This window comes from Bidens hawaiensis, unplaced genomic scaffold, assembly GCF_021521415.1.
Source record: "Bidens hawaiensis isolate Kalapana, Puna unplaced genomic scaffold, B.hawaiensis_p1.1 tig00012953_1, whole genome shotgun sequence".
NCBI lineage: Eukaryota > Viridiplantae > Streptophyta > Magnoliopsida > Asterales > Asteraceae > Bidens > Bidens hawaiensis.
In genome coordinates this window covers 173,290-244,378 of record NW_027492081.1, presented here as the reverse complement: position 1 = coordinate 244,378, position 71,089 = coordinate 173,290, and the positions used below count along the sequence as shown (strand labels likewise).

Genomic DNA, 71,089 nt, shown 5'->3' with positions numbered 1-71,089 from the left:
GCTCCCATGGCCAAAGCCTCAAATAATCCGACATCGTCACAATGTTGATCGGAGCAAATACTGTGACTTTCACAGGACAAAAGGCCACAACACCGAAGAATGCATAGACGTAAAGGACATGGTCGAAGCATTTGTCAGAGATGGGACGCTCGCGCACCTCGTGGCGCAATGAACGCTGAGCAGGCTGATGCGTGTAGAACCCCAGCTGGGGAAAACACGAATAAAAATTCCAGCTTCAATGTGGAGACTACATGCTGCGTAAAGAACGAGATCCCGAACCAGGTGCGTATCGGCTCGATGACACTCCCATCCCAACAACATGGAAGGGAGCTCAATTACACAGTTTGCATGTAGATCAATTCCAAATTTGTAAAGAAAAGGCCAAGAGCCACTTCTAATGGAAATGATTCTCCTTAGAACATCGACGCTGATGATTTTACATTTATACTTTATGAACTATCAACACTGATGCCGGTTTTCACCGCATACATAAGTGTGAAAGTCGTTGCATGGGGAAGGCGGCAAAACCCGCATAAACCCAAAAAACGGCAAACCTTCACGCAGGTCAGTTGAAGGGGAAAAGTTCAGTCATCCCAATAAATGAAAGTGCCGGTCTATCCGCATGAATCATAGAGGAAACTGAACACTAACCTATTAACAACCGCGCGTCGAACGGTTAAATTATTCAACACGGATATGTCGGTTTTCACCGCATAATTACGTGGAAAATCGTTGCGTGGGGAAGGCGGCAAAACCCGCATAAACCCAAAAAACGGCAAACCTTCACGCAGGTCAGTTGAAGGGGAAAAGTTCAGTCATCCTACTAAATGAAAGTGCCGGTCTATCCGCATGAATCATGAGAGGGAACTGAACACTAACCTATTGACAACCGCGCGTCGAACGGTTAACTTATTCAAAACAGAATTTCTAACTAAAGGATGAGGAAAACCTACACGCAGGTCAGATATAGGTAAAGTTTAGCCATCCTACTAAGTGCAAGTGACGGTCCTACCCGCACAATCACGAAAGAGGAAGCAAAACTTCAACCTATTATCTACCACGTTCAAAGGTTAACTTATCCTAAACACTTAGAAATTTCAAAAAAGGATGAGGAAAACCTACACGCATGTCAGATATAGGTAAAGTTTAGCCATCCTACTAAGTGCAAGTGACGGTCCTACCCGCACAATCACGAAAGAGGAAGCAAAACTTCAACCTATTATCTACCACGTTCAAAGGTTAAATTATTCTAAACACTTGGAAAATTGCTAATTTAAACTAAAGTATGCAAGTCATATAACGTTTACAAAGCAAGGAATCCAATGAAAGTAGCGGTCTTACCCGCACAAAGATTTATATTTCACAATGATTCATTACAAGAATGGCCGGGTAACTACCCGCCTACAAGAAAGTAAATTTATACAAGCTAAATCTATCCTAGTAGTGGGAAGGGATCTTCAGGATCAGGCTTCAGGGCCACTTCCACTTGGACCAGCACCGTCAGAGCGTGGCAGTTCAAGGAGAGCTTTAAGGATAGCTAGCCCATCATCAGCAGCAGCAACTTGATTCACCTTCTCCACCACCGGATGCGGGAAGGCGGCGTATTGATTCACTGCTTGGTCGTAAACAGCTTCAGTATCAACATTGTACAAAGGGAAGTTGGAAGGCGGGATGCCTTTCTCAACGAACCCTAGACCAAGCAGGAAGCCGGCATTTTCCCCATCCTCGTGAGAAGCGTTGAGGGCTGCGCTCATAGCATCGTCATAAGTCGTCTCTGAGAAGACCCGATGCACAACCTACAAGAAAATATACAAGTATCAGAACCTTTTCTATTTACAAAGAAAAGCGTAAAGAAATGAAAAGCATACCTGAGACAACGCTTCTCGAAGAAGCCATTCCTTGGCAACCAGAGCTTCTTGGAGGGCAGCTTGAGCTTCGTTACGGGCGCGTTCGGCTTCACTCTTGTTGAGGTTGGCAAGCAACACTTCTTTAGCCGCAGCCTCTTCGACGCCCTTTAGCTTCCGCTCAGTATGGTCAAGCACCCCCCTCTGGTCCAAGATCTCCTGGAGCTTTTTGGCGTCTTCCATCGCCAAGGCATCATGAGCCTGCAGGAGAGCATCTAATTTGGCTTTAAGCTCTTCATTCTCCACGATTAGAGGCTCAGCAACAGCTTCAGCCTTGGTGGCCCTCTCGGTTGCGTTCCTTGTAGTTTCCTTAGCCAGCCGAAGCTGTTCATTAACAGCTTGGGCAGCCTTGGAACGGGCCTCGAGCCGGGCCTGAACTTCAACCTCGAGGGCCTTTAAGTCCTTCTCCTTTTCCGCAGCAGCTGCGGTAAGCCTTTGGTTCTCCTCCCGGACAGCCCGCGCCTGAGCCACTTCTTTAATGCGAGCTGCTTTCAACTTGTCGTTTTCACGACAAAGCAGCTCGACGCGCGGCTGCATCCGGGCCAGGAGAACCCGAAGCTCATTGCTTAGCCTACCCTCTTGGTAGTTAGCCATGGCTTCCCCCAACGCACCACTAGGAGCAGCGTGACGAGCCCACTCCACGCACTCTACAGGGGTGCGAAGGGTTGTTCCTCGGCGAATGTTCCATCGTGGAACATACACTTCATTGGAATCCGACACTGCAAAAAACATAAAGCAGTTAGGAAAAGATGATAAAAAAAATATATATAAAATGGGCCAAAAGAACCCTACGCACCTGTAGGGTCAATAACAGGCCGATAGCCGCCAAACCCATCACCTGAACCCAACGGAAATCCATCCAAGAGGTCAGGCAGAAGGGAAGGAGGCAGAAGTTGGCGATAAGCTCCATGCATACCTGAAGGTTCGGCCGTCGTTGGCGATGACGGAGGCATGGTAGAAGCCGCCGCGGTCGCCGCCGCGGAATCCGCGGCAAAAGTAACCGCCGGCTCGGTGAAAGATGAGGTAAAAACAGCACTCACAGCCGGCGGTGACGTCATCACAGCTGGAACAGTCGGCTCAAAGGAGTGAGCAACTGAACCAGCGGAAGCAGGCGCAGGCGCCTGGGTCGTCGCCTCAGGTAGGCTGACCAAGCCTACCGTCATTGGCGGAGAGGTACTCCTCTGCGCTCCACCCTGGAATGCGTCAACATCCACGCCTGCGTAAAGAAGATAAGTATTAATGATGGAAAACTATCAAGTTAAAAGATAAAGGAAGTTTGTACTTACGGGTTTTCTTGAGCCTAAAGGTACGGAGAGGCGGGGACGAACCCGATGGAGCCGGCCTCTTTGCGCCGCTCACCGTCGTCTTCTTGGGCTCTCCGGATGTGACAGTCGCAGCCTCCGGAGCGGTGGTCTTATCACCACCGGGATTCCCCGCCACCTCTTCGCTCTCGGTCTCCGAATCAGACCGAGGCGCCGGATCGGCAGTGGAGGCCACCTTCTCCTTCCCCTTCCCGCCGGCAGCCTTCTTCTTCCGCACCAACGGAGGACCATCTGCGGATTCCTCATCAGAACATACGATTAAAGGAATTCCAGCAGGGGTTTCAACATTGAGGGGTCGAGGGTCGAATAGCGCCTTACCTGGCCGCCTGGCGCTAAGGATCTCGTGGCCTAGCGGATAGACCTCCACGAACCGATCCGCCGTTTGTTCTAGGATGGGCAACTCGTTCTCGTCTAGAGCGCGAGTACCCATCCGAGCGGGACCGTCAGCCTCCCTCGGGTTTAGGAGCGACTGCAAGTCGTTCCCCTCTGAAATAAACAGGAAAAAAGTTAGAAGAGATTCTAAAGCAACAAAAAGAAACAAAGCATACCGTAAGGAACAGAGTTCGAACCGTATTCGAGGACGATTGGGATCTTATGCGCATCCGCATCCTTCCACACCCGGCTCATCCCCAGCATCACCATCCCGGACTCCGCAAACCGGTAAACCGGAGATTGGACTCGGGATATCTTCGAAAACCATTCCGCCTCCTCGTAGTTGGAGGCGTGAAGGCTGGGAAGTGCTTGCCCGTTCTTAAATTTCATGGCAAGGGGGATGGCGCGAGCGGAGATGAAGAAGAACTCTCGCTTCCACGAGCGAAGACTGCGCTCGGTTGCGCAAATCTTCAAACCCTTAATCCGGGTTATCAACGTGTACCACCCCTGGATGCACCTCCAAGTGTAGAAGGTCATCAGGCGGTCAACATAGGGCTCAATGCCCAGAATCCGGCACACCCACTCGAAGTGCCGAATCTTGGAAATCGCCATCGGGTGCACCTCGGTCAGGTGCACACCGTGCCTCTCAAGGACACGGTAAACAAACTTTGTCAATGGGAACCTAAGATTCCCATAAACAAAGAATGCAGCAAAACCCCGATCTTGCCTCTGGGGGCATCATACACCGTCTGGTGGGGTTCAGGAAACTCAGGCTCGAGAGACTCGAGCATGAACTTCCTGATGATGTACTGATACAGATCGCCAGGCAGAGCACACTGGCACTCGCCAGCAGTACTCTTGTCATCGGCTGTAGATTCGAGATCACGAGACGACATCTTGCAAAAAGAAAGAAGAAAACGATTTCAAGAGAATACTCGACTGAAAGATGAGTATTCGCCGGAAATTGTTCTTAAGATGAAGAGAAGAGTGAAAGTGTGGATTACAAAGAACCCTCTCCCCCTTTATATACTAATCGCAATTAATGCGATGCATTTAATGCGGAAGAGAGAGAAATCGAAGGTGCAATGAAACTATGACACGTGGCAAAGAGCAAGCTGGCAACAGCTTTTGACAGGACGCATACCATTAATTTCGCGGCCACGCGCCCGAAAAATCGCGCCCACGCGCCTGAAAAAGCGTCTGGAATGACCATGTACTGTCACGTCACCATAACTTCCTGCACGTCCTGACACAGTCAGAAGAAACCGTCGCACGACGTTTCAGAGGTTTGGACTGTTCTTATCCTTTCACCAACTCTTCGAATTTCAAAATTCAAAAAGATTCAAAGTAAGCGGGAAAATACCCCTTACCTTGGCAACCAAGTAGCCGTAAGACGGGTGCGGGTACAGTGTTAAGGCAAAACCCTTCACATACCTAGCACCCGCAGGGAATTGAAGCCAAGAATAACTTGGCAACCAAGTAACCATAAGACGGGTGCGGGTACAGTGTAAAGGCAAAACCCTTCACATACCTAGCACCCGCAGGGAATTGAAGCCAAGAATAACTTGGCAACCAAGTAACCGTAAGACGGATGCGGGTACAGTGTCAAGGCAAAACCCTTCACATACCTAGCACCCGCAGGGAATTGAAGCCAAGAATAACTTGGCAACCAAGTAACCGTAAGACGGATGCGGGTACAGTGTTAAGGCAAAACCCTTCACATACCTAGCACCCGCAGGGAATTGAAGCCAAGAATACCCCGGCAACAAAGTAACTATAAGACGGGTGCGGGTACAGTGTTAAGGCAAAACCCTTCACATACCTAGCACCCGCAGGGAATTGACGCCAGGAGTACCTTGGAAGTAAAGTAACCGTAAGACGAGCGCGGGTACAGTGTTAAGGCAAAACCCTTCACATACCTAGCGCTTCGCAGGGAATTGAAACCAAGAAGGATCTTCTGGGCAATGCTTGCGGAAACGGAAATAACATCCCCGCATAGCGGGAACGTCGAGAACTACATTGTTTGAGGCTCCAGGATGGAATTGGTGGTTTTAACATAATTGATCACTATGTTCAAAACTACCAAAACCTCAGGGAGAATCCACACAAGTGGGACTCAACGCTCCTGACTTGCGAGGAGGTTACAGCCTACCCGCATCATACCCAAAGATCAAGCAGGAAACTCGGGAATTTCTGCAAGTGAAAAGGACTTCCGCGGGAAGAATCCCCATGGAAAACCTTAAAAAAACCCTTTTCAAAACCCTTTGCTTAAGTCCAAAAGTTCACCTCACTTTATTAAACACTCATGAGAAGAACATTGGACTGGGGGGACTTGAAGAGGTAGGTCCCAGCAGAGCCCAGTTGGACCCGCAAGACTCACCTTGAAAAGGGACGTCTGCGCAGAAACCAACTGGATCCGCAGGACCAACCATGCTCAGAGACGTGACGTCCTTACGCGCAGTATGCAAGCTGTTCCCGCAGGAAATGCCTCCCAATGGTGAAGGACTCCGCCTGTTCCCGCAGCTTCGGATACAAGCCATCAGGGAAGGCCACCCGCGCAGCAAGGCTACACGCACAAGGCACTTAGCTCTCAATCACTCAGTGTCACCTGAAGGAATGAGCAAAGCCGGGAACAATCCCGCACAAGGGCGGGAGGGGGAATACTCCCGCCCAAATAAGCCAGTCCGTACGATACGGGAAGATCTTCTGTACTGTACCTGACGAGGTATGGGCAAAAGATCTTACTAAAGATACGACAGCTTATTGACACAGTATGGCGAGCAGCATGCTCCTGTACTGCATGTCACTATTAGCCGCTGCCTACTCACCAACTCCTGTCATACCACGTGCATAGCCGGCAGTTGGTGGAAAAGGAACAGTACACAGTAGGCCTGGTCACTATCAGCCGCTGCCTACCCACCAACTACTAGCAGGGCACGTGCGTAGGCCACTGTTGGTTGAACAGGAATACTATTCAGTAGGCCACACCTCCTTGGAAACCTACCTTCGGCTATAAATACCACAAATGGTATGACCATCTCATCTCATCATATCTTATCATATTATACCTGATATCTGCTCTAGCAATCTCTTAATATACATTTATATTTAAAGAGCAATCTAGTCTGATTCTCACGCCGGAGGGTGGTCACAAGGAGGAACCCCCCCCCCCCTTCTCAGTGACAAGCTCACGGTGTCTGTTTTGCAGGTTATCAGAAGAACCATCTTTACCGGGTCTAACCCCTCGTGGGAAACAGCTATCTAACCCCCAGGTTACCCGTAATCTGCCCGGGGTCCGGTTAGTGTTTCTTCACACTATATATTTGGTATGCTCTATCATCTAACTAGCTTCTAAATCTAACCGATTGACAACCAAGTCTAAAAACCTATAAACTTCTTATGATCATTGTATGCTCTACTCGATCATGTGTTGCAACACTAATTTAGATTACCAAAATCCTTCTTGGCAAACTTTCCAAGTTCTTATTATAAAATGCAAGTCACGTTTACATTAAGCGTGACTGGATAAAGTTCATCTAACGTTTAGTAGGGCTGGGGAAAGGTTCTCTCCCTGTATACACGGGCTAAGATAGGTTCTCAATTGCCATATGTACACACCCTAAATGGCTTCCCCACATTTTTTTGCACTTTAATTAAGTTAGTGTAACTTCACTTATAACGCCTTTTAGATACCTATAAAAAGTATCTAATTAACCATAGATATGTAAATAAAGCAATGGACAATATTTAAGAATTATACATCCATACAACTTAGCATTCAGTTCCGAAGCGGGCATTATACAAGGAAACAATATGAGTTTTGCAACCGTAACGCAAGGACTATACCTTATATTTTGCCATTAAAAGACGAGTTATTTGCAACGGTATCATGTTTTTGCTTATAAGCGTGGTCCAGGGAGAGCTCGAGGTTTGTCCCACTCGGTCACAATGTGGTCACGAGTAATCTCTCTGAGTGAGGTGCAACCACTTAGTGCCATGGTTAGCTCGAATTCATCACGTAACATCTGGAGTACTTTTCTCACTCCAGCTTCTCCTTCAGCCGCCAGTGAAAACACCACGGGTCGCCCGATCTGAAAATTGCACAGCATCGTTAGAGATTAAAGATTGTAAGATGTTTTAGAAATTTTTAGATAATATTCACTTTGACATATCATTTGACTAAAGATGCTTACTTTTGCAAACACTATGGTGTTTTATATGCATTATCTTAAGAAAAGTCTACTTGAGGGGCAAAAACAATACTTGAGATGTTTAGTTACTTACAAATATGCCAGAAGCTCCAAGAGCAAGTGCCTTGAAAACATCAGTTCCACGGCGGACACCACCGTCCAGGAACACCGGTATACGGCCTTGTGTGGCTTTCACGACCTCTTCCAAAGCACTGATCGTAGCCGGAACGTAATCCAGCTGGCGGGCTCCATGGTTCGAGACAATAATGCCCGCTGCTCCAGCTTGAATAGCTAGCCTTGCTGTACATTGATCAGCATTCTAAGCATTAGCTTAAGGAATTCAAAAAACAAATGTAAAGCATAATCACAAGGGTTTATGATTGTTCTTACTGTCCTCAGCAGTGATCACACCCTTAACGAGGATTGGCATTGAGGTAATGGTTTGTAGCCACTTCACATCCTGCAAGAACACACGAGCTACAAACGTTAATAACCAGAGGCACGTGGGGTACAAACGAACCAAGCTCCTAGTGAGCTACTCGAGGCTGTCTCGCAAGAAGCTTGAGTCAACCTGGGGCTTAAACAAGTTCTAGCTAAGCTCTTTTACTAAACGAGTAGTACTTCAAGCTCGAGCTTCACTTATCGAGCTCAAGTAGACTCACGAGGGTAAACAAGTCTATTTTTTATATAATTTTTATTTAATCTAATAAATATGTATTTACATAATAATTATTCTATATATAATTTTTACTAAAGAATATATATAAACTAATAAATAAATAATCAAGCCGAGCTTTAAAAATTGCTCACTAGCCAAGCTTGAGATATTGTAAACCAAACAAATGAGCTCAAGCCTAGGCAATCTTAGGCTAACTTGGCTCGTTTACACCCTAGCGTGATGGAGAATTAATTTTCATAGAAATATACCTTCCAGCTCAGGGTGCGGTCGATCTGACCAGCAACATAAGAAGCTAACCCAGAATCATTAGCCTGCATTGCAAAGTTAGAAATTAGAAAACAAACATAAACATGTAAGAGTCTCATAATATGTAGTTAGTTTAATTGGACTTACTTCATCCATCTTGCCAAGGTCCAAACCCTCAAAGTTCTTCAATGTCAAGAATGGTGGTAATGTGAACCTGTTTTTGATGTCAGCTTCACGGCGCCCGAGCCTAGGTGTATCAACAGTAAGAGCAATAGCCTTGAAACCAGCTCTTTCGGCTCTTCGCACAAGTTGAGCAACCACATTCCTGTCCTTGTATACCTGATATCAGGATTAACAACACGTTAATTTGTATATTAAGAACGACAAAGGTTGAAAATTTAGGTTGAGCATATAGGTTGGTTTCGTTATGGCATAAAACCAAATATGTATAGACTTAACTAACCAATCGGTTTCAGTTAAGTGGTTCGGTTAATAAATCGAATATTATATCGAGACATGAAGACAAGGTGTCAATAGTTCAATCACTATGTCATTTATAAAAATTATACAAAACCTTTTCTACATATATTGTTTATAAAAAAGTTTAAAATAGAAAAGTTGGTTTTAATGTCATTTTTCCAAAAACCGAACATAAAAGTCGATTATAGAAAAGATCATATAACCGAACCATGAATTTATTATTAATCTATTAGTAATTTCGATTTGATTTTTTGGGTTATTTGATTTTTGTCCTAGAAATAGTAGTTTTACTCACATAAAGCTGGAAGAAACGGATTCCTGGTCCAGTTGAAGCAACCTCCTCAACACTTGATGTTGCCCATGAAGACAAGGTCTAGAAAGTGGACAATTAAAGAATTAGGCATTAGCACGTGCACATATACTTCCCTGATATAAAGCTTAGCCCAAATGGTCCCGGGCGGCCCAATAATTTCATGTTAGTCTTATTATTTGATCAAAAGCAGGCCCAAACCAAGTTGTAGTACGGGTTATGCCCAGTCACTTGGATACATCAATTTTCTGGTTTTAGCATATTATTAAATCTTATCTAAAATCAGATTATTTTCAGATGTAAACTTGTATAACATTTGTGCTCTTTAAACTAATTAACCCTGTTTAAAAAGAAACTACTTTATGTGATGATGAATATAAAATTTTCGAAATTTACAAATATAGATTCAATAAAAAAAGTTTAATTACATTAAGATTGAAATAGTAATAACAATAAAATATACTCAAATTAGATTTTTAATACTTCAAACTATAATTATAATTCATTTGTAGATAATAATTATTTGTGACAATTTAACCAATAACACTATGAATTTTCCTCTTCGGTTGTCAAAACTCAAAAGCAGTCGTAATAATTATAAATTTACACTTGAAACATGAATATGTGTGAGTGAAATAGGCAAACGTATTTTCCACAGGCGTAAAATATTTCAAGTGGGGAAAAAATGATTAGGAAAGTGAAAGTTTCCTATGTTACCAGTTAAAATTGTCAATGGTCATAGTTTACTTTGATTTAATTAATAAATATAAGCAAAAACTAGGACTACTTCTTGCCACTGCCATATAAAACTATAAAATACGAACCATAATAGTTCCAGCTGCAGATGCAGCTCTTGCGGTTGCATATTCACCTTCATTCAAAACAAAGAAACAATATTAGTAGGAAAACTAAAACAACATAAACCTCCATGTTCTAATTAACATGCATCTTTGTTTCAAAAACTTTAACAACACTAAACACATGTTTAATTACCATCAGGGTGAGCCATCTTCTGCATGGCTGTTGGAGCAATCATAATCGGCATCGATATCTTGAATCCCAGAATTGTGGTAGTCATGTCTATCTTGCTCACATCAATAAGAATCCGCGGCCTAAACCTGTTTCACCAATAAAAACAACCATTGTCAGTGTGCATGTGCGCGCGCATGTAAATAATTAATACAAAACCGAGCTTACAATATTCTTGAAAAAGCATTTCGGTTCTCTTCAAGAGTCCACTGATCCTCAGCACCGGACGCATAGTAATCGTAGACCATCTTTGGCAACTTCTCCTTGGCAATAGCCTGATACTCGGTGACATTCGTGACCTCGGCCATTTCTCTCAACTACCCTAGTAACAAAATCTTGATCAAGCTTTATATACTAGAAATAATAGAATTTAAGCATACCCAATGAAGAAATAATTGAATTAAGATAGAAATTATAAATCTTTTGATGACCATACACTAACCTTTTGGGGACTTGGGTGTGCTTGGTTGGAGTGAGTTAGATAACAAATAAACATAGGCAACAAATATGAAATTATTATTGGAAATAAAAGACAAAGACATATGGATAGAGTGATAGAAATTAGACAAGAGTGTGTACCCAAAAAATCTAGAAAAATAAAAAAATAAAAAATCAAGAAATATGGATGAAGGAGATGAGTAATATGAGGTGAGAAATGGAAACTAATCCGATTGAAGGGAAAGGTGAGTGGCAATTGGGTGGCTCTCATCCACTTGGTTTACTGTGTGTCTCACAATTTTTCTTCATTATCATCTTAATATTAGTTATTCAAGATTATTGATACCATGTCACATTGTCATGTACTGTTGGAATAAAGTTACCTTCTCTTTCTCTCTCTAAAAGTCACCATCTTTCTTTCTTTGTGTAACCAAGTCTATAGCTAACAGGATAACGATTGGTATTAACAAAATATTGAATGCTATATGTTTATACATATAGAGTTAATCCTAATGTACGATAATAAATCTTTGTGTGTCTTGAACGGGGGGTAGACGAAGATTTTAACTTGTGCGAAAATCGCTAAACATGGATGATTGTAACCCCTTGCTGAAGATGTAAACGTATTGAGAGTTTGATGAAACATGAATACGCAACAATTGCAAGCGCCACTTTTCTTGAACAAAATGAATGTCAACATAATATGTTCTGTGTTTTGATGTTGCACGACACTAATATTATCATAGTAGATAATAGATGAGCGAATTGAAGTAAATGATAACAAACCAGAAGAAGTAAATTGAATATTCAACGATTTGTTTTTCAAAATAGAAAATTTGATGCAGTAAAAATGGTTTCTAGGGGAGAGAGAGAGTGATAGGGGCTATCAGTTTTTGTCGAGTGAGTTGGATAAGTAGCTAGTGTTTTGCCATTTGAAATGGCGCATGTGGAACATTTTTGGTGTGATCCCCCATTTGAAATGACAAACGTCTTCTGGGCATCCGTCGTTTCAAATGGCAAGTGTGACCAGTACATGCCAGATTTGACAACTCCTAATTTTTAATTTTCCTTTTTATATTTATTGTATTATATGTTTTTACTTTTATTTTATTTTTTTAAAAGACTAATAATTAGTATTATTTATAAAATATATAATTAATTATTAAAAATTAATTAGTATTATTAAAAAGACTATTTTTACTTTCATTTATTTTACTTTATTTATAATTAATTAGTATTATTAAAAAGGCTAATATTTAATATTATAAATTAACCTTAATTAGTATATTAATATTACTTTTAATTAGTCAATTAATGTTATATTTATTAATTAAAAGTAATATTAATATACTAATTAATGTTTAATTAATGATACTAACAAGTTTTTTAACCCACGCGTTACGGTGCGGGGAGCGTCTGTTTATAGGTAGTCATTAATCAAAAGCAGTTTCAACAATAGATGACAGTGGAGTAATATGTGTATAGTTGATAATTATATTATACACCAACTTTTGAACCTGTGTATTATACGGGTTTTGTCAAATGATAAAGATAAATAAGGTCTGTTATTTCAGTTGTGATTCTCAAAATACTTGTAAATTAATTTAATGTAGACTTAATGAAAAAAAAACAAATAGGGTTAACGAAAAATACTAAATATCATTATTTTGGAAACACCATGTGTTGATTTGTAAGAAATTTAAAAAAAATGTACTAAAGTTGCGTAGTTGGTCAAACCTTAGGTATGAAAAATGACACTTGATTCAATAATGAATATAATCCACACTATGTTATAACCCATTTGACAAAATGGTTTTGACCCATGACTCATGACCCATGAATAATAGCTAGAATAAATAAGATAAGAGATTAGAAATTAAGTGAAATGTAAGCTTGACACCTAAGCTTCAACATTTTCTTTTACTAGTATTGTAAGATAAGAAAAGATAAGATGTATGATAAGATTGTAAGATTGCGTGGCTATTATTGAAAGTTGGATGAATAGTGAAATTAGTGAGAGAAAGAAATGTTGGTTTTTAATATATATATATATATATATATATATATATATATATATATATATATATATATATATAATTATTGGTCTTTTTAATAATACTAATTAAATATTAACTATTTTTTTAAAGGTATTAAATATTAGCTATTAATAAAAGTAAAAAACGGATTAGTTTTTTAATAATACTAATTAATTTTTAATAGTTAATTATATTATTTTATAAATATAATTCTTAGTCTTTTTAAAAAATAAAATAAAAGTAAAAACATATAATACAATAATATAAAAAATATAAAACTAGGAGTTGTCAAATCAAATGCCAAATATTGCAGGTACTGTTCTGTTCACACTTGCTATTTGGAATGGCAGATGTCTAGACGACACCATTTCAAATGGCGGATCACACCAAAAATGTACCACATCCGCCTTTTCAAATGGCGGAACACTGGCTACTTGTCCAACTCACCCGACAAAAAATGACAGCCTCTACATTTAATCAAAGATCCGCTATTTCAAATGACAGATTACCCAAAAAATCATTATCACTCTTTCTCTCTCCTAAAAATCATTTCTACTACATCAAAGTTCCTATTTTGAAAAAAATTTTCAATATTCAACATATCTTAACACTAACTTTAGTAATTGCGTGATATTCTGCCTCAATACCGAAACAAGACACAATACATGACGCTTAGAATACCGAGATAACATGTTATATATATCCAAAGAACATAAATACAAAGGGGTGGGTCAACGGACATTTGGACAATGTCTCTAATTGGCATCTGAATAACTATACAAGAATTGGTTGATACGTGTAGTTATAACACATAATATGAAGTTCCTTTAGTGCAAAGGAGTATGCTCTTGAAAGCATTTAAATGTGGTTCTCGACTATCATTCATGTATAAACAAACTTTGCATGAGAGATATCTAGACGTGTGAATATGAAATAATGATAAAGTGAGGAATCATTAACTGGGGGGGGGGGGGGGGGGGGGGGGCTAGACTAACTTTAAAGTTGGTGTCAACAAAGGAAGTAGTCGACTTACATTTAGATATCTTATGTAACACCTCAGTTTTAAAGTCTGGACGTATAACTTGATATTATTGGGTTTCAGTGGTGATCAGTTAAAATTTTGTTTATTAAAGCCGATTCAATAAACATGATAAATAATAATTAATCTCATTAATTAATAATTATATGTAGCGGAAAGTACACAATTAATCAGCACCGAAACTAAACCCGACAGGATCTGGTTACAGACAATACGAGTACGAGTCAAACACTAAATATATAATTATAAACTAACAATATATTTAAGTTTACCTCGGTTAATAAATAACCGGTTGAGACACCGAAGGCTAACAAACCGAGCTAGGTGATACAACGAAATCAACGACCAACGGTGGCGGTGCACGGCGGCAACCCGGCAGCGGCGGTGGTGTGCGATTGCGGACGGCGGCGGACAGCAGTGGTCGGCTGCGGACAGCAGCGGTCGGCAAAGGCGACTGGCAATGGCAGCGACGACGACTGGCAGTGGCAGCGATGAAGCAGCGGCAGTGGTGGTCTTGACAGGCGGTGGCTAGGGTGGAGAAGGAAAGAGATGGACTTGTAGATTGGATTCAGGTTAAGGTTAAAAAATATCCCATATTTATATAACCACTTAATTAGGTTTAACTAATCTAATTAGTTATAAACCCAATGGGCCAATAAGTCCCTATCTTGCTCCAAAGCCCGTTCCATGTAATTTTATCTCATTAAAGTGTCTAACCCGGTTAACTAACTTAAGCGGGTTTATAGATCGTTACCTCACGGTGTAACTCTCACGGGTCATAACTTGGTTGGCCGTATTGACTTACCCAAACCAGTCCATAATTCCAACAGTCTCCCCCTTGGACAGTTTCCGGTTAAGTTACTGACAGCTAGCAGTGCCCTAGCTACACATAGCTGCCCCCAACAGGTTATAACATTTTAAATTCATTAACCAAAACCATCTAGAAATACACTATTGCAAGATAACGAATTTTAAAGATTCAATTGGAATAGGACTATCTCAGTGATTTGGGAATATCCGCTTCCCAATTTAATCTATTAACAATTTAATTCAAATACGTATATTTTCGCATTATCCTTAATATGTAAATTATTTATTACTAACTATTATAATATTTTAGAATATCTTAATTGAATTAATCTCATCCCAAAATCACAAACTTGAAAAAGCTATAACTTTATATTAACTTCTCTTTAAATCTCATAAGTTCTCAACTAACTAAACTCGACTCACCAAAATCCTCATTTAAATTTATACTCTCGATCTTAAGAATTGTTATGAATTAAACTTTTGCGCATATCGACTCATGAATCAAGTTCCTTTATCTATCACGATTAACTTCATATTCTACTCTTAGCTTATTCTCGATCATCATAATGTTCGCTTCAAGAAATCCATTTCAATCTCCAAAATTTGTAACTTTCCTAATCAAAATATATAATAGAAATCACCTGGTTTTATTAATCAAATCCGAACATTTAATAAGTATCTTTTGAATTTATATATAAAGTTATCAAAACGTTTGTTTCTTTCAAAATGATGATTTTAAATGTGTTATAACCCACATGATGAAACGAGTTATGCGGACCATCCGACGATAACAGTAATTATGGTCCGGAATATAATTATCCAAGTTCTCGCATGGAAATCATAACGCGTACAATTGTGTATCATGATTTAGAACCTAAGGTAGCTTGGGTAATGGTACGAATGATAAGATGGTAAGGACATGGTGGATACGCCGCTGGTACATCCTATATATAAGTGCCCTTATCGGATTGTCATTTGAAGCATTGCTTCGGTTATTAGAAGTTCTATGTTATGATATTTTCCTTAAAAATTTCATTATTTTCAAAACGATGATTTTTAGTTTTCCTTAATTTCAGGACGAAATTCCCTAAAATATGAGAGACTGTAACATCTCGGATTTTTCGTTTACGTTTAAACCGACCCGAGAATAACTTAGATCTTTATTATTAAACAAAAATCAAATATTTAGGTTTCTAAAGTTCACTTTAAACCCCTCATAATTTATATAATGTTCATTTCGTCTTTATCGCAGTGCAAGCTCAATATTTGACCAATAATCAAACCACAAGGACTAAAAGCGTCAAAAATCAAAATTCTACCTTAGGAAGGCCGGAGCGCCGTGTGGCCAGCTCCACCCCTTCCATCACGCGGCGCGGTGGTGGTGCTGCACAGATTCGTTGTTCGATCTCGTTTCCTATTTCGTTTTTAGCATGTAAATCGCTTATTTTAGGCATAAATCGAGTGAATTAAGGTCCAAGAAAAGGATATTAACTAAATATACAAGTCCATACTCTAAAATACTGATCATGAACGAAATCTACAACTTATTTTCATTGATTTAATCATTAAATGCATATTCGGTTTCCTAAACGAGTAAACCTTCCAAATATAGTTCGTTTTTGTAATCTCTATATAAACACATCATAATTCTCTGCCACAAACCTATATCCTAACCCTATAGAGACCCTCCAGCCGTCACCTACCTTCAACCTTCACCATCTTCTTTGGTTTTCGCGTTATTGTTGAAGATACAAGTTAAGACGGTTGACTTTGCTTGCTTTAGGATCTTTAACTCTTTGCTTCTTTTGATCCTTTCACTTTCCGGGTAAGTTGTAAACATAGGAATCGTTCATACATATTCCCTAGTCAGTAACCTTCATTCAATTTCAATGGTTGAAGGGTGTTGACTGGTCAATTCGCTTAAAACCCATTAAAGGGCAAAATAGTCAACAAGTTTGACTTTATATTTTCTCATGCTTCTGGTAGGATTCAACGTTCGGTCCAGAAGACTTTTATTCTCGTAACGAAATTTTAAGGCTACTGACCAAAACCCGACTTCCGACTTGCTGTTCGGATTCTGGTAAGTACCAGCTCGCTTAAATCTTAAATATAACATAAATGGAGTTCTAGACGTCCGTTTGGATTGATTCCAGCGGCATTAAGTTCGTTTTTACTTATATAATCATATATCAAAGTTTTAGGTTCTGATCATTAATTTCGTTCGACGCGTAGTGGACGAGTCGCTTAATCTTTAGTTCGTTTATCTTAATAACTTGCCTTTAATCTAATGTGAGTTTTATCATTCCCCTATTTTACTCAGTTTTCTAAAATTTTTTGGGAACATATGCGTTTATCATACTATATATGTATCAAAAATAGCAAACGTGTAATTGTGTGTGATTAATCAAATATACTTGCTATGTGCTTACTTGTCTATGATGCATTCGTTTAGCATATCCCCTTGTGGAGGGTTCTCATTAACCAACGCCCGATTCTCTTGGCAACGGTCTTATTATTATTATTTGCTCATGATTGATTTACCGGCACCCGATTCGCTTGGCAATGGTTTAATTGACAACTTATTTGCTCATGGTTTGATTTCATTACCGCATTTATTACATTTTGCTTAATTTTCTTATTTATTATATTAACATTATTGTATTGCAAAACTGGTGGTAAACTCACTCAACATGTGTTGTTGACAAACTCTGTTTTCTATGCATATGCAGGTTGCTTGAAGTTGAAGTATGGACACTTAGGAAGACCTTAGGGTTTTAATGAAGACAAACATGAATCTAAATTTGTGATATTTATTTATTTGGAATATTTTGTTGTATTTGGATATTATGTGTATTCTTGGAATAAAATAATTAATTAGATATTGTCACTTTTATATTATGATAGTATCTTCGAGCTGTGAGCAATCGGATCACGCCCCGACATTTCCGCCTTAGGTTGGGGTGTGACATCATGCTTGTCCTGAGTCATCGGTTTAGTGAACGGGTCAGCTAGGTTTTGATCTGTGTCTACTTTGCTTAATATGATGTCTCCTCGTTCCATTATTTCCCGAATGAGATGGAATGTGCTTAATAGAATGTGCTTGGCTCTGTGATGAGACCTGGGCTCTTTGGCCTGAGCAATAGCACATGTGTTATCATAGATTAAGTCGATCAGTTTCCGAAATCTTGGAACCAGATCGAGGTGGGCTATGAATTTCTTCATCCAAGCAGATTGTGAGCGAGAAACATCTCGGTCATTCTGGAAGCTAGCATCAGTGTAACACCTTACAGTGAGCTCTTCTTCCACTCTTCCAAACACTAATAACATGTCCTTGGTCCTTTTCAGGTACCTTAGAATGTTCTTTACAGCAGTCCAGTTGGCCATGCCAAGGTTCTGCTGAAAACAACTAGTCATGTCAGCGCATACGAGACGTCAGGTCTAGTACATAGCATTGCATACATGATAGAACCAATCGCTGAATCATATGGAATTGCTTGCATGTGCTTAGTTTCAATGTCTGGTGCCGGAGATTGCGATTTGTTCAACACGGTTCCTTTAGCCATGGGAAGAGCTCCTTTCTTGGAGTTATCCATTGAAAAGCGTGCCATTACTTTGTCTATTTATGTCCTTTGACTCAGCCCTAGAAGCCGCTTAGACCTATCTCGGTAGATCTTGATTCCTAGAATATAAGCAGCTTCACTAAGATCTTTTATTGCGAAACAAGGTCCCAACCAGTTCTTAACTTTCTTACGCATAGGAATGTTGTTTCCAATGATCAATATATCATCCACATACAGGATGAGGAATGATATAGTGCTCCCACTAGCCTTTCTATAAACACAAGGCTCATCTTCATTTTTGATAAAACCAAACTCTTTGATTTTCTCATCAAAATGAAAATTCCAGCTGTGAGATGCCTGTTTAAGTCCATAAATGGACTTATTCAGTTTGCATACCCTGTTAGGATATTTAGGATCGACAAAACCTTCAGGCTGAACCATATAGACATCTTCAGAAAGATGTCCATTAAGAAAAGCAATTTTGACATCCATTTTCCATATCTCGTAGTCATAGTATGCGGCTATGGCAAGTAATATCCTTATCGACTTAGTCATAGCAACGGGCGAGAAGGTTTCATCATAGTCAATAGCTAGATTTTGAGTAAAACCTTTCGCGACTAGCCGTGCTTTATAAGTTTGTACATTTCCATGCATGTTTGTTTTCTTCTTGAAGATCCACTTGCTCTCTACAGCCCGACACTCGGGAGGGGGGGTAGCTCAACCAAGTTCTAGACTTGATTGTTACGCATAGATTGCATCTCGGCGTTCATGGCATCTTGCAATTCTCAGATTCTGAATCTAAGACAACATATTTGTAATTAGCAGGTTCGTCGCATGACTCGGCTACTAAGAGGACTTTGGGACCATCTAGATGCCATAGGTATTTAGAATTCGGTACGCGAGTCCTATTACTTCTGCGAACGCTTGTGTTCATGTTCGGTGTATCAGCAACAACAACTTGTTGATCAAATGTTTCAACTTCCTCTGCGTTTGTTTGTGGTTCTTGAATTTCTTCAAGATCGACAATATTATCTCCAGTTCCTCGATCGAGAATTTCCTTCTCGAGAAAGTGGCCCTTCCTTTTGATTGAAATCACATTTATATCAGGATGGAAGAAATAATATCCGCTTTGGTTATAGTATCCGACGAAAACAACCTTTACGCCGCGAGGATCGAGCTTATCATCAGAATCACTAGTGACATAAGCATCACATCCCCATACTCTAAGGAAACACAAATTGGGTTTACGCCCATGCCATATCTCAGATGGGGTTTTGCTTACCTTTTAGTTAGAGCCAGATTGACAATGTGGGCGGCGGTCAAAAGGGCAAAGCTCCAAAAGGAGTGAGGCAAGATAGTTCTACACATCATTGATCAGACCATGTTTAGCAGGGTTCGATTTCTCCTATTGCACACACCATTATGTTGGGGTATGCCGGGTGGAGTGAGCTGTGAAATAATTCCACGCTCTTTTAGATGATGTATAAATTCTGAGCTGAGATACTCTCCACCTCGATCTGATCGAAGCATTTTAATAGTTTTCGCGAGTTGGTTTTCCACTTCGTTTTGAAACTCTTTGAACTTTTCAAAAGTTTCATGCTTGTGTTTCATAAGATACACAGAAGCATATCGACTGTAATCGTCAATAAATGAAGCGAAGTATCTTTCATGATTCCTAGACATGGTTCTGAAAGGACCGCATACATCAGTATGCATGATTCTTAGCAGATCCTTTTCTCGTTCATTCTGATGAGTGAATGAGCATTTGGCGAGTTTGCCAGCTAAGTAGGATTCGCAGTTTTCAAAAGAGTCTGGTCCTGTGGATTCAATAATCCCTTCGGATTGGAGTCTCTTAACTCGTGCCTTGCTTATGTGGCCAAGTCGGCAATGCCATAGAAATGTATCATTGATGTCAGATCTGATACGTTTAGAAAGATTATATACATTATTGTTTATTTGAACATCAATCTCATAAATACCATTTCGAGGTTTAGCCTCAAAATAAAAGATATAATTCAAGTAGGTAGAAATAAAAATACCATTAAAAGCGTACTTACTTGTTCAAATAGCAAAGAAACTGAAATAATGTTTCTGGTCAAACCAGGTGCAAACAAACAGTTATTCAAAGTAACTACAAGGCCAGATGGACAAGCAAAACAATATGTGCCAGTTGCAAGAACTGGGGTTCTCTTCCCATCACCAACGATGAGTTCCATGCTGCCTTGTTTCAACTTCTTCCAGTTTTCAAGATCCTGCAAGACATTAATGATGTGGTAACCACATCTGGTATCAAATACCCATGTGTTGCTTGAGACAGTGAAAAGTTCAATAACGTAAATGGAAATACCTTTAGAGGAGCTTTCACCATTGGTCCTCTGCCTTTTCAGCTCAGCAAGGTAGTCGGGACAGTTACGCTTCCAGTGTCCCATTTTGTTGCACTTGTAGCACTGGCGCTCCTTAGGAGGCAGCGGTGGTACCTTTGCAACACCCTTGTTAATGTTGGTGGCAGACCTAGCAGCAACAGTAACCTTCTTCTTGCCTTTACCCTTATGACCCCGGTTCTTGAGTTTAGGCTTGACGACACCAGCAGATTGAACCATAAGAACTTGATTGTTTTTAACGGGAATTTTCTTGAGCATTCCATGAAGCTCCGGCACTGTCTTCACCCAGCCATTCATATTGAAATTCATTACGAACTGGTCGTAAGAGCTAGGAAGAGAGTTTAGGATGAAATCCGCTGCCATTTTATCTGACAGGGGATAATCAAGTTTCCTTAATTATCGATGTACCCTTTCATCTTGATGACATGCGCACTTACAGGTGATCCCTGTTCCATTCTGTAGCTGATGAGCTGCTTCATGATGTCATGGCGTTCTTGACGGGATTGTTTCTGGATGATGCCCTTGAGTTGTTCAAGCATCTCATAGGCACCAAAATCTTCCAAGCCTTTAGCAAGCTCATAAGACATGGTGGCTAGCATGATATAGACAACTTCAGTAGAGTCGTCCATATGTTTGTCAAGAACCCTTTTGGCATCAGCAGTATTGTTTTCAGGCTCAGTTGGAACAGGTCTATCAAGAACATAGTGCTTGTTTGCCATCTTGAAAACAAGTCCCAAGTTGCGGTGTCACTCAAGAAAGTTGGTGCCATTCAACTTTTCTTTCTCAAGAATAGCCTTGAGAGTGAATGAGGAGTTATTATTAATAGACATCTATTTAAATAAGCAAAAGTAAATTTTAATTAGTATTTTCGATGATTTAATCCTATTATTAATGACCCAATAACATTAGTAAATAGGAACTTGAGAATCTGGCTTCCAGATACTAATGACAGCTGTAGCACACAACATTAGTAAGTGGTTAGGCAGACAGACAACGATTGCCAGTTGTGAATGGAGCACAACTCTCGTTTATGAGGCCTATTAAGACAGCATTTGCCTAAGTAGATACGTTTAGCCTCATCTATGCCCACCTTAGTCTCCAGACAGCTGTAGCACGTAACAGGAGAATAAAGTAATAGCCGCCCTACTATAGTCACTTGTGAAAGGGCCGGATGTGTCGACGAAACCCTTTTACCTTGAAGGGATAGGCTAGAAATCAAGTGCCGTGCTGTAGCTCCAAACACTTGAAGTTTCGCAGTATGCCTCAAGTGTGACTTATAGTAGAATGACATAGACTATTGATTTAAATTGGGATTAATTTTAAATATTACCGAATAGAGTAAAAGTCCAGTTTTACTTTATTGATCGAGACAATTTGATGAACCCTTTCATCTCTCAGGACACTTAGTTTTATATAACCCATTAAAACTAAGTTTGTCGTGATAATACTAACCAATTTTAAAGTTAATAGTTTTACCTATTAAGTTATTAGTCATGAAAAAATAAATTTAGTTTAAATTTGCAAACATGATTGGTTAATTTATTTTAAAATATTTGGTATTAGGTTGGTGGTATTATAACCTATTATAATTAAGCAAACAACCATAATAGCAAATAAGAATATGTAAATCTTAAATGGCCAAGATTAGTGATTGATCTTGCTAGAGCCTATTAGCAAGATCAATCGGGTCAAGGGCTCACAACACAAAACAACCATAAGGATGAACTCTTGGTACATCCCGTCATCTTTGGTAACTCCCAGTGACTTCAAGAACTCCATGAGCTCGTCTTCGGTTTTCCTTCGGGTCTTCTTCATTACAAAATTACACTAATACAAGTAATGAAAAACTAAACCCTATCTATTACAATTTTGAACCATCAAGGTGGCCAAAAACCATAAACTAAAACCGAAAACTAAATACAACTTTTGAACCATCTATATGGGCAAAATAAAAAATCATTCAACCAAAAAACAAGGTCTGGCCAGATTTACATATTCAACGAAAAATAAGTAGGGCAATATTTTCGTCAAATAAAATAAATAAAATTTTGACCAAACTAGAATTGCCCTAATATTTTATCTAGATAAAAAAATGTCAACTACCTTGAAGTTTATGATGTAGAACCGGTGAAAATACCGGATTCGACTCGTATGTTATAACCAAGGCTCTAATACCACTGTTGGGTTTCAGTGGTGATCAGTTAAAATTTTGTTTATTAAAACCGGTTCAATAAACGTGATAAATAATAATTAATCTCATTAATTAATAATTATACGCAGCGGAAAGTACACAATTAATAAGCACAAAAACTAAACCCGACAGGATCTGGTTACAGACAATACGAGTACGAGTCAAACACTAAATATATAATTATAAACTAACAATATATTTAAGTTTACCTCGGTTAATAAATAACCGGTTGAGACACCGAAGGCTAACGAACCGAGCTAAGTGACACAACGAGATCAACAACCAACGGTGGCGGTGCACGGTGGCAACCCGGTAGCGGCGGTGGTGTGCGGTTACGGACGGCGGCGGACAGCAGCAGTCGGCTGCGGACAGTGGTGGTCGGCAGAGGTGACGGGCAGTGGCGGCGACTGGCAGTGGCAGCAATGACGACTGGCAGGGGCGGCAACGGAGCAATGGCGGTGGTGGTGTTGACCGGCGGTGGCTAGGGTGGAGAAGGAAAGAGATGGACTTGTTGATTAGATTCAGGTTAAGGTTAAAAAATATCCCATATTTATATAACCCCTTAACTTGGTTTAACTAATCTAAGTAATTATAAACCTAATGGGCCAATAAGTCTATGTCTTGCTTCAAAGCCCGTCCCATGTAATTTTATTTAATTAAAGTGTCTAACCCGGTTAACTAACTTAAGCGGGTTTGTAGTTCGTTACCTCACGGTGTAACTCTCGCGGGTCATAACCCAGTTGGTCGTATTGACTTACCCGAACCGGTATATAATTCCAACAGATATATGTTTATTTATTTTACGCAATGAAAAACATTTTTCATTTAAATAATTAACTCAAAAGTTGAATAAAACACAAGTTAAAAATAGGGACTTAAAACACCATTTTTGTCACTACAAAACGTTTTTAAAATATGATAATTATAATCTCTTCTCTTCTGAAATAGTATAGCATTTTTGTCATATATAGCCAGAAGGTCTTAACGTCACCTAAGGAATGGTCCTTTCGGCAACATATACTATCCTTGCTAAAAATATTATCCTTCATGTATGATTATCTGAAAATACTTTTTAGAAAATACGACAGCTAAAGCTAGAATACATATAACTAGCATATTTCATAAGCATTATTTGATGTAAGTCATCACTTGACCAAACATATCTTCTTGATGATTTTAACATTCAACTTTTTTCTTTCAAATATTTTCATTTATGTTCATTCTAATCAACCCAGTAAAACAAGCAGTTTTACTTGGCCAACAAGGCCTACTACTAAGAGTAATGGCTAGTCATGACACTTTATTTGCTAATCAATTCAGTAAAACAAGCAGTTTTATGTGACTAACAAGGCCTACAACTAGGAATACTATCATGTTATCCCCTAAATATTTATATAGCTAATCAAGTATAATGTGCACCAAGTGTGTTAAAATATGCGAAGTTGTGAGTAAAGATATGGTTTATTGAATAACTTGGTCAAAGGTATGTTTGCATACGTAGGTGGATGAAAGAATGTCAAGAAGTTGTGTTGTCATATGAAGAGCTTCAACCATTATCAAGGAGGAACATGAACTTGAAAAAAGAAACAGGGTTTGAATGGCATTATTAAGCATCTGAATTATAAGTTTTGATTTGCCATTTTGTTGAGACGTTCGAAGACGTGAGAAACTAATGCATGAATTCTATTCCATGGCAAAGAGGTCATGAAAAGTCTTGTCAAATTCTCAACCATGATCGCATAATGGAAATTTTATTTCATGATTAAGTTGAGTTATAACATATGGATGAAAAATGTAAAATTTGGAGGTAGTATATGATTTACAGCTTAAAGTATAAACAAAGAAAATGAAAAAAGTTAAGTCGCCACTGTTGGTGTGCAGTTTCCACTACTTGTCGCCCTCTACTCCTAACGCTCGATTTGTAGACATTTTAGTCTAGTTAATATGCAAATGCCAGAGTTACCACCATATAGTCCAACAAAAAATAAAAAATATTCTTGGGGTGTGATTATACCTTATGATATCTTACTAGGCACATTTGGATACCGACGTTTGGATAGTATTACACTAAGCTTGGATAAAGATGTTTGCATTTGGATAAGAGTTTGAGGGATTTCGTATACTCTCAAACACACTAAATTTCAGCAACTAAAGCATGCATTTTCAGTTGAATTTCAGGCTCAATGCATTTACAAGTTGCTCTTGCTATTGTACCTAGCTTGTGAGAATAACACGTTCCCAAAGATAGCAAGGACTAAGGAGGAATATTGTGAGGTGCTACAAATTCATTTTAGTTGGTTTAGTTAGATAATGGGTAAAGCTAGGTTAAATTGAGTTCAAGTGGGTAGAAATGACGTGTGAAATAACATGTTTTTTTAAAAGTTTTTTGTTTTCATTAAAATCTAATTTGACTAAGCGTACTTCGAACCGTCACACATTTAAAAATTGGTTTTTGAATGTTACCGGTTGGACTCAGAAATGATACAACCGATTGTACTGGGCGGTTCAATTGGATTGACTAGTTAACCCTAAAATTCCATATAAATACAACTTCAAGCCAAAAGATAATCCAAGAGTACATAATTTCGTGGTATAGTAAAAGTTGCTAGGTTAAAACTGATTTATTCGATGATACATGAAAGCCGGTAAATTAAAATCATTAATCATAGGTAATGAGTTGCTAAAAGCCTTTGGTCTAACATCTAAACAATAAAGTTTACCTTTTACTAAAACCGGTACGGCGAAATAAGCCGGTATTATATTTTCGATTAATGCCGGTATTATTATATTTACTAGATGGGTGCTCGCGCTATGCGCACGCAACTTGACATTGAACACATAGTCTGTGTCGGTAGATGCGTCACCTGATGGCAGTGTATTCGTAGCCCGAAATTGGACATGTAACTCGTGCAAAGCAAGTTGAGTGTAATCGAAGATTGAAACATACGTAACCGGACCAGGATGCACGTACTGACATTAAAACTTGCTTAACCAACAACACGTGTGTAATTCATGCTGATTACCGGTGCAGAGCGCTGGGTTGAGCGCTTATCAAGACTGGGTTATGCGCGTTACTTGGTGCTAGACACACGTTTATCGGCCCCGGTACATGTAAACAGCGGCATTTGCGTAACCGGTGACGAAAATCAAGAAGCAAACCTGATATATACAATGATTTCAAATAAATCATTCTTTTAAACCAGCTCATTTTGGCCCCAAACCCGTTCCGACTCGACAACGTTCTGACTTGGCCCCTTTCTACTCGAACCTGACCAAATTAACCATTTTTTTTGTAAGGGCTTGTTCCGAACCTAATCAACTTTTACAAATGACTCAAGCTCGCCTGACTCGACCTGCTACCGGTTCTAAACGGTAATTGCGTAACATGTTAACTTTTTTAAACTAAAAAAATATTGCAATATCATACTCAAATTAATGAGAATAAAAGACTCGTTTTTATTATGTAATTTTCTTGGACAAGTATCAACGAGTGAAAAAAAGGTCATGTGGAAGTTAGTTTTGAATATGAGGCACATTAGTAACTAAAATTTACAAAAAAAAAGTTAATTACCCCTAATTTATATATTTTTGATGCATGTCAAACTTTAATCTCTAATTTCTTTGTTAACATGAAGTTGAGGAACCAAAAATTGTAAGTATATTTTGAAAGAATGAAAGTTAATTGCCTCTGATTTCTATATTTTTGATGCATGTCAAACTTTAATCTCTTTGTTTTAATCCGATCTTTAAAATCAAAACGTAAAGTTGGGGTTCTTGCAGTTGCAGACTTCTTTTTTACGTTTGACGAATGGTTAAATTGGTGAGTTGTAACCGAAGCTGATAACGGAGGCAAAGATCAAAAGCAAGAATCATAGCAATGATGATCAAAATAAGAACAAGACCATATGGTGGTGAGCTATTGTCATAAATGGCGGCATTACCCGAATAATAACTCTTTCCTCCGTTATTATTCCTCTATGCTGTTATAAACTTCATTAGTTAGTATTATCTTATCTATCTATATCTATAATATACTAGTGTATATAACTCGTGTGACACACGGGTTCTAAATCATTTTTTAAACATATAAAAAACATATTAAAATATAATAACTGAAATTTTAAAAATCAAATAAATATGTAATCAAATAACTTACATATGCACACACAGTTGAAGGTAAACAATTACATTAAAAAAATGTTACAAAATGTTCAAATGAAAGTCAACTTCTTAGTACGAAGAATGCATATGAAAGGCTAAAATGACATTACAAAGTGATCATGTTTCTCCATATTAGTTTAAAAGCTAATAATTTATAAAAAAGGGCTTCAAAAACGGCTTCAACAATTAGCCTATTCCTGAAATGAAATCAGGATTCAATGTGGTAAATAACACCCAGATCCATAACAAAATAATAATAGTAACGGAACTAGACCGACCCCACGCGTTCAAAAAGCTTTCCTTCTTGGCATGTTGCCTATGTTTTTGTACCAGACTCCAAAACCTGCAGATGATCATTTTTGTGAGTTAGCTTAATTACTAGATGGTTTATGGTTTTATGTTATACTATTGGATGATCATAAACTCCTGGTTTAATAATCTATACTAAGAAACACATACGTATATAATTAAATAAAAAATGAAGATAACATATATTGATCAAGCAATTAAAATTTATACAAGGTTGATATAAACAAAAAATTGTTCATGTTACATGTTTGTGTTCGGTATAATCCTTCAAGCCTTTTGACTTGATTAATATTGCCTAAAAAAGTCAAAATAGCTCCAAAATTCAACTTTGATTCAGAAGAAACTAAAATTTACTAAAAAGTCACGGTTACCACAATTTCCAGTATGACCAAATTACCCCTAGCATCAGATAACATCCTCAATCTATTGTAGCTTCTAATTATTTTCTTATAAGTATTTATAGAAAGAAAAATAGTCTTAATTTCCACCATATAGGTTTTGATTAACGCAAATCAAGATTGAAAATGATTTTGCATAATCATGATAGCAATCATTGACAAAAAAGAAGTGATATAGATTATAACAGTGAAGGATAATTTTGCAAAAAAAGAAAAGAAAAAGGGAAAAACAAAGTCGCTTACAAAATAAGGGTACCAACAGTGACACTTGCCCGTAAGGAAACCTCTTGATTCTTTCACTGATTCGAGTTCTCTCCTGAAATTGATGCCAAAATGATAGCAAATTAATATCAATTTTACATGAAACTGATCATATATATCTCAAGATTACAAATGAAATCTCAGTATCCGTTTGTACAACGCTCCATGGCTGTCTGGCGAATCCTCTTTTTGCAAGCGTTTTCCAAGGAATCATTGATTCTTGTTGAAAATACAAATAATTATCAATATTACATCTCAAAAGACGATTATCAATATTGGCTCATATGATAAACCAAATTAGGAGTATTAGTTCCAATCTCTCCATTCTACAAACAAAATTTGCAGGAAACTAAAGAACAATATAATTACATAATTAAAAAACTAATGCAGATTATAAAGAAGCATTATTAAATCAAGAATGTACCTGTGGCATCTTCAAATCACAATCCCTGCTGCTTTTCATGCTACCAAATGAGGATTTGTGCATTTCATTCTCTTTTGGCTATTTGGGGCAAGAATCTTGATGAAGAAGAAGATGGCCCTAAAGAGAAACTGATTTGGTTATTTGATGTCCCTAATGTACTCAATGAACTACCTTTATCAATCCAGTCTCAAATCATTTTACTCAAAAAAGAAATAAATTAAACCTTCAATTATACATGATGAATCACAACATTTTTGGTCTGTAAATAATTAGTAGGTATGGATGCTTCTTTTGACTTTTAGTTAACATACTTAAAAAGATTGCCATATGTTGATAAATTAAGATCAGTGAAGGTTATTTCTGATATCAAAAGGCAAAAGCATAAAGTTAACTGCTAATACATGCCACTAAACAATATCAAAATAATCACAATAATATTAACAACTTCAAAGATAATAAATCAAACCAGAACTTGAAATAAACAAAAGTCAAAGTTATTCACCATTTTCAATCGTCAACGTCGATAGGAATCTGGCTGGTGTACTATTCTGCCTCACGAACTCGTCGAAACCAACAAAGAAGAAGAAGCCCTAAAACTAAAACGAAGAAATAGGTGCTTAAGTATCTAAATCTAACTTCGATTAACAAAAGCAACAGCCAAAACGGAAATAACTAGCCTTATCTCGACCGGAAATCGAAAACCGTGACCATTGTAGTCGAGTTATTTCAACCAGAAAATTGGTTGCTGGACTGGTTAGCTTCTTACTGGCAACGGTGTGATGAAGACGACCGAAGATTGAAGATGATGACGTTGAGAAGAGCGAGTATGAATGTTGAGCCTTGAATCACGAAGAGATCTGTGCTGTGGTGTGGTTGAAGAGGAGAAAGAGAATGCAGGTATTGTTTTTCAAACCCTAGATAACATAGAAAGCTTTCAGTGTAAGATTTCTTGATAAAGCTTCCTAAGGAAGGAATTCTAAAACCAGGAACTTTCATTTGACACGATAGTAAAGTAAATAGGGTGATGACAAGTGGCTAAAATGATCTTCATCTATAATATATATATATATATAAACGAAGCCCCTAAAATCCTACGTGTCACGATGTGGTCGCTTCCTCCTTTTATGGAAGCCACCAGATTGCTTGATTTTTAAATGGAGGTCTCTCATTGATTTAACCCAAATTCATGTGTATGGGTCTTACCAAAACCAAATAGCTCTTAAACGGGTTATAACATCTCATTAAATTAAAAATTAATCTTACCTATTATTTGATATGAAAATCCTATAAAATAGGGATATACTAAAATTTAATATCCAATTTAAAAAGAAAAAGATATTATTTATAATTAATAAACAATTTTATAGTAAAAAACATAAGTGGGTCATGGGTCACCAAATCCAGATAGCTTTTAAACGGGCTATAACATATCATTTATTTATGAAACCCTTTCATCATCAAACCCTAAGTATATTATTAACTTTCTTACAATAAAGAAAATTACAATCCAAAAAATAAATATTAAAAAACGAAAAATGTAAAACAATCATTCTCTCAAGCTATCAGATTGTTTTATTTGTAAATGAAGGCTTCTCACGCATTTGACCCGAATACATGGGTAAATGTCTCACCAAACCCAGATAGCTTTTAAACAGGTTATAATATCTCATTATATTAAAAATTAATCTAATCAAATATTTTGATATGAAAATTCTATAAAATATGGATATACTAAAAATTAATATCTTATTTATTTAAAAAACGAAATATCTTTATAATTAAGAAACAATTTTATAATAAAGAAAATAAACGGGCAATGGGTATCACCAAACCCAGATAACTTTTAAACCGAAATATAACATATCATTTATTTATGAAGTCATTTAATCATCAAACCTCAAGTATATTAATTATTAACTTTCTTACAATAAATAAAATTAAAATCCAAATATACATATGTAAATATTAAAAACGAATAATGTAAAACAACTCCCATAATACGGGGGATAAAATCTAGTTTATTATATAGGTAGATATAAACTAAACTTTAAAAGCTCTCTGGTTGCTCCCTAAATTCTCTCAAGTCACCTCATTGCTTTATTTGTAAATGGAGGCTTTTTATGAATTTGACCCGAATTCACGGGTATGAGTCATAGCTCTTAAACGGGTTATAACATCTCATTAGATTAAAACTTAATCTTACCAAATATTTGATATGAAAATCCTATAAAATAGGGATATACTAAAAAAATATTATTTATTATTAAGAAACAATTTTATATTAAAAAAATAAGCGGGTCATGGGTAACCAAATCCAGATAGCTTTTAAACGAGTTATAACATATCATTTATTTGTGAAACCATTTCGTTATCAAACCCTAATGGGGTGTTTGGGATTCCTTATTTTTTCCTTCTTGTAACTTGTTAACTTTTATAAGTTAAAAAGGTATTAGGTAATGTGGCTTTTTTAAGTTTTTAAAGAAGGAAAAAAGATGTTTTGATAAATTAGGAGGGAGTAACTTATCAAAAACAATTATATAAGTCAAAATGAGGTGCAAATTAGGAATCCCAAAAATGGCCTAAGTATATTATTAACTTTCTTAAAATAAAGAAATTTAAAATCTAAAAAATAAATATTAAAAAACGAAAAATGTAAAACAACCCCGTTACAATAAAAAAAATTTTAAATCCAAAACATAAATATTAAAAAACAAAAAATGTAAAGCAGCCCCTGTAATACGGGGGATAAAACCTAGTATTATTATAATACTTTATAGTGATTATCTAGAATTATTGATGGTTTAAATGATATTAACTACTGATTAACCGTCAATTAGGTTGTATATATGTGTAGTATCCGACACAGTGTAATGTACCAAGATGCTACTTTTACTTTCGTATGTGACATTTCCTTTTGAAATAGAAATATATAATCAACTTGATTGTTCATTATCTTTCATATGCAAGTGACAGTGTGTTCAGTTATTATAACAAGAACATGTGTACAAGTCTAGTTAGATGTAACTGCAAGATATCAATATTTTGATTTGTGAGTTAGGTTTCTGGTGAATTTGAGGATATTTAGAGATAGTTGGAATCTAGTTTTGAGTTTGATTTGGATAAGAAATAATAATTTTATCTTTTCCTCAGGTGTTCATTGAGCAGGATTCTCGTAACTATGCAGGCGTTGTTGAGGACTGTTGTGATTTTGAGACTGTTAATAGTGTTAATGGAGCTTACACCCTTTGTTGCAAGAACTAGTTGCTACTCCTTTCTTCCAGTATTATAAGGTATAGTTTATACCAAAGATGATTTCAGTTTCAAACAGCTGGGCCGATAATGAAGGAATAAATATGTTTTTATTATTTTCAAAATATGTGGGCTCGTGTTATTTGAGTAGTTATGATCTTTGTGGTTTCATTTGGGACCGGTTATGCTATGGTCTGATTGCCCCTTTTGGCCTGATGATGGTATGTGCATATTGATTCATTGAGACTGTTAATAGTGTTAATGGAGCTTACACCCTTTGTTGCAAGAACTAGTTGCTACTCCTTTCTTCCAGTATTATAAGGTATAGTTTATACTAAAGATGATTTCAGTTTCAAACAGCTGGGCCGATAATGAAGGAATAAATATGTTTTTATTATTTTCAAAATATGTGGGCTCGTGTTATTTGAGTAGTTATGATCTTTGTGGTTTCATTTGGGACCGGTTATGCTATGGTCTGATTGCCCCTTTTGGCCTGATGATGGTATGTGCATATTGATTCATTGCAGTGTAGGCAAATGTCCAAAAGATGATCTTATATGTCAGGAGGGAAACCCAGAGACCGCTGTTGATCGTACTATAGATGCTAAAACATTTAGACTTGACAGTAATGGATAATCCATGTGACGATGAAACTGATAATGGTCATTGATCATTCCCTACATCACTTTTATATTTTTTGGGTATATATAAGTTTGCTGCATTTAATAACTCTTTAATATCGATTGAAATTCTTTAATCTGCCGATGATATGACATATGTAAATTTGCAACTGAATCCCGAACAGTACATAGGTTACACAGTACCATCAGCCAGAAGAATATGGGATGTTGTATATTCTGTAATTTGTCCAAAATGTAAGCCCATGTTCTCATTTTTTTTACCCCCTTTTGGTTTCAATTAGGCTATGCAAAATGCCATTTATGAAGTTGCAGTCGGATAAACAAGTTACCGAATTCCGAACAAGATTTATACCACATATATTGTTGGTTATTTTAGTGCTATTGGATTAATTTTTCGATCGAGGAAATAACGTTAGAGATTAAACGAGTTTGGTGACGCGGGAGTGCGGGCTCAATTTAATACTAACGTTATTTGGGCTTAAGTAATTATCTACTTGGACTTAATTGTAAAGTTAAATGGGCTTGTAATGGATTATTACTTGGGCTCATGTAATTGGTTTTAATAAACCAATGGTTTTCATAGCCATACTATACTTCGATCAAATATAGAAAAGAGAATACTGTTACTTGTTCTTCATCATCACATAGAATCAACAATATCCAATTCCATCTACAGAAATTCTCTGTCTTATCCGATAAATCATTGTGTGTAACCCATAAATAGGTTTATCTGATAGTGATTACACGATTCAGAGAATAATCCAGGTTGCAATTTGTTCATCTACAATCGCATACAAGATTACCAGATTTGTTTATTCGTTTAATTGATTGATTTGGGTTATAGACCAACCAAAATATACAACAAAGATAAACCTATTGGGTTAATTCTAATTGCAAGTTCTGGTAATGTTTTATTTTCGAGTGGTCTGTGGTTCAATTAAAAGTTCTATAGAAACCCTAATTCACAAATCGGTGGATTTAGTAAAGAACCGTTTTGTCTGGAATATTAGTTTGTGATATGGAGGCGTGGGGTTTACATCGTAAGAACAGATTTGACTTTCAAGAATATTGGAATGTTAGTTTGTGAAATGTGGGTGAAGATTTATCATTAATTAATTAGTACCTGCGCATGACATATTATGGGAGATATAAATATTATATAATATAACAACCGGAAATTTGCTCTGCACATGAAGGGGGTAATTTATTTTCCTTTTCTACTTTCATTCATTCACATAAAGGAGAAAAGAAATCTGTTTTTTGTTTTGTGAATGACTATGCTAATGGAGAAAATATATATGTTATATTGATATACATATATATTTTGTTCTCTCAATAAAAGGATGAATTCATGGGTATATATGTGGAATTCTCTTGAAATATATGATACGCATATTTTGCCCATGGAAAAGAATATGTTCACTGGATATTATTGTGTGAAAGTATTAATATCTGAAAGTACGAAACAATCTCAAAATATAGAAGCAGAACCCAGTACGTTTTGTGAATTAGCATTAATCAATATCATGCTATGATACATTGTTACATCCCTATATTGGCTATATATATGAGTATGAATTATTATAATGATGCATGCATTATGATATTATATAAATATATATATATATATATATATATATATATATATATATATATTTGATTTTGCACAGGCTGTACAGTGGATACTCCATACTCTATAAAGATTATTATTATTTGTGTTTTTGTGAATCTGGTCCATGCTACTTTCTTTAGTATGGATATAAATATGTTCCTCGGGAGTCACATTATGATTTTATCCAAATGAGAATGTTTCATATTAGGCGAAAGGATTATATGTCTGGTTCTCGACATGAATCTTTGAATTTGAATATTCGTGTTATTCAGATTTTACTTCAGTTTTAGAAGGAATATTCTGATACAAGTTATATAACTAAGTGGATGTGTATTCTCTATTTAGAGGAGGTTTCATTTATTAGGTAATTAAGGAATGAATTTGCATCACTCAATAATGGAACGTGAGTTTCTAGCATTACAACAACTGATAAAAGTGATTGAATGGCTAAGAAACTGTTATTATGAAATTCCATTATGGTCAAACCGATATTACCAAAATCTATCAGTTAGGATAGTGCTGACTAAGGGTAATAGTCAGATGTATAATGGAAAGTCTAAACGTTTATATATTATACATAGCATGATCATGAGCTCATCATGCAAGATGTGATATCTGTTGAGTTTATAATTTATGAGTATAATTTAGCTGATGTTCTAACTAAATAGTTAGGAAGATATCTCGTGAACATATCAATCATGGGGATGGGTTTAAAGTCCATTTTAATATCTTATATCAAGACACCCAATTCCCATCTAATACAACGTTAGATGCTGAATTCAATGTAGCAAGCTTGTCATAACGATATTGGAACACATTAATATAATCATCCCAAAGTATGTGTTCGGACCGCAAGATAAAGTAGGTTGAAGCATAGCTTCTTAATAGTTCATTGATAACTTGCAGTGTGGATGCGAGAATAATAAACTGCCTATAAGAATATGAAGTTTAGTCATTTCAAGAAGCTTTAGACTTGAGCTTTGATATTTCTTTAAAGGATTGGGACACAGGCTAGTAAAATATAGTGTCAAGCGGAATTTGGATTTGAAACGCATGTGTATTTACCTACAAGTATTAAAAATGGATAACTTGGGTTCAATCCATAGTGACACCCAAGATATTCTAATATTTGTAACGTGTAAATACTAAGATGAAAATTCAATCCATAGGACATTTTCATTTATGCATAGTGTTTGAGTTTCTGTGATGATGGTTAAGTTAATCATGGATATCACTAAAATGGGGAAGGATTGTTGGTTTTTAGTGCCATTGGATTAATTTGTCAATCGAGGAAATAACGTTATAGATTAAATGAGTTAGGTGACGCGGGAGTGCGGGCTCAATTTAATACTAACATTATTTGCGCTTAAGTAATTATCTACTTGGACTTAATTGTAAAGTTAAATGGGCTTGTAATGGATTATTACTTGGGCTCATGTAATTGGTTTTAATAAACCGATGGTTTTCATAGCCATACTATCTATCGATCAAATATAGAAAAGAGAATACGATTACTTGTTCTCTGGTTCTTCATCATCACATAGAATCAACAACATCCAATTCCATCTACATAAATTCTCTATCTTATCCGATAAATCATTGTGTGTAACCCACAAATAGGTTTATCTGATAGTGATTACACGATTCAGAGAATAATCCAGGTTGCAATTTCTTCATCTACAATCGCATACAAGATTACCAGGTTTGTTTTATCGTTTAATTGATTGATTTGGGTTATAGACCAACCAAAATATACAACATATATGGTTTGCGTCAGAATCTTTATGAGTTTATGGCATATACATACCATATATCGGGATAGTTCATGAGAACCGAGAAAACTATTGCCAAGCAATCAATTTTTTTTCTTCATTTTGTTTTAATTATATTGTTTGTATTGTAAATTAAAAAAAAATATGTGGCTCACGAAGCTACAAATGTACATCTCATACGAGGTACATATGCGTAGCTTAGGAGTTACATATTTGTAACTCGCAAACTACATGTGTGCGTATAGGATTGAGTTCATTTCAGAAGTGTTTTTAGTGTGAGAAGTGCGAGAAGAGATCCTGGCCAGTCATAAGTTTCTTTTTAATTTCGGATTATTTAATTGTAGAAGTATATTAGTAAAAAGTTTAGGAGTTTCTTTTGGTAATTAATACTAACTAATGTTAAGTTACAAATGATTATACATTTATTTTTATTTTTTAATTTGACTTAATCTTTAAACAATTCATAAAATAAAACCATCATACTCATACTATAAAAAATATAAATATATTAACCATCATAAAAACAAATACCTACACAAATCATAATATTAACCTACACGTACAAAAACTAGTTCATGTTATCACCTACACAAGATCACAATATTTATATACATGCACATAACTAGTTCATGTTAACCTACACAAATCACAATAATAACCCACATATACAAATTTACTTCATGTGATAGCCTACCCATTTGTATTTACCTACACATATCAGAATATTAACCTAAACAAACAAACCTTGTTCATGATATCACATACAATTAATAGTATTAACCTAAACTTGTAAAATATTCTTAATATAGGAACACATCATATTTTTTTATAATTTTAATTATTTTATAATCTATCTTTTATGTGGTCGGCAAATATGAGTTATGTGTGGATGAATATTATTTATATGTAGGTGAAAATAAAATGAACCATCCTAATGATTTCAATAAAAATGTTGCATTACTATTGTAAGTTTTATGCAATGCTACCAATTTTGATAGAAAAAACATGTCAAATGACGAATGTCTAGAGTTTAAAAATTCAGTACAACCTTTGATGATTAAAATTGCTAATTTTTCAAAAATCTTAGGGTATTGTCGCCATTTGATATGTTTTCTTGATTAATATTGGTATAAATGACAAACATATATGGATGAATATTTCATATATGATAGTCATATATAACTAGTTTAAAAAAGTTGAATACTTGAGTGACCTATTAACCCTTATTTTAAATTCCATAAAAAAGACAAAAAGTGTTTGTGTGAGGGTCCAACTCGACCCTTACCCACACTAAAAGTTATATATTCTAAACCGAATCAGTTTTGACAACACAACTTGCCAACGAGTCTATTTTTACGACCTCTAAACTTTGGCTTCGGGTGCTCATGGTCTTAACTATTAACTTCTTTTAGTTCCTTTTCAGGTTGAAGAATGTGCCTATCTCACCGCTATTCTATCATGTACATAAAGTGCTCTCAGATTTTGAATCGTCCTAAACTAGAGATAGAAGAAAAAATTAAGTAAAAGGATACATGTATAGAATGTGAATATAGGGGGAACAACACATTTAAGGCCGATATGGACTTTAATGGTTTCAAAACTGTGGATGTATAACATGTTTTTTTGACCTTTTTTCTTACTTGTGAGTAAGAAAAAAGAAGTTTTAATGTTCAACTTTAGCATGCATTGTCGTGTAAAATCCTTATTTATCTTAACCTTAGGTTAATTTACTTCGCTGAAAGGGAGAAAAATGGGTCGAACCCTTATTCTTATTTGTTTTTATGTATTTATATTTTTTTAGGTTTAAGTCTGACGGGAATAATATTTTACAACTAGCAATTCATTTATTTTCAAGGCGACCCATTTATTATCTATTATTTGATTAACTAATCCTTTATATTGGAATGGTTGAAGAGTCAAATGGTTTGGCAATTCCTGAGGAGGGGATGAGTCGAGAGAATTTTGAATTAGAGCTCTAGATTTTTGTTCATCCCTCGTCGCACTGGTATCTCGAGGTTTGCAGCGATAACTAGAACCAAACATCAACAGAGTAAGCAAACCTTTAATGCAAGCCCAAACCTCCATTCTTAAGGACTTAATGGAGTATTTGACTTTTAAGTCATGCTAATGTTAAGATAAGGTTAAGAGTCTTGTATTTGGTGTATATCTGTCAGTATGAACATGGCTAGAGTTTTGGAAATGTGAGGAATCATGTGATTTGAAGCAAGATCTTGTATACCAAACGCACAAGTACACACCATATAAAATCATTTCTAATAGGTTACCCAACTATATAATTGGTATCATTTTGTACTAAATAGTATAGAAAAATATGTAAACAACCCATATTAAAAATATGATATGTAGTAAGTATAAGGCTATGTGTTATGAATGAGAGTTGTGAAATGTGAGATGTGAGTTCATCATGTAGGCGACATGTAGAGAATGAGACTTTCACATTTCAAATCCAAAATCATGTTTTATGGCGAGTGAAAAGTGAAATGTGATTGTAGAACAAGGTGGAGTTATATGATTGACGCCTACATGGCATGAGCTCATGCTCGCTAGCCTTCTCACACCTTTTGCATCCAGTTATGGCAGTGTTTCATTTTCTTGACGCATACATGGCATGTGCTCACATCCACCCACATATGCCATAATAATAAATGGCCTAAAAGGTTTATTCGAAAACATGTGAATACTATTTTAAATGAAAAACATATTTAACTTTCTTTTAATTATCATTTGACCAGTTAAAATACTAACATGTTTCCTTATAAACGTATATTTACTCAGAAAAAAATATTCCAAAACAAAAATCTCATGGTCCAGTTTTAAAACCATGAGAATCCATCAATAAGCTATAATGTTCGTCGAAATGCTTCTCAATATGATTTTCAAGTGACGAATAAAATTAAATAATCATAAGCAAATAACTAATATGCAAAGAAATTAAAATAAAGTTAAGTAGGAGTAAACATGACATGTGTAATGTCCATTCATGTATGTAAATGGAATAAATATTTGTGTTTGTATTGGTTGGTTAATTAAACATATAAATAAATAAAGAGACGAAATGAATGAGCCAACCACGCACGATTCACGTGTCCCGGTGGAAGCTAAGACCTCTCTACCTACCCCCGCAAATAAAATCAAATTATCAGTCTCACTGTAAACAAAATCAGCAAAATTAAATGAGGGAAGAAGGAAAGAGCTCGTCAGGAGACCCATTACTCTTCCGTAATTCATCCTCTCGTCCACCCACTCCCGCTGCAAGGTATTATAATAATAATAATACCTAACCCTAATTTTCAAATCATACTGTATACATGTTAATTCGTATTCTAATCGGTGTTTATTCAATCTCACGTTATTTAATTCAACCTAAATCGCCATAATGCATGCTGAATCACCAAGTAAACCCTAGCTGTAGCCTTTGTTGCTTCATTTTAGGGCAAAAAACCGGTGGATTTGTACATTCTTGTGTTTTTGAGTTAAAATTGTTTCAGTTTGTCTATCAATTTTACCTTGTGTAACTTCAGTTGTAACTGGATACCGTGATGCTAGGGCTATTCTAATTGTTGCATCAGCTTGAATGTTTAAAGCGCGAATTTCAAAGTTAGAGAATCATATGGACGTTGCTTGTTAAGCTGTGAATGTGCAAAAATCGGTGGAATTGTGCGTTCTTGTAATTATGAGTTAAAATTGTTTCAGTTTATTTATCAGTTTTATCTTGTGTGCTTTAGTTGGAACTGGATACTGTAATCCATTGAATTTAGGGATATTTTTATTGCAGTCAATATCGGTGCTATAGCTGTTATCGGACCTCTAGTAGAATATCGTTCAAAATATCGGTACCAATAATACCGGCGATATGAACCGATATTTTACTGATATATCACTGATTTTCTCGATATTGTCAATTTTTAGTGTTTAATGTTAGTGTTTTAAGCTATGCAGTCAATATTGGTGGTATCTCGGTTATCGGTCCTCATGTGAAATATCCATCAAAATATCGTTCAGAATATCGGTACCTAATGTTAGTGTTTTAAGTTTTAATTTTCAACTTATAGTGTTTGATGTTAGTGTTTTGAGTCTTAATCAGTTCATACTTGCTATAGTTGTTAGTGTTTTGCGAGTTGCAAAAGAATAATTTGTTAATAGTAGGAGAGTATACTGAATTGCTAGTGTCAAAGTGCTATATATATATATTCTGCATGATATTACAATTACCGATATCTCAGTTATCTATCCTCGATCGATATTCGATATTTTTGCGCATTAACTGCTTAGGATTTATGTCTTGATAAGTTCCTACTTGCTACAATTGCTAGTGTTTTGTAAGTTGCAAAAGGTTAATATGTTAATGGTAGGAGAGTATATTGAATTGTTAGTGTTTAAATTGCTACATATATATATGTGTGTGTGTGTGTGTGTGTGTGTAATATAAATTCTGCTTGATATTAAAATTACTGATATCCCACTATGATAATATATTTCTCAAATATCGATCCTTGACCGATATCCGATGTTATTCCGCATTAACTGCATAGTGCATCAGTTTGAATATTTAATGAGGGGATTCCAAAATTAGAGAATCGTTATGAGGTTTGCTAGTTAATCTGTGAATACTATGAATATGCAAAAATCGGTGGAATTGTGCATTCTTATAATTCTGAGTTAAAATTGTTCAGTTTGTTTTTATCAATTTTTACCTTGTGTAGCTTCAGTTGGAACTGGATACTGTAATGTAATTCATTGAATTTAGGGATATTTAATTGTTGCATCAGTTTGAATATTTAAAGCGAAGATTCCGAAATAAGAGAATCACTATGGACGTTGCTAGTTAACCTGTAAATGTGCAAAAATCGGTGGAATTGTGCATTCTTGTAATTCTGAGTTTGGTGGAATTGTGTATTCTTGTAATGCTGAGTTAAAATTGTTTCAGTTTGTTTTTATCAATTTTTACCTTGTGCAGCTTCAGTTGGAACTGGATACTGTAATGTAATTCATTGAATTAGGGATATTTAATTGTTGCATCAGTTTGAATATTTAAAGCGAAGATTCCGAAATAAGAGAATTACTATGGACGTTGCTAGTTAACCTGTAAATGTGCAAAAATCGGTGGAATTGTGCATATTTGTAATGCTGAGTTAAAATTGTTTCAGTTTGTTTTATCAATTTTTACCTTGTGTAGCTTCAGTTGGAACTGGATACTGTAATGTAATTCATTGAATTTAGGGATATTTAATTGTTGCATCAGTTTGAAACTTTGAATATTTAAAGCGAAGATTCCAAAATAAGAGAATCACTATGGGCGTTGCTAGTTAACCTGTAAATGTGCAAAAATAGGTGGAATTGTGCATTCTTGTAATTCCGAGTTAAAGTTGTTTCAATTTTTATCAATTTTGTCTTGTGTAGCTTTAGTTGGAACTGGATACTGCAATCCGTTGAATTTAGGGATATCTTAATTGTTGCATCAGTTCGAATATTCAAAGCGGGGATTATGAATGAAGTTTGCTAGTTAACCTGTGAATGCTATGAATATGCAAAAATTGGTTGAGTTGTGCATTCTTGTAATTTAGAGTTAAAATTGTTTCAATTTGTTTATCAGGTTTACCTTGTGTAGCTTTAGTTGGAACTGGATACTATAATCCGTTGAATTTAGGGGTGTCTTAACTGTTGCATTAGTAATAATATTTAAAGCGCGGGTTCCAAAATTAAAGAATTGTTATGAAGTTTTGCATAGTTAACTTGTGAATGCTATGAATATGGAAACATTATTTATTATATCAAACTTTCTATCAGCTCTGCAGGGACATCATCGCCTGCTGTTGCCACTAATGCTGGCAGTGCAGATTGGTTGGGTCATGGCCAGGGATCCAAAGTAGGTTCTGTGTCTCGAATTGGCTCACAGCCCATGTGGATTTCGTTGAGTGCGAGTGTTGGTGGTTCGGCTTTGGGCTCGTCTCAGCCTTCTTGTAGACCATGGGAGAGGGGTGATCTTTTGAGGAGACTGTCTACATTTAAGCCTGCAAATTGGTTCGGAAAGCCTAAGGTTTGACTTATATTATTAATCCATTTAACATGTCCATGTGTTCAACATGCATTGTTGGAACTTTTTATAGATCTGTTTTTATGCACTTGTATCATGTTCTAGCATTCAACGTGCATTATTGGAACTTTTTATAAAATGCTATATTATAGTTTTATCTCTCATGCAGGCTGCTAGTTCACTTGCCTGTGCAAGAAGAGGTTGGGTAAATGTTGATGTTGATAAAATTGAATGTGAGTCTTGTTGTGCTACCCTCAAATACGTTGCACCAGATTCGTGGACTCCTACAAAAGGTCAAATTTGCTACAATATATCATAATTATGTATCCTTTTTTTCATTATTCGTATATCATATGTTGTTAGCAGGTGATAATGTTGGAGAAGAATTTAGCAATCAGCTTGATGAAGGACACAAAGTGATTTGCCCATGGAGAGGAAACAGCTGTGCTGAAAGCTTAGTTCAGTTTCCTCCAACCCCACCATCAGCCTTGATTGGTGGTTATAAGGACCGTTGTGATGGATTGTTCCAATTTCTCTACCTACCAATTGTGGCTGCTTCCACAGTTGACCAGATGAGGGTCTCTAGAGGCTCTGAAATTGACCGCTTTTTGGTTCAACCGCATGCTTTTGTCGCAGGGGAATCGGGTTTTAAAGCAGACATAGCATCTGGTTCAGATAATACCAAAGAAGAGGCGTTATTCATATATTCACGTGTAAGTTGCATGCATCACTTACAACCTAGATTGACTTAATAAGTAAATGGATTGAAATAGTGACCTCTGGTTATTATCATCATTTGTGAGCTTTATTTTTGCTTTACTGATCGATGATCATCTGTGTTTAGGCTCAGAAATTGATAAGCCTATGTGGATGGGAGCCGACATGGGTTAGAAATGTTCAAGACTGTGAAGAGCATTCTGCTCAATCAGCAAGAAACGGATGTTCTTACAGTCCCATTACAGATTTTGCACTACCAGAAGACCGACTTCCTATCAAAAAAGCATTATCCAAAAAAGGTCCCGATAAGAATGAACAGTTGAGAGCTAGATCACCTTTGCTCGAATGTAGCTTATGTGGGGCCACAGTCAGAATCTTGGACTTTTTGACTGTCAATCGTCCTGCTCGCTTTGCTGCTAATATTAATGATGTTCCTGAAACAAGCAAAAAGATGGCTTTAACCCGTGGAGTAAGTGCAGCTAGTGGAATTAATGGATGGTTTGCCGCTGACCCAATGGAAAAAGACCAAAATGACCTTGACGAAGCAGCAACCACAGGGGAAGGAAAGTCAATGTCAAATATTGGAGTTGACTTAGATCTTACAATGGGTGGTGGGTTTTCTGGTGGAACCACACAGAAAACCGTGGTACCTGAACAATATGAAGATGTAAACATCGGGAAAGATCTTATTATCGGGCAGCCCACCAGTAGCGAGGTTGGTGATCGGGCAGCATCTTATGAATCCCGAGGTCCTAGTACCCGCAAAAGAAATCTAGACGAAGGTGGGAGCACTGTTGATAGGCCGCCACATGTCACAATGCAACAAGCAGATAGTGTTGAAGGGATTGTCATTGACCGTGATGGTGATGAAGTCAATGACAGCAAACAGTCATCTGGTCCTTCTAAACGCCTGTGTGAGCGTGAGTCTCATGTTTTTGAATCGCATAGACGAGACTCATCCGGTGCGGGCCCTAGCCAAACCTTATATTTTGATATTGAACAAGATGTTCACTTTCATACATCTGCTATTGATTCCACACGGGCTTCTTCTGTTATTGCAATGGATATGGTTTATCATGATGATGATAATGATTCAATGGAAAGTGTTGAAAATCATCCTGGAGATTTTGATGATGTTGACATTAATGATCCTTCTACTTCAGCTTTTAAAAGTCCTGATTTAAACGACCCGTCAGATTTGAATTTGAGTAATCAAGCCCAACAGAGTATTTGTCCCGCTTCGGTTCGGGCCCCGGGTGAGATCGGGCTTAGCAGCACGAATGACGAGGAAGTATTGAATACAGATACCGCCACCGAGCACCGACGGGATGGTGGTCTGAGCCTTGCGATTAGTGGCGGGAGTGTTGGAATGGGGGCTAGCCATGAAGCAGAAATTCACGGTGTTGAAGGCTCAGTTCATAGGACCGAGAGTGTTGTTGGGGATATGGAACCGGTGGCTGAAGTGACGGAAAACCAAGGGCAAAATGGGGAATTTGCTATGGATCCTGGAGTGATGGGAGATTTTGTGCCTGAAGAAATGGATCAAGATCTGATGTCAAGGTCTGTTGGAAGAGCAGATAGCGGGTCAAAGATTGTTGGGTCAACTAAGGCGGAGTCAGTTGAAAGTGGGGAGAAGACTAGTAATATGAATGTTTTAGGGCATGAGCAGAGTACACACCCGTCTCTTTCTTGTAATGCGGTTTTGTGTTCTGGGATTGAAGCATCAAAGGATGAGGTGACACAGGGTGGGAAGTCGTCCCCAACTGATGAAGGTGGATTCACAAGTTATGCGGTTGCCAATGGGATAGGTAGGTTCACTTCGTCTTTATTTTTCATGCACATATACACATCTTTTTGCTCTTTATCCAACTGCATGTGTATTAAATATGCACTTTGCCAGCTGTCAACTGTTCTTTAAGACAACTTTGTTACTGTTAGATGGTTAAAATGGTAGTGGTATTTTTGTTTAGGCCCTCCAAATGGAGAAAGCAACTTTGAAGAAGCTGTGGAGTTTGATCCAATTAAGCATCATAATTTCTTCTGTCCTTGGGTCAATGGGAATGTTGCTGCAGCTGGTGTTACCAAAAGTAACAGTTCAAGTTCCAGTGCTGGTGCTTTAGCCCTTTGTGGATGGCAACTGACCTTAGATGCTTTGGATGGCTTCCAAACGCTTGACCCAAATCAGACAGTTGAATCTGAATCTGCTGCTTCGTTGTACAAGGTGTGCCAATTTTAGCCTCATTTTTATAGAGATGATACTTGTGTAGGTTGAAGTTCATTACAGAATACTAAATTATTGCAAGAACAAAAAGAACATACTTAGATCGTTTAATTATTAAATGAAGGTTTTTTTTTGAATTTTCTACTTCTTACATACAAATTTATATGTTTATGTACATAAAATCATCAAATTATTTTTTTTAACAATTTATCTACACATGTGTAGGTTAATACATAAACGATACTAGTTCATTTTTTTTCGATTTCAGGATAAACGATTAGACATTGGATTTCTATCATTTTCTTTTATTTTAACATTTTTAAAATTGGAAAATGAAGGATTCATTTTGTTCTACGTGTTCTCACAATATTTAGTGTTATGTGTAGATCCCTCCCGTACTTGTGTATTGGTAGATTTCTTTGTTTATTATAAAGATGATAAATTTTAGCTTGTTAATATATGAAGTTAAGTTTACTTGCTATTTTTCTTTGTAGTGTTTTAGTTTAGGCAAATTGGATTTTAATAATCCAAACCATTAACTATTGGCCAATAATAATCCCAACTAACAATATGACCGGTAATAATCCCAACTTTCAGTCTCGTTACCCGCAACAATCTCAGTCTAAAAGAGTGTTAACTCTGTTAGTTATTTCTTTTAAGTGAATGTGATAATGACCGAATTACCCTTTACGCTAAATAATTATAAACAAAAATAAGAAATTGAATATATTTTGGGATCACTTTTTATAACTAAAAATCAATAAAGATTGCAATAAATAGCCCGAAATCCACCGCACTGGGTCTCCTCATCAGAACGCCTGCAACACTTCCGACCGCCGTCGGCCGTCCATCTGCACCAAAACCGGCCACTGCCACCTGAAACCTGCAACAGCACCACGATGCAGCCCCAGTGCATTGAACACATAAATAATTTCCACATAAAGAATTTCCACGCAATCCGTTCTCTCGATTCGTTTATTAAATCAACAAATCGGAGACAAATTGAATAGTTTTTTTGCTGATTTCGATTAAAAAATGTTTGAATCTGAAACTAAAACTGGAATTGAAGTTGAAAATATATTTTCTCATATCTCCTGGCGATTCCAGCAGTCGTCTATAATCTTCTCCCGGCGAACGCATCTATGACATCATCGTTCTCTCCTCCTGGCTGCTGGTAGTCGTTGTGTTGCTGCAGGTGGGTGGCCGGTTTTGGTGTAGATGGCTGGCTGACGGTGGTCGGCGGTGTTGCAGTCTTTCAGATGAAATCCAATGAGTGGAGTTGGGGCTGTTTATTGTTTTTTAGTTATAAAAAGTGATTATTTATTATTTATTTAACGTAAAGGGTAATTTTGTCATTTTCACATTCACTTAAAAGAAATAACTAATGGACTTAACACGCTGTTAGACTGAGATTGTTATGGGTAACGAAACTGTAAGTTGGGATTATTACCGGTTACATTGTTAGTTGGGATTATTATTGGCCAATAGTTAATAGTTTGGATTATTAAAATCCAATTTTCCTTTAATTTAAAGGTTTGACAAATGGCGGTTTGGGTTCGACAAGTATTTCTTTGTTCGGGTCTGGGATGATCTAAACATTTTTTTTTTCATTTTTCTAATTAATGTGTTCAGTGTGTATCTAAGGTATACTTTGTTAATTGGTGAATTTCTGATTTTTGTTTTTTCGAGAAATGGAAGTATAGTTGGATGCCTTTTTGCAAATATGTTAGTTGTGTAAAAACAAATTGCTAATTATTCATACCTCTACCTGTTGATTGGACTGGTAACCTGGCATGAATTTTTGCAGGATGATCGTCAAATTTCGGGTCGAAAGCACATGGCACAACACTCTCTCAGCAAAAGCCATGGCCAGAACTGAAACCACCCTCAGCCTGGTAATTTTTTGTATTTTATTATATATCCATTTCACAACTTCATGATTCCCCTAAACCTCAAGATTAGAGGTGACAAAATGGTATGGTTGAGTAAAGGGCCAAAAACGGGTCATTCTACAAATTATCTATACATAGCTGGTGTGTCAAATATGATTATAACGTTAAATTGTATTGGTAACATACTAATAATGCAACTTTTTCAATAAAATGATACTTTGTTTCTCAAAAACGCTTTCGGGTGACTTTCAGCCAGTGTGACCGGCTTTCTTTTTTTTCTTCTTCTTTGTTTTTTTTTTTTTGTATTTAATCAGTTTAGCTTGTTAAAGTTAAAATTTAACCGGAAGCACAGGCATTTTAGCAGTCATTTTATATGAATATTTGCAGTGCAGCCAAACATCTCTGGTCGTGTTTACAGGAAGTTCAAGTCTTGCCTATAACAAGAAGTTAAATGGTCTACATTGCACTTCTATCTATTTCAAGCTTTTGTTCCTTGTTGCTTATAGTAGTTTATAATAAAGCGTTTAAAAACGTGATAGGAATTTACAGAAAGATATGGAGTCTTATATTTTGTATGTAGGAATGACATTGATAAGATGCTAGACATACATTTGAAGTTTGAACCATCTCTCAGTCCAACTTCATATGGAAATTGTTTCAATGGTTGTTCATTTCTTTATACCTATTGTTCGGCCCGTTTGAGGGACTAGTTGTGAGACCGAGTTCTGGTGGTTTTCTACAGTCTAGTCCCTGATATTTTGATCAACTATTGGTGAAAAATGGGTAGGTTAAATAATGGTTTTATTTTATTTTATTTATTTATTTAAGTGAAAACAAGTTATTTTCATTAATAATTTAATGGTATGTTAATTGTCAGCATGCCATTTTTGTTAAAAGGTTATGTGTTAACAATATTCTAATTTTTGTAATAAAGTTATTTGATAAGATTAAGCTTTAAAAATATAGCTTCACTTTTTAAGACTGCTCATTTTACATGTTTCATTTTAGGCTGTTTTTATGGGTTTTACTCGATTAATTTAAACTTAATGTGGATTTCTTATTCGAAATCTCATGAAATACGAAAGTGAATGGTCGTTCGTTTTCGATCATTAATAAAATTGTGCTGACAATCATAAGAAGTTTTGATGAGTATATCTGGTTATATGACATAAAACAAAGATTGCATAAATAAAATCAAAAGATTCTAGCAAAGTTTACTGGTATTCTTATGTTATTGGTTTCAACATAATACCGTCTATGGTTGAGGTATGCAAAACCTGAGTTCAAGTTGCATTGGTAAAGCTAAAGAGCCGACTTGAGACTCCATCATACCTGACAAAGTTATTATATGTTTGATTTTGGGTTTAGATCCTACTTAGTAAGTTATCAACTGATCGGTATTAACCAAGCCTTACCGATCGCTGTCAGCATTAACCGAGCTGAGTTCCTATCTAGCCGAGCCAAGCTAAGCATTGAGACAGATCGATTCCTACCGATTATGAGTCACTTACCCATCTGTTTGGTGGAAAAATAAGTTAGAAAGTGAATTTTATGGTTTGGTGGCTTTTGTCTGGTGGTTCAAATCTAACCCGAATCTCTTTATAGGAGTTGTTTTAAATTGTAAAAATAATTCCATCACGTGAACTCGGCGTGAATCAAAGACGCGACCTTCTGATTCCAAGTCATACGCGCACCCATTGCGGCTCAAATTCGTGTGTGTTATATACCATCCAACTCTTTTATTAGTAACGAATGCTGTACCTCCTCGTATGCATAGCTAGATTGTACACCCTGGATATACAATTGTACATATGTGGACAAACTCAATGATTGTTTTAGGATTTGGTAAATTATGGAACAAAAAACCGATGAAAATGTTTCCTGAAAATCTTATTCAGCACGGACAGTTTAAACCCAAAAACTCGTTTTTGGCCGAGAATTAGTTATATATTCAAGATTATAGGCCAACGAGTAGTTTAGTACTTGAAGGGAAAATTCCTAATATAGGCATTTATGAAAACAAATTTCTAGTTTTATGTACTATTTGTAAAAAATTCCAGAAATGGGTATTATAAACTAGTCGTGACGATTAGTTTGTACAAAATCCAGAAATAGTTTTATGTTTGTGTTCGTTCATTAAGGAAATTAATTTGTTCAAGAACGGTTCACAAACATAAACAAACACATATAAAATCGGCAGAGCCTAGATATTGAGACCGATGTATTCATCAATGTCAATAATGAAAGCCTGTAAACAAATCGAATGAACACGAACAAGGGCATGTTCATGTTTGTTCATTTGACTTTAACATAACACGGACACTTAATCGAACAAATATTTATGTTCATGTTCGTTTATTTAAAAAGGGACATTTGTGTTCGTTTGTTTAAATTCTAAACGAACATAATTAAACAAAGATAAACAAACATACATGAATAAATGTAAATGAACACAAACAAACATAAACGAGCTTAAATGAACATAAATTAACAAATTAAAAACCTTTAAGCAGATAACCCATCTAGATAATATTTAATTATTTTATATTAATACATAAACGAACATAAATAAACGAACATAAACGGACGTTCATGAACATAATGAACGAACGGAACATGTGTTCATGTTCGTTCATTTAATTAAACGAACACAAATATTTTGTTCATGTTCGTTTATTAAATAAATGAACATAACCGAACTTCCCGTCGGACGGTTCACGAATAGTTCACCGATCGTTCGGTTCGTTTATAGCCCTACCTTTTAGTAAATAGTCGTGCAAAAAAAAAAGATGCAATTTCATATTTTGACTAGCTTCAAATTAAGTAAGGATGTAACTTGCAAACCTTATGAAACTTAAGGGTCTCTCATTACTTCTTGTCTCTCTCTCTCTATATATAAATTAATATCTGTCCCAAATTTAATCTTCCATTAATCAATCAAACCCTAGGACTCGCCAGGTAACAAAAAAAACCTAAATTTTGTAATTATGTTGGTATACAAACACACATGTGTATTAATCGCCTGTTTTATTTTGTAAAAATTGTAGTAATCAATGGATCCAGCACCAGAACCAGTGACTTACATTTGTGGAGGTCTGTTTTTTTTATTACTCTGTATTATTTTTGTGTATTTTGATATTCTTGATTTATTTCAGTTTCTGTAATTATGTGACTGTTGTGTAATTAATTGACTTTATATATATGTGTGTGTGTGTGTGATGTAGATTGTGGTCATGAGAATACTATGAAGGTTGGTGATGTGATTCAATGCCGAGAGTGCGGTTATCGTATTCTTTACAAGAAGCGAACTCGCCGAAGTAATTCTCTCTTTCAAATCTCTGAGTCGTTTTGGTAAAAGTAGCTTTAAATTTTGGCCAGTCCGCTTGTAAAAGCTCGAGCTAGCTCGTCTATCTTAACGAGCTGAAATGTTTAGTTGCTTGGCTTGTAAAAGCTCGAGCTAGCTCGTTTATTTTTACAAGTTTTGAATTTTGCATTTTTTACGCATATTGATATATATGAAACAAAAAATAGTTTTTAAGCATATTCTTAATGCAGAATTTATAAACAAAATATATTAAATTTATATGAAACTTATATATATTAAATTTTGGGCTTTTATTTAATCAAGTCAACGAGCCAGTTAACGAGCGAGCCAGTGAACCTGCTTACATTGGTTGGGTGCCCGTTTACAAACGAGCCTAGAACTGCTGGTTTTTTGAACAACCCTAGTCTTACCTGGTTCCATTGGTTAACATGGCATTGGTGGAATGTTGTGAGTTAACTGGTGACAGGTCTTACAGTTAACTGAAAAAAAGTAGGGTTTAATCACACAAAATGCTTTGCGTTTGAAAACGGGACCTCGTTTATTAGAAAGAACTCAAAATAATTGTCATTTGTATCCTCATAAGTGAATGCTTATATGCTCTTCCACTTGTATTTTTTATCACTTAGGAGAACTAATAGATGAACTAAGCCACTAGATATCTATGTGATTGCACTTAATTCGCAGTCATAGACACATAGCTAGTTAGAATTGGAATTGTCATTGGCTTAAAGTTGGTTAGAACTCGGTGATCCTTTATCTTTAACTTCATTATGAAAATTTGTTACTGTCTTTACAAGCACAAGATTCGGTATTTGCTGGATTTGTTATAGGCACAATATTTAGTATTCATAATTCCTTGATTATCTGCTGCAGTTGTGCAGTATGAAGCCCGTTGAAGAACACGCTGCAAGTGAAGCTCGCATTGGCATCATCAGTTATGATTGAATTGTCTTGTAATAAGTGTGAAATTTGGATCTTTAATTGAATCATCAATCTTGTCTGTTTGAAGATATTATGTTAATAGACAGAAGTTATGAGTTATAACATTAAAATTCGACGATCACCAATTGATGCAGCATGGTTTCATTTGCACAAACGTTTCGCTTTATATAACCTCTTTGTGGTTCATTCCATGGTTTCTGATCGCTTCGGTTCTCTTGAACTGAATTGAATCGAATCTTCTGCAAATTGAACATTTCAACATGCGATAAAATGGGCGATCTGTCTTTTTGTTGGTTTCCTTCTAAAAGATGTTGAACAAAGTATAACTTAAATTTCAATTCTAGCTAGTTATGATAATCAGATTGAGTTCAGAATTTCATTGAATTTCATCTTGGTTTCTGTTGAGAATGCAATAAACAAAGAAAAGGGAAAAGGGCGAAATGAAAAGGTAATCGATGAAGATTAAACGAATATTTTAACGTTTTTGTTAATTTGGCTTATTTTGTTTAATCATTTTGATACAGTTTTTGGGAGATTTCGTATATTCTGATATTATGTTACTTGATTACGAATGGATTTGATACTATGGTTTATTTTAATATTATGTTTTATTGGTTTTGGTTGTGATGTTAGCAATACCGGTACTTGTACCAATTTAGCCAATTTGGTACCCGTCGCGTACTGGTACTGGTACCCAGACCAATTTTAACTAATTTGTTATTCGTACCGGTACCTAGACTGGTTCAACTAATTTGTTATTCGTATCGGTACCCGAACCAATTTTAATTTGTTTGCTATTCGTACCATTACCCGAACCAATTTTAACTAGTTTGTTATCCGTATCAGTACCGGTGCTAAGGTCGTTGGAGATTTGAAACAAAAAACAAACTAGGCGGTACAAAAGCAGGTATCATACCAATATACATTTATTGATACTCATGCCGTACCGGTATTATTCTGTATTCATTTTTTTTTGTACATGTAATAATGGCATACCGATTTCATCCTATTTAGAACAACTAACTCATATACCTCTAATCATACTTCTAAATTTTCACCTTACCAATTGATGAGAACACCCGTGCCAGGTTGGCAGGTTGATGGGTTTCGATTGGCGTGTTGAGATGTTTCAACTCTAACCCAACTCATATACATATTCGTGTCGTGTTGACCCATTTAAATTCGTGTCGTGTTCGGATCGTGTATCTGGTCAACCCATTTAACGTTTATTTATGAATAAATACAAGTAATACTTAGTGACTAATTTAAACAATTAATTACTATTATTCATAGAAAAACATTTTAGTAATTTGTGATATATCTAATTGTTTTGTGTATTTATCTCTCATTCTTAACTAACAAACTTAGGTTTACATATTAAGCTCAAGATAAGAGCAAACGAATAAAATTAATTAGAGAATAAACAGTTAGTACTAACAAGATAAAAATATTGTAAGTAAAGAGTAGATAAAAGTAATTTAAAAAGAAATTAATTTTACTTTTAAAAGTGAATATATATATATATATATATATATATATATATATATATATATATATATAAATTAAAAAACTAAGTATAAAACTTTAAAATATAATAATTCTTATCTCCAAAATTAAAATATTAACTTCTAAAATTCTTAAACAGATTAACAGACCAACCCACTTTTTAATGGGTCATGTTCGGGAGCCGACCTAAAACCTATATTTTTTTTTGTTGGGTTCGGGTCCAATAAAACTGGAGAATGGTTATCTGGCAACCCCCCAGTAAACAGGGGCTGGACCATTTGGCTGACCCGGTAAACAACAATGTCTAGACAAGCCTTTAATTTTCTGCACTAACATCACGCAGACAGTTTATTCTGGATACTACAAATTAATTTAAGACAAAATTAATGATAAGCATTAAGGTTTATCAAAACCTTATTACAACTCATACACTAGAAATCTCAAAAAACAATATTGATTTCTAAACCTAGAAACAAATATCCGTGCTAAATGTACATGCACATTATAATTAAACGACAAACATATGGTAAATGAGATCACAGATCATCAAGCTGCTTCAGCCAAAGCTTCAGGTGCATCGGCCCTGCATATACACGTAGCAAATTAGATAATAAAAGTAGAAATAATTATCATTAAAGGATTAAAAAGTTTCACTTCATTTACCTCTGAAATCCTTCTCCAACTTCCATTCTTAAAAAGTTCCCAACTTTCACAGGGGTTCCCACTTCCTTGGATAGTTCACTCAACAATGTCTACAAGAGATTCAATGTTATAAAAATTCAATCATATATTAATTATATATTTGTTATATAAAATGCAAGATAACATACCTTCACATTGATAGTGTCGTTCACAATAAACTTTTGTTCCATTAAAACAACTTCCTCAAAATACTTCCTTAACCGACCTTCAACCATCTTCTCTATTGCAGCCTGGGGCCTACCTGAACTTTCGGCCTGGTAAAATAAATAATAATCAAACATTTAGATGCAAATATTTTAATAACAAGTGTAAATTACACGGATGGTCCGTGTGATTTGATCCAAATTTTGGATTTCGTCTTTAAAAGCTTAGAAGTTATTAATTTAGTTCCCAGCCACCTAGTTTGCTTTCATAAATCTAGGTCAGGTATGATTACTGGTCAGGTAAGATTACTATTTTTCTCTTCTTAAAAGTTACACTTTGACTTACTCGTTTAATAACCCGTACACTTTGACACATCTAAAACTATGTTATACAATCTGTTCTATTACACCACTGATTATCTGATTATGATTAATCTAAAGAATTAAAATTTTTAAAATCAGATTTACAGCAAGTTTGAAAAAAAATGTAGCCTAAAAATAAGAAAAATTCACCTGGGATTTGAGAATTTCACGTTCATTCTGAACCGCATCAGAAGACACATGTTCTTTTGTTAAAAACAAAGGCTTTGCAGCCACCACATGCATTGCCAATTCTGAACCAACACGTTTAACAGCATCCAGTGGAGCATTTTCATCATCAACTTCAAGTGATAAAATTCCAGCAATACGTCCCAACCCTAGAATAATAATAAAATCAAGATTCAAGTTTTAGTCATTTGCTGAGTTTCTCGAAAAGCCTTCATTAATTCAAGATTTACAAATAGTAATCTTACCAGGATGAGGACACGTATGGAGATATGTAGATATTACACCAGGATTAGAAAGTGGCATTGTAAAACCCCTTCTAAGTTTCAAATTCTCACCCATCATTGCAGCCACTTCTGTAATTGCATTCTGAACTGTTGCTTCTCCACTTAACTTAGGATGGTCAAAATTGATCTTCAAATTCTGCACAAGATGTCCCATTAACCATAAGTTTTATAGCCCAATCACTTAAAACTAACATGAACTAACAGCCTCTGAGATGTATATAAGCTTGAGCTTTGGCTCAATTCATATGGGCTCATATACAATAAAAAATAAAGCACAGAAAAAATCACAAATAAACTATGCTTAAGTAAGAACAACATATAATAAGTAGCCAAGAGGCTAAAATCAACGAGCCAAATAACACCACCCCATGCAATTACATATACTTAATGAGATCAACATACGTGATAACTCCACGATCTCATTAAGTTTTACAAAATCAATGTTGTTTCCTTCTTGATTGTATTATCTGCTTAAAAATATCATAAATCCTTGCAAAACATTTCACCGTATAATTAAAAATCTAATTTTGTAAAAAAAAAAAAAAAACCCTACTCATTCATCAAAATTCCCCTAATTAACTTCAATGGAATGAGAAAATTACGAAGCTACTTTCAGTTTACTAAAAATCAATCAATCAATCAAACCCAGTAAAAGCACTCATATAGTAGGGTCTGCGGAGGGTTTGAATGGAAACACACCTTACCCCTATCCAATCGGATAGAGAGGCTGCTCCTAGCGAGACCCCAGACTCCAATGGCATAAAGAACAAGCATGAGGAAAATAAAACACATGCAAAACAGATGCTCATAAGAACTACCACTTAACAACACAAAAACAATTGTCAGTAGCGGGAGTAGCACAAGATAACTAGACATGAAGGCAGGCAAACATAAAACACATATACACAACAATCTAAAGAGATTCCATACCTTAAACCCCCACCTAGGTCTACGTGCTCCCCTACACCTAGAGGCACGCTTAATTCCTAATGTCTACACGTTCTCATATAGACCCCTAACCTTTATCCTACATCTCCACGAGCTCCTATCACTGATCATGTCCCATGAAAATAACATTTCCTTTTTAGGCAAATTTCAAGCATCCAGTAATTTATTAGTCCATTACTATCATTTGATTGTTTTATGCTATCGTTGTCCACTAAATTAAGGTTTAAATGTTTCAAACTCATGAGATAGAGGGATTACTATACACAGGCAAAACTGATTACTAATATACATAAATAACTTTTTGTTTCAAACTCAAGTCAATTCAATTTAAACTACATTCTGATGAAATTTCATATAAATAAACTGCAAACACAATAAAATTGAAGCAAAAGGCTCAAAAAAGTTTGATAACATAACGATCAAAACTGAACGACCAGTCAAATCTCTTACCTCTAAGCCTTGAAGTCCAATAGAGAAGGGACCGGTTACTTGTTCAGAAGCTTCAGTAGACAGTGCCAATTTGGCCAACGATGAAGCCTGCAAAGATAATTGTTTACATAATCACTTCCAAAACACACATCCTAAAACAAGCTTAGTGAGACTAACCAAATACTGAAATATTTCATTTCTTGCAACAAAATCGGTTTCACAGTTAAGCTCAATAACAACCGCCTTTTTATCATTCTGTGATAGAGCAAGTAAGCCCTCGGCTGCGGCTCGAGACGCCTTTTTTGATGCAAGTGCAACTCCTCTTTTCCTCAGTTCCTTTTGAGCATCCTCTGTTAGCATAACCATCATTTAATATTTATCACAAAAGAACCGATAAAAACAAAAATAAGATAAATAAATATTTATTTACCCAAATTCCAGTTGCAGTCGATAAGAGCAGACTTGACCTCTTTAATAGGAGCACTAGTTCTTTCTCTTAATTTCTTAATCAAATTCATATGATCCGAAGGCGAAACCTCACTCGAATACGTTCGTGTAGAGTAACCGTATTCGGAATGTATAGGAACGCTCACTCGCCTACATAGAGTCTCAATTGACTGTTTTGCCCCTCTGGAAAGCATCATTTTGTAAAACTGCATATCATAATTTACAGCACTCAATAACAAGAAACAGCATATATATGTTTCATTTCAAATAATAAGATAACCTAATTAGCAGAAACATGACAGTACGTAGCATTTAGTTTTTTGAAATGATATTATACAAGTAAACCTAAAGAACACGTGGCTGATAAGATCTAATACGAAGATATGATATATTGTTATAAAATGAGAGAGTTAAATAATAATCGCGTAAAGAGATCATAATAATAATAATAATAATAATAATACCTGGAGATCGGAGATGAGAAGGAAGCCAAGTGAGGTTTAAGAGAGGTGCCGGTGGCCGGAGAAAGTATGTATGTCATGTGTGTCAAGTGATTTGAGATTTTGGGGAGCTTCATGGGCCTCGTGTGGGCTAACTGGGCTTCGGATTGGGCTTTAATATAATTGATGAGTCTAGTTTATTTAATATTTTAATATATGGCATTCAACGTTGATGTTGAGTCACTTCTTGTCTTCTCGAACCAAGAATCAAGCTTAGGCCACTAGTAACGAGAGTTTAATTCTGATATGTGAGACCACAAAACACCAAAACATCACCCCTTATGGCGTTTTAAAATTTCTTTTATTTTCTATAAATTATACCAAAACTCAATTCACACTTCTCAAAATTACAACAATTCATCCTAAAAGTTTCTCTCAAAAGTGTTTAAAGAAATGGAAGAATATTATTTATCATCATCAGCAATAACAACTAGTAATGATGGTACGTCTTTGGATTCACATGAGATTGACGAGACACTCAAAAGTGCGATTGAACTCGCGCTAGAGTTTATGACACATGAGATGGACAATTGAAGACGATTAGTTTTTATTATTAATGAAATATTTTATGTTTATAAATGTCAATGAAATATGACATCAAGTTTTTGTTATCTTTTATATTTATTTAAAAAATATTTAAATAATAAAAATGTAAAATAAAATATAATTGGGTAATGATGGAAGGGTGCATTAACTATTACACATCTTTTTCCCTAAAATAAGTGATGCGGAGTTGCGCTATATGACAAAAATACCCTTTATAAGGCATTAACCATTACTCATGGCCTTGTAACGTTAACGTGTTAAAAATTTCTTGGAGCTAGAGCCAAGTGGACACTCTCACGTCAAGTCAGCTTGTTAAAAATCATTTTGAAAAGTCAACATGAACACATTCCGAAGTCGGGTCAATATTTGAAAAGCTTCATTTGTACGTTTGGGACATACTCTCTCACAATAATACTCTCTCAACACAGGTAGATATCAACCATGTACAATCTTACCATTAAGGTAGTGGTCATTTATATACTTCTCACAAGTTATCACCTTATACAATTATGTATGTATGCCCTCTAATACGCTATAGATCGTAGATGTACAATCTTTACACTAGTAATGTAGTAATCACTTCACTGTTTACTAAAATAGGTAGTGGCCACCTTTCACAATGATGAATATTTGATTTAGCATAATTACTCAAGAATTCTTTTTTATTACCAAGTTGGCAAATCATTGAAAGTTGCATGAGAAAGAATGACAAGGGGTGACTTAAGTAACAACAATTGGTATTGGTCCATGGGTAGCAATTATGATAAGCAACAAATATGCTGTCACTAGTAATTGCGATGAACCGAAACTGGGCAATCCGCAACAACTTTTATGAGTAGAAACTAGGCTATCAACCGTAAGTGTGCATCATAATCAAGTTATCAAACCCTAAACTATAGTACTAATTGAATTGTTGCTAAAGGAGTTCCTGCTTATGATTTTCTAGTTTATATACTGATAATAACTGAGAAACTGCTAAACGTTTTAACCAGCAACGTACTATCAAACTCTTTCACAAAGAGTTGTGATGTTTCAGCAAAACATCATGATGGTCCCTGCCTATATAAGGAAGGTCTTTAGTTTGTTTTACATACATTTTTGGTACATATATTTTATACAGAAAAACTTACTCGTTCTTGTTTTCTCTTCGACTATCCGATTAAACGTTTTGAGAGTGCGACCAAAATCCTATAATCTAAAAGCGATTCTTACATAATTCAATTAAAGAGATGTCGAGAACATTTCAAAACTATAAAACCTACATATATGAAAGCAAGAAAGACTTTCATATTGTATTTTTTAGGTACAAAAGTGAGTTACATGAGTCCTTCTTATAGACTAGCAGATTAACATACTAACTGAATCATTAACAAGCTATGGAGCCTGTAATATGCAACCAACTTTAAGGTGAAAAAACTTGGAAATGAACACATTCACAATACCATAATGTTTCATGGATGTCAGTCAAACTGAAAGTTCAAAACTCTACAATTGGCCCAAGTCAAACTGAGGTTTGTGGAAAAAGCTTCATGATTCTAACAACTGATCAAACGGGTATCCGACATGTACCTGATTGGAATGTGATTATGTACCTCAAGTATGGTTATTGAGGGTCATCTTCTGCAACAACCAGAATAAACGAATTCAGTTTAGTAAAAGGAAACAGACTTGTAACAATTGTTTATCATAACTCGATATGTACTGAGAAACTCACGTATAGATACAGGATCTATATGTACAAAGAAACTTCCGGCCACAATCATATAACAAAACAAGAGCATTAAGCCTTTGAAATAATTTGATGTTCCCTCCTGTAAGTTTAGTCAAACTTGTAGGTCAAACTTTGAGTCAGTATGTTAAATAGTCAAACAAAGGGTATGCATTCAAGAGAATATTTTTAGACATCTAACAAATAGTCAAACTATGTAGGTCAAACTTTGCAATTTTCATGTAATAATATTTTTTTAATAGTCAAACCTGCAGCATGAAGGCTACTACCAGAACCGTCATAAAAAGAGTGGCCGTCTCAAAAGGTTCAAAATCGAGGTCCATCGGGCGTCCGATTATCCACCCAACAACCACACAAATCGGCATCTGTAAATGAATACATTAACAATGGTGATGAACATTTTTAGTCATTGTATTCAACACTTGTCAAAGTTTCAAATATATATAACACACAATTTAATTGACAAGAATAGCTAACATATGATCATTTAACAGAGATTAGTGTCATTAATATTTAATACTGAAATAACTAAGAGTCTAAGACACTTAATGAACACCTACCACAAACATGGATATTTGTGTTGATGATCCAATAGCGACTCCCAAAGATATGTCCTACAAAAGCAATCAAATTTATGGTAAAAAAGGTTAAAACTGCCACCACTGATTATAATCAAACTTACAAGACAAAAACACATACAAGCTTGTCTTTAACTGCAAACATAATAGCACTTGCATGTTCTGCTGCATTTCCAACAATAGGAAGCAGAATAACACTAATGAATGCTACCGGGACATCCATTGCGACTGATGCACCCTGAAACACAGAATCATTTTATACTAATAAAAGGTTAAAATGCCACCTCTGAATATATATTTATAAGCTATAGCCAAACGAACAAGCTTTGAACCTCTGTTGCATTGACCAAGTATTCTGAGAGAATTGAAATGAATAGAGTCAAAACGCCAAGCCATATAATTGATTCCCACTTTGAAATATCTGCAAATTCTTCGTTATCTGAACTCGATGTAGGAGTATCCTGATATTTTTAACAGTTATAAGAAAATATAAACATTTTCCACGATGCTATACTTTATGTGAGTCTTTATGAAGGTGATGATAACCTCTTTAAGTGATGCATAATCTTGCTTCTGATTTGTAAGCAGAAAAAAGATATAGATGCAATATGCTACAAGCATTATACAACTACAAAATCTTGAAAGTGATAATATTGATGTCCCAATATGCAATTCGGTGTTTGTGACATGAAGAACAGTTGGGAAAATCAGGGCCATAACTGCCATCAAGAGCAATCCTACATTCATCCCAGCATTTGACTGACAATAAAGCTTAATGTAATTAATATTAATGATTAACTGATCATACGCATTACAAGAATGACTATGAATAGAGGTGGCAAAATGAGCGTTTGATAACGAGTAGTGCTTGGTATGGGTCGGGTCTGGTTGTGGACTGTGGTTGACTTGAAACACTTATTGTTAGGCTTGTAAGCAAACCGAACTTTCAGTAAACATTTCATTAACTGTTCGGCGGGATGATTGTTTGTGTTTGACTAAATAAACGAACATTATTAAATGAACAAACATGAACACAAGTCTCGTTCGTTCACTTTAATTTGTTTGTTTATGTTCTCTTGTTTTAGTTCGTTCGATAATTAATTCATTTAATTTTTTTTTCGACCCATTACAACTTAGTAAAGTTTTAGTAACTTTCTAGGCCCAACACATTGTTCTTCACATTACTTTTAAATAGTTTTAGCTCAATTATGTTCGTTCATCTATGTCCAGTTTTCTTCATTCATTTATGTTCATGAACCGTTCGTTTATACTGTTAACAAACAAGCATAAACGAAAACGATCATATTCATTTTCTTAACGAACGGACACAAACAAGAAAACCATGATCGTTTGATTGTTCGTGTTCAATCCTTTGTTCGGTTAAACTTAAACGGACGAACATATACATGCTTCGTTTGTGTTCACTCGGTTCGTTTACAAGCCTACTTTTTGTCCACAACTTTTAAACTTTCCATAAGCAATTAGAATGCCAATACAGTTGCAAAAACTATATTATTTCAATAAAAGAATTTTGGAGGTTTTAATCTTTAATGGCACACTTTAGGCGATTTGTAACCCTTTCGGCCCTTTGACACATTCCACTTAAGCTAAGCTTTCTATTTTTACCATTGGATCCATAATATAAACCAGACCGACCCGTTAATAAGTTAACCGGTCAAAATTAGCTGAACAATGGCAATCAGCTAACCTTGTTAAACATTTGTTCCTTATTATGATGTGTGATGCCTCCACTAAAAAGTGCACATCCGAGAACAAGCAACATGTTGGACAAAATTGACCCTAGTAATGACTGCTGAACGAGGCGTAACATGCCTTGCTTCAATGCAAACAGTGATATTATCAACTCTGTTGCATTGCCAAAAGTGGCATTGAGAAGACCACCCACTGAAATTCCAAATTTTATATATAAACTAAATGATTACTATGCGATTGAGACCCTTGAAAATTGAAAACAAACCTGTAGGTACAGTGTAGAAAACGAGTTGCCTGCAAAAAAGAAGTAAAATAGTCAAAGTGTGTTTCTTTTCAAAAGATCATTTTATAAACCATAATAACATTTCAAGTTTATAATTGATATATTCAATTATTATATATATATATATGATGCATGCAGCGCAAAGTTATTGAAGATAATAATTTGTAGATAATTACCCGGTGGCCCAACCCAAACGCTCTGCCAAAGGTATGATGCCTAATAAGCTCAACATAAACACCCAACCCTGATATCATAAACAAACAGATCAAAACAGTGGTAAAAATACAAATTCATAGCAATATTAATAACGTAACTCACCGGGCGATGGGTCAATTGATCAACCAGCATTGCTAAGGGGCCACATGGTAAGAGTAAACTTAGCTTATCAGAAAAGAAAGCAGTCTTTATACTGGCTAGCATTATGTTCCATGCAGAGTTGGTGCCAAAGCTTTCCAACAAGTTTCTGGTAGTTGAGACGGGTAGAGCTCGGGTATCATCTTGTAACTCAATCATTGACTTTACACTTGATGATTTCATCTGTGAAACTTGTTATTTTAAAATATAAAAAAACCAGCCAGAGTTTATGATTACAATTGATGACTGTTGATTGTATTTATAGGAGTAAAATGAGGATGATATATAATTACAAAAGAAACCTAATGAAATCATGTATATGAAAATAAACCTATGTTACAATTTAATAGTAAGACATGATGAATTGAATACAGAATATATATTATAGACTATAGAGGTAAGAGTAACAGTTAGTTACTTGTAACTGAGTAGATATCCTCAAATTGCTGGTGTTTCCCATATTATTTTGTAGTGGTGATTGAATGCGTCTTCATTCAAGCAATTGCTCCACCATCTATGAATCAAGCGAAGATTAATTTAGAAATCAATAGAGAAAAGATTAATTCTGATTATGAAACAGATTGAGCAACGTTGTTCGTATAGTATAGATATGACAGGGATCTAAAATGAAACCAGAATTGATCGATCGATCTGTATATGTATATAATAATTTGTTTGTTTGCATGATGAGGCAGTTATATTGATTTGGAAACATCATGCAACGAGTGATGAATGTGTATGTGAATGTATCCAGCGTTACCGACATTGAAATAAATTGTTTCTTTTTCTTCCGTCGGGAATTTTAATTGATTCATTATCGATTTTCAATTTCAATTTCAATTCTATTTCAGGTTAACCAACGGAATCACCATAACTATTTAGGTCGGTTAGTTCAAAGTGAAGACCCGAGCTTCACTATTTATTAATTATTTTTATATTATATATTTAAAAAAATTATATAAATGACAGACTCGTTTAGGTTCACGAGCCGGCTCGAGCTCGATAAATTAAGCTCGGGCTCATATAATAATCGAGCTTACTTCTAGGCCCGTCGAGCTTTTTAACGAGCTGATCTCGAATAGCTCGCGAGCCGCTCGGCTCGTTTGCACCCCTAGTTCAAAGTTAGAATGCACACGGGTAAGTTTGGCAAGGTAGACAAATCGGGTGGATTTTGCTGACAAGTTAAAATCAATACATCATGCATGTCCTTTTAAAGAAGTGTTTTAGAAAAAACCACAAAGATTATTAAGTTAAGAATGTTTATGAGTGATGCTAACCCATTAGACATTATTGAGCTAATAAGTTTTATAATAGTTTGTTGTTTTCATCTTTTAATTTGAGGTGAACCAAATGAATCCATACACAAGTTATTTATGCACAAATCAGCCTGTTCTTTAAAGAATGGGTCATGATTGTCACCTATGCCTATGCATCCAAGATTGAACAATCATGTAATAAACGAACTCAGATCCGAACTTCATATGTGGAGCTTGACTGGCTGGTGAGCAACATGATGAACACCGTATTAATGTCACGGATTAACATGATGTTGGCAGTGTTGTAAAAGTCGGATTCCAAGGCCGACTAGTCGACGATTAGTCGGTCCTCGGACCCCTACCTTGGAGACTTTTTCCAAGTCGGTTGGATTTGTCGGAGGCGGTCAAAAGTCAGACTAGTCAGGCTAGGCGGTCAAAAGTCGGCCTAGTCGGGCTAGGAATTTCTAAAAGTCGGACAAAAAGTTGGGCTAGGCGGTCAAAAGTCGGGCTAGGCGGGCTATGGTTCTTTAGAAGTCAGTTAAAAGTCATTAAAAAGTTGTCGAGTCAGCTAGAGTACCCTTTTGACATGAATTATGCTTATTTTGACAAATATCTATTATCCAAAAATTAATTTTCATTATAATTACCATGTCCGAGTACTCCGACTACTTCCAACTCCCCAGTCGGTCGCCTAGGGTCCCCCCTAGCGACTTTTGCAACATTGGATGTTGGTTTAATCACCCTAAAGATCGGAATAAAGTGTCGCATTACATCCTTAAGTTAGTTCGCAAGAGTAAAACAAAGATCGAAAAACTGAGTGTGCACATTATGTGCGATTCAAGGTGAGAAGAGCAGTAGTTGCAGCTTGGAAGTCTGAATAGACCAGGTGAGCATATAAAGTTTTCTTAAGCAAAGTACATATGAAATTGGCTGATTAATTAAGCAAAGGTGAGCAGTTTAGTACTTTTGACTTGTGTATCCCTTGTGCTAGAATCTATGTGGATAAATGTTAAATCTCAATTGTAAATGCTAAGCGTGATATAACACATGTTCCTTCGTGTACGAGAATATCAAGTTGAATTGAACCAAATGCACGATAGCAATAGCACGAATAAATAACAAAGAACAAATATAAAACTCCAAATTCAAGAACACTTATATACTAATTCATCTGGTTTCAAACTAACACCAACTTTACATGATCAATTAACTAAGAATCGATAAGCGCTATTCGTGAAAGTTGAGCCAACACGAGAAAGGTAAAAATACCACGGTCAAGAATGTATCAAATAATAAACTTGGAAGTCTCTTTTTAACTGCAACAGGCTCCTGCTTGAGCAGGGGCACCATCTCTTCCGCCCGATGGACCAGAATTACCACCATAACCGACTTTAATCCCATAAGACTGTCATAAAACAGAAACAAACGATAATGATTAATGTTAACTAATATGATTTAGAAAGATGTATGCAAAGAAAAACGACACGTGCCTCATTTGACACATCAAAAACTCCATCCTGAATCTTCTTATAGATTGTTCCAGCTGTGTTTATAAATGCCTGAAAAAGAACATGTAAATCATAATAAGAAATTTTCAAAACAATCAATTAGTAATTAAACATAAGATAATAAATTACCTCCTCAACATTCTGCGCGGTTTTTGCAGAAGCTTCCATGAATACCAGACCATTTTCCTTAGCAAACTGTTCACCTTCTTCAGTACTAACAGCTCTTCTGTGTGAAAGATCACACTTGTTACCAATGAGCATTACAGTCATATTTGCATTTGCATGCTGTCTAGCATCCTCCAACCAGCTTGCAAGATGATTAAAAGTTTCCCTCCTGTATTATACACAATATATAAAGTTATAAACAGCATATTGAACGCATCCTGATCATAATAATCTTTGAGAATTGAGTGTGACATCATTAATTAAAGGCAAAAAAACTCAAATTAATTTTAGAAGAGATATATATAAATCAAGTCATAAAGAAATGTCAAAACTTTCTGATTTGGTTCATCATGAATTTAACTTTAAATAAAATGTATTTTTATACTTTTAAATGTAGGTGTGTGTGCGTGTGTGCGTGTAACTGCCCAAACTTTCAGTTAGCAAACAAGTTCATTTTTACTAAAAACTTACAATGAGAATTAGGGGTGGCAATTTCCAACACGCCCAAATAATCATCAGGTTTTGGGGTGGCATGTCTTAACACGTTTACAAAATATGGTCAAGTTCGGGTTGACCTGTTTAACCTGTTTAGTTAAACAGGCTGACCAGACAACATATTTAGTTAAGCAGGCCAACCAGACAACATGCTTAGTTAAGCAAGTCGACCAGTAACATGATTAACACGTTTACAACTTCAATATCGACTGCCGACCCATTTAGATAAATGAGTTAAACTGACCGTGTTCTGGTTACATGATTTTAAGTGTGTTCGGGTTCGGGTTGATGTTTTTGACACAAATAAAAATATTGGCCATGTACAGGTTGAAAAATTCAACCCCCAACCCCACACGATTGACACCATTGAGAATCATACCTGGTGATGTCATAAACCAGAAGTGCACCAGCAGCACCTCTGTAGTATGATCTGGTTATAGATCTAAACGATTCCTGGCCTGCCTGTAATACCAGAAGCAAAAATGTAAAGGTCAAAGATGAAGATAAACATAAGGACAGTCGGAATAGCACATAAGAAAAGTGATTTGCTACCGAAATGAAGAAGCATGATAAGTGTAACAATAAAGATACAAACCGTGTCCCATATCTGCAGCTTTATTGGTTTGTTGTCAATGGTGATCATTCTTGCACCGAATTCAACACCAATAGTTAAATCATGAACTGGTTGGAACCGCTTGTCAGTGAATTGCAGAAGAAGGCATGATTTTCCAACCCCTGTATGGTATAAATTATTACTATTTTCTGTTTCATTGATGGCAGTACATAACTTATTAATGCAAGAAAACTTCTTCATATATGGTATACATGCTACAATCTCTGACTAACAATCATATATAAATGCTTGGCGTTACAATTGATGTCGCCAATGAAATACACAAATGTAGATGCTATTAGGGGTGGGCAAAAACCGAACCGTTAACTGAAAAAATTAACCGAAATTAACCATAACCAACAAAACTCATCGGCTCTGGCATAATAGATATGGTTAACTGTCCATTCGATATGGTTACGGTTAATGTGTCTTCGTTAACCGACTTTAACTGAAACCGAACCTTGTATGTTTGTGTATTTCCAAATTTTATACATCTATTACCATCTTTTATAACTCCATTTCTATCTTTGAACATTAAATTCATGCTAACTGAGCTTGGAACCGGCATACTTCAGCTTGGAAACTTCATTATTGAGCTTGACACACCATAACCGAACCATTTTCAACCGAAACAACAGGAAAAAACACACTAGACATTAACCGAAAGTGAGCCATAACCGAAAGTTAACAGACCACTCGGTTATTGTAATGAAATATTCCATAACCGAAGCTCGATTATAATTAAGCCATCATAACTGAACCGACCCCTAGATGCTATAATCAAATTGAATAACAAATATGATGAAAAAAAAACATATAAAAATGAAACAGAGAGAGCATAAAACAATTAATTGCATCCAGTAAGATCATGGCCTGATTCGGACATCATACACCACAACCGATGAACATTTAGATCATGCATTTAGCCTAGGGTAACAAAATAAATAAGAAACTAAATAATAATACAATTTGATAATAATAAATAAATAAAGCAGATTACCGGTATCGCCAATGATGATGTATTTGAAAAGGTATGCGTAGGACATGATTCTTGAGATCTTTCGGATAAAACAAATCCAGAAAACACAAATAAAATTGAAAGCTAAGTGTTGTTAGTGTGTGTTGTGATCAATGAACTCAACAGAGAGATGAATATGATCTGGAATGAAACAAACACGATGGATCCTTTATTTGAGATGCGAATACAACGAAATTTTGGACTCGTCCTGTCACTCACTCATGGAACCAACCAGCCTTTACGGACCCTTTTCTTAAAGCCCAGACATGAAACTTATACCGAAACCCAAATAAACTTATCCGAATAACTAATTTTAACTCGGATTCGGATATTAAATTTAAAGAGGTTTGGATTATTTGAATATCTATTTAATCCGAATAAATTACATGTTTTAGTGGTATTTTCTGGGTTTGTTTGTTTATTTAGACTATTGTTTGAAGTTTAAATTTTGAATTTATGTTCAAGACTAATTTGTATTTTTCCGGTTTTATATGTTTATTGTGATTCTAAACGTGTAAAAAATGTTAGGGACAAAAAGGCTAGAAAATTTGTGTTATTCAATCATTTTCAGATTATGCGATTAATTTTGGATTATTCGGATTTTAACCGAAGTTAATCCGAATTGAATTCGGATAGATGCGGATTGGATAAGAATATTCCTAATTTGGATTGGATCGGATTTCGGATAGGGTTCAAAAATTTTCAATCCGAAAAATCCGAGCTGAATAAACTGAATAAACCATTAGCCAATCTGATGAACACCCCTAGTTTTGAGTGTATGTAAGTTGAAACCGATATCAAAAAAACCACTTATATAATAAATTGAACATGGTTCAAAGTTCAAACCATTTAGAATCAAGTTTGTTATCCAAAAATGGGTTGCAGTGAAGCATGTTGCTCATTCACCTGCCACTTCATTGTAATCGTTTTGGATGATATATTAACCAAGGTCATTATCTAAAAACCGTTTCAAACTTATCTGTTCCGGTATGTTTCTTTAGAAACCTGTTTGGGCCCGATCTGATTTTGACCAATATATTATTTCGAAGTTGGTTTATTTAACTTAAGAGTACTTAGAACTCGGCTAGTTTTGAGCTTTACATTTATAGCTCGTGTCCAACCTATAAATAATATTGAAAGTTCAGACTTGATTCGTTTATCAATTTAGTTAACTATTTTCACTTGTGCGTGCAATTATTCCTTCATATATTTACAGTTTTAACTATAAATAACATAATATATAATTTTAATACCTTTTTCATGTTTCATTAAATATATAATAATATTTACTTGACAGTTATATATATTTTAGTGTAGTGTAAACAAAATTATGATATCTATACGATTAATAGGTTATGTATAGTCATTAGCATTAAATAGTGTAAACAAAATGATGATATTTATACGATTAATAGGTTATGTATAGTCATTAGCCTAATCAAGTTAGAAGCATGAAATCGAGGTTGCTACGCGCGCCATGTTCACGGGTTAAACTCTAACACCGACAAGAAAATTATGTTACGCACATGAACCCAAAGACTACCCGTTTAATCCAATAAAAATTAATTTTTTTAGGTATTAATACTTTAAAGTTCTAAATTTACATATGCATCTTTTAATTTTTGAAGTAAATTATGTTTAAACTATACATGTTTTAAACTTATAAATTTTTGGTATAAAAAGTAACCAAATAGTTTAACTTACTGCATAAAAACATTCTAAAAAATAGTGTATAAATAAACAAATGGTTAAACAGGTCACCTCATCAACCCGTTGGTTGACACAAGCGTAACCTATTACACTAAATGTGTTCACAGGTTCAATCCGAAACCGAGCCAAACACACTTTTAGACTAAAACCAAAACCACATTTCAATTTATTTGGATTGGATCTTGGAAGAGAATTATCAGGTTTCTAGCCTTATGAACTGAAAATTATAAGAATCTAGTTAAGCTATGCCTATTGTATCTTGAATCAAGCTCAACCACTTTACATCACAAACTAATTAATCCATTAATCTCAGTCACCACACACTATAACTTGTGGATTTTCATCCATAGCTTATCTGATACATGTCATATATTTTTTTGTAAAAAAACATCTAAAATTCAAAATTATAAAAGTTGTAACAATCTGCCACTATGGGTATACTACAACTTTTCTATCTGTGTTCTTAGCCATAAATATGTAAGTTTAGCCTTCTTAACCATAATGAGTGTAGAATCATATGATATATATCATATCTTTTCGCCGGATTGTTAACCAAAAAATGTCGTTGCACCCTCTTAACATTCTCCTGCAGCCTAACATAATCATCATCTGAGATTCCCAACAAAATCCTCTTCAAGTTCGGTATTTCACTCACTGACACCCGAACTGAAAATGCATCCCAGTTAAGAACATCACTAAATGGTAGCACATAATGCTGAGATATCAATACGGGCACACACTCAGCATATATAGCTTCCACTATTCGTGGGCTTGCCACTTCATATCCACTAGGACATAAGCAAAACCGGCTTGTTTGCATCATTTCATGATAAGAAACATTATTCGGCACTCTGTTGTAAACCTGTATGTCTTGATCTTTGTCTTTCCAGTATTGGAAAAGCAATGGTCTAATCTTGCCATGAAACTCACCGCCTGCAAAGAATGCTAGGGTGGTACAGTTTGATGCTGGCAGACCTCCGGTTATCATAGTGGTCTCGCCTCTTTGAAGGTTGATTTGTGGGATGGATGCATCTTTTCTTGGATTGAAGTACTCGGAGGTGTTAGCGTTGCATAGTAGTCGGATTGAAGTGAAGTATAATGAATGAACAGACCATGTTGCTCTAGGCCCCTGCACCATCACAAGAATCATAGCTCCTTAAATTAAACTCACTAGCAGATTTTTGCAATAACTACAAAGTACAAGTTTCAAAGTAGGTTTGGGGTGGAGGTGAAAATTTCAACCATTTTATTTATAAATGGATCAATTTCTTTTTCTAATTCAAAATTTCATACTGATCAAAGTCTCAGCATGTATACATACAATACACAAAAAAGTCAATAAACTAATTTTTGTACATTAAAGTCCCTAAATTTGTATTTTATATTAAAGTCCCTAAATTTGTCTATAATGCACAGTTTTGTAAAAATTTATAAAATAATGACTTGATAGCTCTTAATCAGTCAAACAAGAAGGTCTAAATTCCTATTTATAACTATAATATAAAAAGTTACAAGCATGTGCTTTTTAGACAAGCTTATGGACTTTAATATAAAAAACTAAGTTTGTGAACTTTTATGTGGTATAAACCCTTTTAATAAATAACACACTGCTAATAACTAACTCTTCAAGCATTTACAGTTTTAAATAAGTGGTTAAAAAAGTGTTTGCGGGTAAACCCGCTAGCCCATTGTGACCCATACTTTAAGGCAAACTATATTTAATCAGAACACGTTACGACTTGTTACCCAATGTGCCCGACCTACCTATTTTGACACCTCGAATTTATGCATGTAGTAACACTCTTGCACATAGGATTTGAGTAAGTACCTACCCAATCATGGCAAGCTAGCATGAAATGGTTGGATCCTAGGCTCTGGTTCCAATAAGGGTACCTTGATGAAACTGTGTGCACATAATCACCAATAACGCGCTCTAGTACAGCTTTATCCCGGATGACCGGATCAAAAAGGTAATTGAGGATCATGGTGACACTGAATGGAAGAAAATACACATGAGCTCGATTTGGGTCAGATGTTCGAAAACTGGGATCTTTTTCCATGAAGTTAAGAAAGACACCTTCCATGGAGTAAATATCAAAGGTAGGACCTTTGTGAAATAAGGGTGGCTCTCCTTCTTCATAGATGTATACTTTGAATAGCTTCTCCATAAGCAAGTAACTCCTGCACATGAAACATTTTGTTTTTATTCTTTTAAGCGACATATCTAACAGTAAACTCAACAAGACAATAAAAATGCTAACAAAAAATAAAGGTAGAATATGATGGATCAATTGATCATTTCCTCGCTAGTTCTATTATCTTAAATAAATATATATAACTTCTTAACGTTTTCGGGTTTTAAAATCTTTTATATACTGCAGTGTATTTGATGTATATTTTTAGGTGATACATCAAATGGAGTCAAATTTGAAAATAAAGGCTCGTTATGTTTTGATCGTGTAATCAAACTAGTTTGTAGATCATTATTTGTAATCAAACTCATTTGATCATGTAATTATAATGTATTAGGGTGATATGGTAAGTATGAAAAACCCAAACATCAAATTTTAAGTACTATAATATTACAAGCTTTGAAAACATAGACAAGTTTGGTATCTTTATATTTTGTAACAAAATTTATATTTTA

General features: G+C 35.6%; 7 protein-coding genes across 8 annotated transcripts in view; 2 read left to right on the top strand and 5 right to left on the bottom strand.

The window, feature by feature from the left end:
• Positions 1-7,391: 7,391 nt before the first annotated feature.
• LOC143542669 (glycolate oxidase 1) lies at positions 7,392-11,072 on the bottom strand. The gene is made up of 10 exons (XM_077035210.1): positions 10,975-11,072; positions 10,701-10,854; positions 10,497-10,621; positions 10,328-10,374; positions 9,489-9,566; positions 8,861-9,052; positions 8,716-8,778; positions 8,179-8,248; positions 7,883-8,088; positions 7,392-7,689 (listed from the first exon to the last, which is right to left on the bottom strand). The coding sequence occupies exons 2-10, from the start codon at positions 10,838-10,840 to the stop codon at positions 7,498-7,500; spliced, it is 1,113 nt and encodes a 370-aa protein (XP_076891325.1). The 5' UTR covers positions 10,841-10,854; positions 10,975-11,072; the 3' UTR covers positions 7,392-7,497.
• A 27,915-nt stretch (positions 11,073-38,987) lies between these two features.
• Positions 38,988-47,105, top strand: LOC143542668 (uncharacterized). Its single transcript, XM_077035209.1, has 8 exons — positions 38,988-39,091; positions 41,623-41,872; positions 42,039-42,162; positions 42,236-42,582; positions 42,714-44,394; positions 44,557-44,807; positions 46,615-46,702; positions 47,087-47,105. Exons 1-7 carry the CDS (start codon positions 39,009-39,011, stop codon positions 46,684-46,686), a joined length of 2,808 nt encoding a protein of 935 aa, XP_076891324.1. The 5' UTR covers positions 38,988-39,008; the 3' UTR covers positions 46,687-46,702; positions 47,087-47,105.
• Positions 47,106-49,720: 2,615 nt separating this feature from the next.
• On the top strand, positions 49,721-51,032 carry LOC143542642 (DNA-directed RNA polymerases II, IV and V subunit 12-like). The gene is made up of 3 exons (XM_077035187.1): positions 49,721-49,792; positions 49,924-50,016; positions 50,898-51,032. The coding sequence occupies exons 1-3, from the start codon at positions 49,753-49,755 to the stop codon at positions 50,918-50,920; spliced, it is 156 nt and encodes a 51-aa protein (XP_076891302.1). The 5' UTR covers positions 49,721-49,752; the 3' UTR covers positions 50,921-51,032.
• Positions 51,033-52,845: 1,813 nt separating this feature from the next.
• Positions 52,846-56,186, bottom strand: LOC143542640 (elongation factor Ts, mitochondrial-like). The gene is made up of 8 exons (XM_077035186.1): positions 55,958-56,186; positions 55,705-55,877; positions 55,549-55,635; positions 54,112-54,286; positions 53,831-54,015; positions 53,303-53,428; positions 53,136-53,224; positions 52,846-53,055 (listed from the first exon to the last, which is right to left on the bottom strand). The coding sequence occupies exons 1-8, from the start codon at positions 56,184-56,186 to the stop codon at positions 53,019-53,021; spliced, it is 1,101 nt and encodes a 366-aa protein (XP_076891301.1). The 3' UTR covers positions 52,846-53,018.
• Positions 56,187-58,591: 2,405 nt separating this feature from the next.
• Positions 58,592-61,745, bottom strand: LOC143542639 (vacuolar cation/proton exchanger 5-like). 2 transcript variants are annotated; one of them, XM_077035185.1, is made up of 11 exons: positions 61,642-61,745; positions 61,500-61,567; positions 61,306-61,334; positions 61,036-61,232; positions 59,874-60,086; positions 59,660-59,788; positions 59,449-59,565; positions 59,310-59,363; positions 58,998-59,114; positions 58,735-58,831; positions 58,592-58,640 (listed from the first exon to the last, which is right to left on the bottom strand). In XM_077035185.1, exons 1-11 carry the CDS (start codon positions 61,741-61,743, stop codon positions 58,624-58,626), a joined length of 1,140 nt encoding a protein of 379 aa, XP_076891300.1. In that variant the 5' UTR covers positions 61,744-61,745; the 3' UTR covers positions 58,592-58,623. The 2 variants fall into 2 exon arrangements, with proteins under 2 accessions (XP_076891300.1, XP_076891299.1); XM_077035184.1 differs by having other exon boundaries at positions 58,598-58,831.
• Positions 61,746-64,067: 2,322 nt separating this feature from the next.
• On the bottom strand, positions 64,068-66,835 carry LOC143542638 (ras-related protein RABB1c-like). Its single transcript, XM_077035183.1, has 6 exons — positions 66,715-66,835; positions 65,697-65,836; positions 65,481-65,563; positions 64,571-64,775; positions 64,424-64,492; positions 64,068-64,338 (listed from the first exon to the last, which is right to left on the bottom strand). The coding sequence occupies exons 1-6, from the start codon at positions 66,758-66,760 to the stop codon at positions 64,246-64,248; spliced, it is 636 nt and encodes a 211-aa protein (XP_076891298.1). The 5' UTR covers positions 66,761-66,835; the 3' UTR covers positions 64,068-64,245.
• Positions 66,836-68,888: 2,053 nt separating this feature from the next.
• Positions 68,889-71,089, bottom strand: part of LOC143542637 (putative glycosyltransferase At3g07620) — a 4,576-nt gene continuing 2,375 nt past the window's right edge. Inside the window, exons 2-3 of the mRNA XM_077035182.1 lie at positions 70,275-70,623; positions 68,889-69,571 (exon numbers count right to left, since the gene is read on the bottom strand). Coding sequence (XP_076891297.1) covers positions 68,906-69,571; positions 70,275-70,623 — 1,015 coding nt within the window. The 3' untranslated portion in view covers positions 68,889-68,905. The remainder of the gene's footprint in view (positions 69,572-70,274; positions 70,624-71,089) is intronic.

What these genes read in the sequence shown, in the direction of transcription:
- LOC143542640 (XM_077035186.1), bottom strand. Translation starts at nt 56,186, where the DNA reads ATGCAGTTTTACAAAATGATGCTTTCCAGAGGGGCAAAACAGTCAATT. An exon ending in CCATACGTGTCCTCATCCTG is followed by an intron (nt 54,016 to 54,111) that starts GTAAGATTACTA and finishes TTATTATTCTAG; the next exon opens with GGTTGGGACGTATTGCTGGA. An exon ending in ACGACACTATCAATGTGAAG is followed by an intron (nt 53,225 to 53,302) that starts GTATGTTATCTT and finishes AATCTCTTGTAG; the next exon opens with ACATTGTTGAGTGAACTATC.
- LOC143542668 (XM_077035209.1), top strand. Translation starts at nt 39,009, where the DNA reads ATGAGGGAAGAAGGAAAGAGCTCGTCAGGAGACCCATTACTCTTCCGT. An exon ending in ATTGGTTCGGAAAGCCTAAG is followed by an intron (nt 41,873 to 42,038) that starts GTTTGACTTATA and finishes TCTCTCATGCAG; the next exon opens with GCTGCTAGTTCACTTGCCTG. An exon ending in CTGCTGCTTCGTTGTACAAG is followed by an intron (nt 44,808 to 46,614) that starts GTGTGCCAATTT and finishes GAATTTTTGCAG; the next exon opens with GATGATCGTCAAATTTCGGG.
- LOC143542642 (XM_077035187.1), top strand. Translation starts at nt 49,753, where the DNA reads ATGGATCCAGCACCAGAACCAGTGACTTACATTTGTGGAG. An exon ending in AGTGACTTACATTTGTGGAG is followed by an intron (nt 49,793 to 49,923) that starts GTCTGTTTTTTT and finishes TGTGTGATGTAG; the next exon opens with ATTGTGGTCATGAGAATACT. An exon ending in CAAGAAGCGAACTCGCCGAA is followed by an intron (nt 50,017 to 50,897) that starts GTAATTCTCTCT and finishes TATCTGCTGCAG; the next exon opens with TTGTGCAGTATGAAGCCCGT.
- LOC143542638 (XM_077035183.1), bottom strand. Translation starts at nt 66,760, where the DNA reads ATGTCCTACGCATACCTTTTCAAATACATCATCATTGGCGATACCG. An exon ending in AGCTGCAGATATGGGACACG is followed by an intron (nt 65,564 to 65,696) that starts GTTTGTATCTTT and finishes CTGGTATTACAG; the next exon opens with GCAGGCCAGGAATCGTTTAG. An exon ending in TTTTTGATGTGTCAAATGAG is followed by an intron (nt 64,339 to 64,423) that starts GCACGTGTCGTT and finishes GTTTTATGACAG; the next exon opens with TCTTATGGGATTAAAGTCGG.
- LOC143542639 (XM_077035184.1), bottom strand. Translation starts at nt 61,743, where the DNA reads ATGCTAGCCAGTATAAAGACTGCTTTCTTTTCTGATAAGCTAAGTTTA. An exon ending in ACTTGGTCAATGCAACAGAG is followed by an intron (nt 59,566 to 59,659) that starts GTTCAAAGCTTG and finishes TCTGTGTTTCAG; the next exon opens with GGTGCATCAGTCGCAATGGA. An exon ending in TTGCAGTTAAAGACAAGCTT is followed by an intron (nt 59,364 to 59,448) that starts GTATGTGTTTTT and finishes TTGCTTTTGTAG; the next exon opens with GACATATCTTTGGGAGTCGC.
- LOC143542669 (XM_077035210.1), bottom strand. Translation starts at nt 10,840, where the DNA reads ATGGCCGAGGTCACGAATGTCACCGAGTATCAGGCTATTGCCAAGGAG. An exon ending in AATGCTTTTTCAAGAATATT is followed by an intron (nt 10,622 to 10,700) that starts GTAAGCTCGGTT and finishes TTGGTGAAACAG; the next exon opens with GTTTAGGCCGCGGATTCTTA. An exon ending in GAAGATGGCTCACCCTGATG is followed by an intron (nt 10,375 to 10,496) that starts GTAATTAAACAT and finishes TTTTGAATGAAG; the next exon opens with GTGAATATGCAACCGCAAGA.